The 69,927-nt window shown below is 51.8% G+C and overlaps 1 protein-coding gene across 1 annotated transcript; it reads left to right on the top strand.

The window, feature by feature from the left end:
- Positions 1–23,418: 23,418 nt before the first annotated feature.
- Positions 23,419–60,978, top strand: MAP2K2 (mitogen-activated protein kinase kinase 2). The gene is made up of 11 exons (XM_049876427.1): positions 23,419–23,786; positions 28,223–28,433; positions 37,583–37,729; positions 44,321–44,398; positions 46,140–46,191; positions 46,372–46,496; positions 47,577–47,790; positions 50,560–50,624; positions 53,529–53,590; positions 54,694–54,739; positions 57,372–60,978. The coding sequence occupies exons 1-11, from the start codon at positions 23,695–23,697 to the stop codon at positions 57,480–57,482; spliced, it is 1,203 nt and encodes a 400-aa protein (XP_049732384.1). The 5' UTR covers positions 23,419–23,694; the 3' UTR covers positions 57,483–60,978.
- Positions 60,979–69,927: the final 8,949 nt, after the last annotated feature.

Below are 69,927 nucleotides of genomic sequence, written 5' to 3'. Positions count from 1 at the left end.
TCCCTTCTGTTGTTTTTTCCCCCAACTGCCCTCAAGTCAATGCCAACTAATGGTGGCCCCACGTGTATCAGAGTAGGACTGTGCCCCACAGGGTTTTCAGTGGCTGATTTTTTTTTTTTAATAATTTTTATTGAGCTTTAAGTGAACGTTTACAAATCAAGTCAGTCTGTCACATATAAGTTTATATACACCTTACTCCATACTCCCACTTACTCTCCCCCTAATGAGTCAGCCCTTCCAGTCTCTCCTTTCGTGACGATTTTGCCAGTTTCTAACCCTCTCTACCCTTCCATTTCCCCTCCAGACAGGAGATGCCAACACAGTCTCAAGTGTCCACCTGATACAAGTAGCTCACTCTTCATCAGCATCTCTCTCCTACCCACTGTCCAGTCCCTTCCATGTCTGATGAGTTGTCTTTGGGAATGGTTCCTGTCCTGGGCCAACAGAAGGTTTGGGGACCATGACTGCCGGGATTCCTCTAGTCTCAGTCAGACCATTAAGTCTGGTCTTTTTATGAGAATTTGGGGTCTGCATCCCACTATTATCCTGCTCCCTCAGGGGTTCTCTGTTGTGCTCCCTGTCAGGGCAGTCATTGGTTGTGGCTGGGCACCATCTAGTTCTTCTGGTCTCAGGATGATGTAAGTCTCTGGTTCCTGTGGCCCTTTCCGTCTCTTGGGCTCATAGTTATCGTGTGACCTTGGTGTTCTTCACTCTCCTTTGATCCAGGTGGGTTGAGACCAATTGATGCATCTTAGATGGCCGCTTGTTAGCATTTAAGACCCCAAACGCCTCAGTGGCTGATTTTTTGGGAGTAGATTTCCAGGCCTTTCTTCCGAGGTGCCTCTGGGTGGACTCGAACCTCCAACCTTTTGGTTCATAGCCAAGCACGTTCACAGTTTGTATCACCCAGGGACTCCCCCACCCTTCTGGTTACTGGCATGACTACCTTCTTCTCGGACTCCGGGTTTCTCTTGTTTCCTTTTCAACCGCTCTCTGTGGGATTTTGAGGGAGTCTGTTTGGTTTGGCTGGGCTTTAGTGATCCCAGTCATAATATTTATTCAGTATTACAGGGCAGGCATTTTTCCAAGGCAGTCTGTAGGTAAGTTTATAAAGTAGCGAAGATTGACTTCTGGACTTCTGTTTGCTCCCTCTCTCCTCTCCCTCTTTTATGGCTCTCAGGAGCTCTGGTGCCCTTGGGACCACAGTCTCTTCCTCTTATCCAAACCTGCCGGGAGAAAGGACATGATGTTAGTCATTTGCACCTTGACGAGGATTTGCACCGCCACTCGTCTGTCAGTGTGTCGTACTGTAGTGGCTTACACGTTGCTGCAATGCTGGAAGCTGAATCTGTACGTAGACCAAGAAAGAGGCAGTCCTTGGAACAGAATAAGGGGATACCACACCATTTAAAATCAGGAAAGATGTGCGTCAGGGTTATATTCTTCACCATACTTAGTCAATCTGTATGCTGAGTTAATGGACTATTCGAAGAAGAACATGGCTTCAGGGTTGGAGGTCTTGCCAGTGTCCATCTAAGATACAACCATTGGTCTCTACTCTTCCAGAGCAAAAGAGACATAAGGAAACCAAAGACTTAGAGGAGAAAGTAGTCTACAGGACTAAGAGTCAACACAAACCAGGGCCTTATCTACCCTGAGACCAGAGGAGCTAGATGGTGCCCTGCCACCACTACCAACCCTTCTGATCAGGACAACAATAGATGGATCCTGACAGAATAAGAGAAAAATGTGGAACAAAATCTCAAATTCCTAAAAAAAATAAATAAAAGAACAAACAGAGTTACTGGACCGGTTAAGTCTGGAGGACTCCCTGAGACCATTGCCCTGAGATGCTCTTTAAACCTTGAACCAGTACTAGCCCCTGAGGTCACCTTGTAGCTAAATAACAGATTGGCTCACACACACACAAAAAAAAGAATATCTCCCATGAATACTGTGCTCCTTTAAAAAATCATATTTATGAGACCAAACAGTCAACAGCTACTTTAAAACAAAAATAAGACTGTAAGGGGGAAACTAGATCAATGGAAATGGAACAACCGGAATGGAAATATTGAGAATATTCACGCATTGTAAAGAATGGTCACCAATGTCACTGAACAATTTCCTTAGAAATTGTTGAATGGGAACCTAAACTTCTGTATAAACCTCCATCGAAAACACAATACAATATTATTTTAGAAAGTATTCATCAATGGGGGATTACTTGAGACTCAGATGCACTCACATCAGGGATGTTATGTAGTAAGAAAATGAACGGAGATTTTCTCCAAAATACAAGGTTAAGTCAATGTTTCTCAACTTTTTTTCATTATTGTCGCCCTAAATTTTTTAAAGAGTGGGTCAGTGGTAGAGTCCTCCCCTTCCGTGCAGGAGACCTGGGTTCCTCTCTTGGCCAGCGCCCCTCATACGTGGCCACCACCCGCCTGTCAGTGGAGGCTTGTATGTTGCTAGGATACTGAACAGGTTTCAGCAGAGCTTCAAAACTAAGACGGAGTAGGAAGAAAGGCTTGGTGATTGACTTCAGAGAATTAGCCAATGAAAACCCTGTGGATCCCGAGCGTGCAATCCAACACCAGTCACGGGGATGGCGCAGGACTGGGCAGCCCTTTGTTCCATTGTGGGGGGGGGGCAACAACAACAGTGAAGAGAATGAGGATGGTTTATGTATCGATATGAAGTGACGAGCAGAATGTCTTCCAAAGGTAACTGCAATACTATCTCCCATCCCCCATGCTCTTCTTACAAGGCGATCCCGACACTTTTCCCAAAGACAGCTGAGGTCTACCTCCCCTTCCCTTCAAACTGGGATGGCTATTGTGACTATTTCAACACAGGATGGCAGAAGTGAAGTTATGTGACTCCTGAGACAGGATCATAAAAAGTGATGCACTTTCTGCCTTGTTCACCGAAATATTCACTCTTTTTTTTTTTTTTAAATCGTGGTAAATATCTAGGTAACAAAACATCTGCTATTTCTACAGTCTTCCCGTGTATAGGTCAGTGACATTCATTATGTTCATCATTTGGGACATTCACTCTTGAAGCCCTCAGTTGCCATGTAAACTGTCCAATGGCTCTGAGGCAGCCATGTTGGAAGGAAGCACAAGGTTACCTAGGCAGACAGGCCACATGGAGAGGCTGTAAGGTTACATGAGGAAAGAGAGACCACATGAGCAGCTACCCTACCCAGAACCCCTCGATCAAGCTCTTCCCAAATTCCCAAACCTTCAGAAACCATTGCTGTCACTGTTAGTTGTTAGTTGCCACCAAGTCAATTTAAACTCATAGCGATATCATGTGAGTCAGAGCAGAACTGAGCTCCACAGGGTTTTCAAGGCTGTGAGCTTTCAGAAGCAGCTCACCAGGCCTTTCTTCCAAGGCACCTCAGGGTGGGTTTGAACTGCTGGTACTCAAGCACTTAACTGTTTGTGCCACCCAATGACCATAAGTGATAAAAAAATGATTGTTGGGTTTTTTGTTTTTTTTTGAAGTTTATGTTCCCAATCACTGAGGTAGTGAAGAGGAATTGAGTATGCCCTTTTTCTTGATGAAAAAAAAAAAAATGGACATGGGATGCGCTTCTCTACTTTCTTCACGAGAAGACATGGATCCTGATTTAAACTTTTCGTCATGAATCATCCTCCTGACCATTCACACTGTGGTCTACATTTTTGTTTTCCTTTTCTAGTAAGGGCTTTTTTTTTTTTATTGTGGCAAAATATATGTAACAAAACTGTTGCCATTTTATCTGTTTTTAGCACACAACTTGGCCCCCCTAATGACACTCAACATGTCCAACCATCGCCACTATCTATTTCCTAAACGTTTCATCACGCCAAACAGAAACCCCGCAGCCACTAAGCAATCAATCCCCATTTCCTCCTCCCCCAGCCCCCGTAACCTCTGAGCTACTTCCCGTCTCTACGCATTTGCCTATTCTAGATATTGCACACAAGTGGGCTCACACGATTCTTGTCCTTTTGTGGGTGACTAATTTCACTTAGCATAGGTTCATCCGTGTCGTAGTGTCCTTTTACGGCTGAATAATACCACATCGTATGGTGCTAAGGAGTCCTGGGGGAGCAGTGGTTAAAGCAACTGACTGTTCACCGAAGGGTCAGTGGTTCGAAGCCACCAGCGGCTTCATAGGAGAAAGACATGGCAATCTCCCTCCATAGAGATTTACAGCCTTGGAAGCCCTACGGGGTCGCTATGAGTCGGAATCGACTTGATGGCAGTGGGACTATCACATTGTACCATCTACCACTTTCTGCTTACCCATTGACCTGTTGACAGACATGTGGGTTGTTTTCACCTGTTTGCTATTGTGAATAGTGCTGCAATGAACATTGGTGTACAAGTACCTGAGTCCCTATTTTCAAGTCTTTGGGTTATATACCTAGGGGTGGAATTGCTGGGTCATAGGGTAATCCTATGTTTAATTTTTTGAGGAACTGCCAAACTATCTGCACCTGTGGCTACACTATTTTAGGTTCCTGGATTTTAAGCCAGTAAATTTTGGGGGCGATTTTTTACATTAAAAACAAGCCAGCCAGCCAGCCAGCAAGCAAACAGAATAAGTGGTCTCCAATATATGCTGTTAAATATAAAGGGCAAGTATTTGAGAATAGAACCTTGAATAGAAGCAGTGCCTTGCCAACCCATACTGGAGGCTGAGATAAAAAGAAAAATGCGTGTCCCTGTAAACTTAGCTGCTAGCCTAAAGGTTGGCCGTTGGAACCCACTCAGGGGTGCTGCAGAAGAAAGGCCTGGCAATCTACTTCCGTAAAGATCATAGCCAAGAAAATGGACAGGAGCAATTCTACTCTGTAACACACGAGGCTGCCATGAGTCACAATTCACTCAATGGTGACAGGTTTGGTTTTTGGTATATACACCTAACCAACTATCCTCCCATAGGCTGAACGAAGAGGAGAAAGTAAATAAAAGCTCAGCAATCAAACATGTCTTTACATAAACCTCCACGTTGCCCAACCTGTTCACGTACCATTGTCAACCCTCATAAACACAGCGACTGTGCAAGTCCGGGAACTGCAGGCTTGTCCCACGGTGTAAGGGTGGGAGGGGGGCTTTTCACTGTTTACTCATTCATACCTTCGGAATTATGAGCCACGTGGATATTTATCTATTCAAACGATACGTTAATTCTATTTTTAAGTTTATAACATAATAGTAACAACGATCACAGTAATGCTAATCATGTTGTCGTTAGCTGCCACTGGTTTGGCTCTGACTCATGGCAACCCCACGTAAAGCAGAACGAAGTGTTGCCCAGTCCCGTACCATCTTCAGGATCGTTGGTATGTTCAAGTCCACTGTTGGAGTGCCTGGGTGGAGCAAAGAGCTAAGTGCTCGACTGTTCCCCAGAAAGCTGGCGGCTGGAACATGCCCGGAGGCCCCTCAGAAGACAGTCTGGTTTCAAAAGGTCCCAGCCTTGAAAACCCTATGGAGCACCATTCTACCCTGCACACATAAGGTCACCATGAGTCATACTTGACGGCAAGTAACAGCAATTGTTGTGACCCCTGTGTATTTTGAATGCCTTCCAACCTAGGAGACTCATCTCCCAGCACGGTATCGAACAACGTTCTGTTGTGACCCGTAGGGTTTTCATTGTTTGATTTTTTGGAAGTAAATCACCAGGCCTTTCTTCCTTGTCTGTCTCAGTCTGGAAGCTCTGCTGAAACCTGTCTGCCATGGGTGACCCTGCTGGTATTTGAAATACCAATGGCATAGCTTCCAGCATCATAGCAACACAACGGTAGGGCAGTTTAGATTAATAATAAAAAAAAAAAAACCTATTGCCGTCGAGTCGATTCCAACTCATAGCAACCCTACAGGAGAGAGTAGAAGCGCCCCACAGAGTTTCCAAGGAGCGCCTGGTAGATTTATGCTTTTAACATTGATCTTACTCTTACTTTCTACTTTTTTAATGTAGCTGCCAGAAAATTTAAAATTCCACATGGTATTTCTATTGGAGAGCACTGAGTTAGAGGCAGGACCTGGGTTCAAATCCTGCCTCTGCCACTTGTGACTTTAGACAAGTGACCTTGCTTCCTCATGCCTCAGTTTTCTCATCTGTAAAATGGGGCATGGAGGATCTACTTCACCAGGTTGTCGGGAAGATTAGATCAATGAAAACATGTAAAGCACTTATATCCCACGGACTACCTGAAGAGCCAACACATCCGTCTCAGAGAAGTACAGCCAAAAGGCTCCTTAGAAGCAAGGACGGTGAGACTTCGTCTCACATACTTTGGACATGTTATCAGAAGGACATGATGCTTGGCAAAGTGGCCCACGCATTGAAAATCCATTGCTGTCGAGTTGATTCCGACTCGTAGCGACCCTATAGAACAGAGTAGAACTGCTACATAGAGTTTCCAAGGTGGATTCGAACTGCTGACCTTTTGGTTAGCAGCCGTAGCACTTAACCACTACGTCACCGGGATTTCCTGGTAAAGTGGAGGGTCAGCGAAAAAGAGGAAGACCCTGAAGAAGATGGATTGATACAGTGGTTGCAACAACGGGCTCAAACATGGCAATGATGGTGAGAACGGTACAGGACTGGGCAGTGTTTCCTTCTGTTGTACATGGTGTCGCTATGAGCCAGACCCGGCTCCGATGGCACCTAACAACAACAAAGTACTTGTAAGGGACTTCTGCACAGTGTTGGGTGGCAAAATCCAGCAGACTTTGTGGTTGCTGTTATGATCGGTAAGGCTTATGTCACACACCGGTCCCCGTGACGCTCAGGGGATGCTGCCTGTCCCTTTCTGATTGCCTTGGACCACCCCCATTTTGCACAGGAAGAGAGAGGGTACAACCAAGGGACCTGACTCACATGGTCAGTGGTGAGTCAGCCACAGCGCCAGACAACGCCTGGTCCTCTGCTCCAGATGGGGGCTTGCCCCTTATCACAATGTCACCTCCCCATTCCTTTGGCTGCTTGCCCGAGGATTCTCCCCCATGTCCCTCTTGGGCTGATTCTGGGGGACAAGGCACCAGGGACTGAGAAGCAGTAGCTTTTTGAGTGGGTCCTTCCTTCTCCCCTTTCCCCTGTTTCTCCTCCCCCTCCCCTCCCCTTCCCCCTCCCCTCCCCTTCCCCCTCCCCTCCCCTTCCCCCTCCCCTCCCCTTCCCCCTCCCCTCCCCTTCCCCTCCCCCTCCCCTCCCCTTCCCCCTCCTCCTTGGGAACCCTCTCCTTGGGGTACAGCCAGGCAGTGAGTAAAGCTCTCGTGACTAGGGCGTGGCAGGGGAAGGCGGGGGACTGGCGGTGCTGGGGGACTCTGACCCACCTGTTGGGCAATGCCCGCAGATTAGAACTCAACCCTTGCGCCTGCGCAGTTTTCTCTCCTCCTACCTGTGGGCCCGGGCGCGTGCAGGAAGTGCTGGCCTCGGCTCAGCCCCGCGGGTGAAGAGGGGAGGATCGAACTGGGGATTTCGGATGCCATGAGGGAGGAGAAGTTGAGGAGAGGGCGGTCCTAAAGCTTGAAGGACGTCATGCCCGAGAATTCGCTCACTCATTCCTTCCTGTAACCCGTACTTGTCGGTGTTTGCCAGGAACTGAAAGGAGCCCTGGTGGCGCAATGGTTAGGCGCTTGGCTGCTAACCAAAAGGTTGGTGGTTCAAATCTGCCCTGAGGCTCCATGGCAGAAAGACCTGGCAATGTGCTCCCGTAAAGATTACAGCCAAGAAAACCCTATGGGGCAGCTCTACTCTGTTAGATGGGGTCGCTGTGTGTTGGAAGTGACTTGATGGCACCCAACAACAGGAGCCTTGGTGGTGCGTTGGTTAAGCGCTTGTCTGCTAACCAAAAGGTCAATGTTTTGAGCCCACCAGCTGCTCTGAGGGAGAAAGATGTGTAGTCTGCTCCCATAAAGATTACAGCCTTCCTAGGGGCTGGTTCTTCTCTGTCCTACCGGGTCCCTATGAGTCGGAATGGACAGCGGTTAAAGAGCGTGGCTGCTGATGAAAAGGTCAGCAGTTCAAATCAACCAGCCGCTCCTTGGAAACAGGGCAGTTCTACTCTGTCCTAGAGGGTCGCTAGGAGTCGGAATTGCCTCAGTGGCCATGGATATTTTATTTAACAACAACAGCCAGGAACTGAGGACTCAGCAGAGAACACAGGAGACAACACCCCACCACCACCTGTGGACCTGCTGCTCCCATTGAGTCAGACAGACACTCAAAATTATTTGTACATAACTGAGTAAATAACTAAAATGAATAGACAATGTACAGAAAGATAAAAGCAGGAAAATGGGCTGTGGAGTATGTAGGGGGCACAAAGTGGTCAAGCGAGGCCTGTCTGTAAAAACCCAAGGGAGGTGAGGGGGTGGGTCAGGTGAGTGTCTGGGAAAGAGAATTCCAGGCAGAGGGAACAGCTTGTCCAAAGGCCCTGAGGCAGGACTGTTGCCTGGTGAGTTGGAGGAACAGGGAGGAGGCCTGTGTAACTGGAATAGAGTAAGCAAGGGAAACAGAGAGAGGAGGAGAGGGCAGGGAGCCATGCGGGTATCTGGGGGAAGAGCATTCTAGGCAGAGGGAACAGCCTGTGCAAAGCCCCTGAGGCAGGACCAAGCCTGGTGAGTTGGAGGAGCAGCAAGGAGGCCCATGTGGCTGCAGCAAAGTGAGCGAGGAGGAGAGAGGAGGAGGGGACAGGCTGTGCAGGACCCTGTGGGCCCAGGGGAGGGCAAGAAGGGGACCAGGGGCCTTGGCCAGGGTGACAAGGCTAGGATTACAGAGGACATGCTACATCCAGTTTTTCTTATTAGTTCCCAAAGTGTCAGTGCTGAGATGGCTTTAGAAGTTTCAGTGTGGGGCTGGGGGTGGGAGGGGGTGCATGGGCAGGGCTGGGTAGGAACAGTGAGGTGTGTCCTCCAAGCCTGGTTCTCAGGGGCTCTTCCTTAGCTGAAATACAAGGTGGCTGTCAGCTTCACAAGAACAGGCCACCCCTGGGGCAGTGCCCTGTAAAAACTCTTAAGCCTAGGCTGGCACACAGAGCTGGCTGCCTCACTCATGTCCTCGCCCACACCCCCCTGGCAGTCTCCACCCCTCCAAGTCTAGCTACCACCTCATCCTGGTGATCATTTTATAGATGATGAGTCCAAGGGTCATAGTGGACCCTCTCACCAGGGAAAGAAAGCAGAGGTGGCCTTCCAGTGGCTGCAGATATGGTCATCCCATTTTCCTTCTCATTGATGGGGGAGGAGGCTGAGAAGGATGTCTCCTTTGGCTCCACCTCAGGGGATGCTGGGAAGGATATGGGGGAGCCCAGTCTGGTGGAGTTGGGGGAGGGCACTGAGTTCTTTCTGACCCCTCACCTTCTCAAAGCTATTAAGAAACCCAACTCTGGTGGTCTTGTGTCAATTATCACCTTCCCAAGAAGCCTGCCCTGACCGTCCCTGCTAAAATCCTCCCTATTTATCCAGTCACCCTAGCCCATCACTCTGTTTGAGAGCTCTTTTATCTATGGCTCTCTCCACACCAGAGAACAGGGACATGTCTACCTTGGTCACTGCTGTGTCCCCAGTTCAAGAACAGTCCCAGGACCATCAAAGTGACTTCTAATTATTGTGGGATGAACTCCACACCTTTGTGTGAACTATGAAACCCAAGAGACGTGGGCTGCCCTCTCCAAGTTGGAATTATCAGCATAATCTCCAGTCAGTTCATAACTTTCCCATTTTGTGTCCACTTGCTTTTTGGACTGGGTGCTGGGAAACCTAAGTCATACCCCCAGCTCACTCATGTGTGGAAGGGGATTGCCTTCTACATAGTGGGCTTCTCAATATACATATATGCACAAGCCACAAAGTTGCTAGCATACCTCCTGTCCTCTCTGAGGCTGACTCAGTTTCCCCATCTATAACACGAGCAGATTGACCTGAGGGTTATATAAATTTCCTGCCAGCTCCAATATTAAAGTTCATAGTTAATCCCCCAGAAAATCTGATCGGGAGTAGCGCTGGATTGGCGTTGGGAGACAAGTGTGTGCATGTATATTGAGAAACTCACTGTGTAGAAGCAAATACCAGTCCATACATGGGTGAGGTTGGCCGTGCTGACAAAGAGTTAAGATTCTTCTACTTGGGAACAGGGCTATGCCTAGAATTCTCTTCTTGCAGCAGGTAGAACACCTTAGGACTCTAAAATCTCCAAGACATAGGACCTATAGGTTAGAGGATGCTTGTAAGACTACCTTCTGAGAGCAGTAACGCTGATGTTGTTGGCTGCTGTTGAGTGGCTGCCGACTCGTGGTGACCCTGTGCACAACTGAACGAAACGCCAACAAGACCTTCACCAACCCCATGATCAGTTTTGGATCACAGCCTTGTGATCCATAGGGTTTTCGTTGGGTGATTTTCAGAAGTATATTGCCCAGAAGTAGATTGCCAGGCCTTTCATTGGCCAGAAGTTGAACCAGGGTCTCTGTCTGAGTCATCTAGTGCTGCTATAATGGAATACCATGAGTGAATGGCCTTAACAAAGAGAAATTTATCATCTCACAGTCTAGTAGGTTACAAGTCCAAATTCAGGGCGCCAGCTCCAGAGGAAGGCTTTCTGTCACTGTCAGCTCTGGAGGAAGGTCCTTGCTATCTATCTTCCCTCGGTCTGGGAGCATCTCAGCGCAGGAGCCTCAGGTCTAAAGGACGCATTCTGCTCCTGGCCCTGCTTTCTTGGTGGTATGAGGTCCCCAGTCTCTCTGCTCGCTTCTCTCTTTCATATCTCAAAAGAGATTGGCTATTTCTCAAGATCTTATAATAGTGGTCTTATACAATATTTGTCCTTTTGCCTCTGACTAATTTCGCTCAGCATAATGCCTTCCAGGTTCCTCCATGTTATGAAATGTTTCACAGATTTGTCACTGTTCTTTATCGATGCGTAGTATTCCATTGTGTGAATATACCACAATTTATTTACCCATTCATCCGTTGATGGACACCTTGGTTGCTTCCAGCTTTTTGCTATTGTAAACAGAGCTGCAATAAACATGGGTGTGCATGTATCTCTTTGTGTGAAGGCTCTTGTTTCTCTAGGGTATATTCCGAGAAGTGGGATTTCTGGGTTGTATGCAATGGTTTTTTTTTTTTTTTTTATGGTAGTTCTATTTCTAACTGTTTAAGATAACACCAGATAGATTTCCAAAGTGGTTGTACCATTTTACATTCCCACCAGCAGTGTATAAGAGTTCCAATCTCTCCGCAGCCTCTCCAACATTTATTATTTTGTGTTTTTTGGATTAATGCCAGCCTTGTTGGTGTGAGATGGAATCTCATCGTAGTTTTAATTTGCATTTCTCTAATGGCTAATGATCGAGAGTGTTTTCTCATGTATCTGTTGGCTGCCTGAATATCTTCTTTAGTGAAATGTGTGTTCATATCCTTTGCCCACTTCTTGATTGGGTTGTTTGTCTTTTTGTGGTTGAGTTTTGACAGAATCATGTAGATTTTAGAGATCAGGCGCTGGTCTGAGATGTCATAGCTGAAAATTCTTTCCCAGTCTGTAGGTGGTCTTTTTACTCTTTTGGTGAAGTCTTTAGATGAGCATAGATGTTTGATTTTTAGGAGCTCCCAGTTATTGGATTTCTCTTCATCATTTTTGGTAATGTAAAAACTGAGAAGAACACGTACTTTTGTGGTTATGAAGGAGGGAAGGAGGGAGGGAGGGAGAGGGTTTTTTATTGATTAATCGGTAGATAAGAACTGCTTTGGGTGAAGGGAAAGACAACACTCAATACATGGAAGGTCAGCTCAATTGGACTGGACCAAAAGCAAAGAAGTTTCCGGGATAAAATGAATGCTTCAAAGGTCAGCGGAGCAGGGGCGGGGGTCTAGGGAAAATGGTTTGAGGGGACTTCTATGTCAATTGGCAAAATAATTCTATTATGAAAACATTCTGCATCCCACTTTGAAATGTGGCGTCTGCGGTCTTAAAGGCAAACAAGCGGCCATCTAAGATGCATCAATCGGTCTCAACCCACCTGGAGCAAAGGAGAATGAAGAACACCAAGGTCACACGACAACTGGAAGCCCAAGAGACAGAAAGGGCCCCATGAACCAGAGACCTACATCATCCTGAGACCAGAAGAACTAGTTGGTGCCCGGCCACAATCGATGACTGCCCTGACAGGGAGCACAGCAGAGAACCCCTGAGGGAGCAGGAGATCAGTGGGATGCAGACCCCAAATTCTCATAAAAAGACCAAACTTAATGGTCTGACTGAGACTAGAGGAATCCCGGCGGCCATGGTTCCCAGACCTTCTGTTGGCACAGGACAGGAACCATCCCCGAAGAAACTCATCAGACATGAAAGGGACTGGTCAGCGGGTGGGAGAGTGACGCTGATGAAGAGTGAGCTAATTAAATCAGGTGGACACTTGAGAGTGTGTTGGCAACTCTTGTCTGGAGGGGGGATGGGAGGATAGAGAGAGAGGGAAGCCAGCAAAATTGTCACGAAAGGAGAGACTGAAAGGGCTGAATCAATAGGGGAAGAGCAGGTGGGAGTACGGAGTAAGATGTATGTAAACTTATATGTGACAGACTGATTGGATTTGTAAACGTTCACTTGAAGCTCAATAAAAGTTAATAAAAAAAAAAAAAAAGAGAGATTGGCTTAGGACACTACCTAATCTTGTAGACCTCATCGATATAACCGCCACTAATCCATCTTATTACATCATAGTGAAAGGATTTACAACCTATTGGAAAATCACGTAAAATGGTGGACAATCACACAGTGCTGAGAATCATGGCACAGCTAAGTTGATAGATATTTAGCGGGGACACAATTCAACACATGGCAGTCTCCCCCATGGAAGGCAAGAATTCTACCACTGAACCACCACGGTCCCTGTGCATCAACATTTTGTTGTCGTTGTTAGGTGCCATCAGTCATTTCTGACTCATAGAGACCCTATGCACAACAGAATGAAACACTGTCTGTCCAGTCCTGCGCCATCCTCACAATCGTTGCTATGCTTAAGCCCATTGTTGCAGCCACTGTGTGAATCCATCTCGTTGAGGGTCTTCCTCTTTTTTGCTGACCCTCTGCTTTACCAGCATGATGTCCTGCTCCAGGGACTGGTGCCTCCTGATAACATGTCCAAGGTATGTGAGAGGAAGTCTCGCTATCCTTGCTTCTAAGGAGAACTCTGGCTGTACTTCTTCCAAGACTAATCTGTTCGTTCTTCTCGCGGCCCATAGTATATTCAATATTCTTCCCCAATGCCACAATTCAAAGGCGTCCATTCTCCTTCAGTCTTCCTTATTCATTGTCCAGCTTTCACATGCATACGAGGCGATTGAAAATATCGTGGCTTGGGTCAGGTGCACCTTAGTCCTCCAAGTGACATGAAGAGAATAAATTTTTTTATTTTTTTATTTTTACTGTTGCCCTGTATTTGGAGCACCTGAGACTGGCTTTCAACAGACCATAGTGTTGTAAAGTTTCTTTTTAAAATGAATGTATGCAAGGATAAAAGTTAAGTATGCAATACTGCTGGAGATTGTACTCAATTTTTTTCCTTAAACAAATTTATTTTTAAAGGAAACATTATGATTCTAGGGTGAATTAAAAACATAATATCAGACGCCCAAAACAGATGCAAAGGAAAGCTAAACAATGTTACTAAGTTCCAGGCAGTTACTGTTGCCCGTGGAAGGTTCTGCCTTAGGCCATTCTGTTACAAAGGGAAATGAGCTGGCAGAAAGCATGAAAGGAGCCCTGTTGGCGAAGTGATTCAAGTGCTCAGCTGCTAACCAAAGGTCAGCTGTTCAAATCCACCAGCAGCTCCACAGGAGAAAAATGTGGCGGTCTGCCTTAACCCCTGAAACTATGGCCCCTGAACACTGTTAACACAGAACTGAAGCCACTCCCGAAATCCACTTTTCAGACAAAGATTAGACAGGCCTATAAAACAAACAAACAAACATACGGTGAGGAACATGCTTGTCAGTTAACCAAATCTACAAGACCAAAGGGGCAGCTCCTGTCCAAAAGCAGGATAAGGCAGGAAGGGACGGGAACAGAAGGAATGGGCCCAGGGAACCCGGGGTGGAAACGGGGAGCGTGCTGTCACATTGTGGGGATTGCGGCCAATGCCGCAAAACAATATGCGTATAAATTTTTGAATGAGGAATTAACTTGAGCTGTAAACTTTCACCTAAACCACAATTAAAAAAAAAAAAAAAAGATTTAGACTTGGAAACCCTACGGGGGCAGTTCTACTCTGTCCTGTAGAGTCGCTATGAGTCAGAATTGACTCAATGGTAGTGGGTTTTGTTTTTTGTTGTTGTTGTTAAGGCGTTAAAGACACACACGTAGCACCAAACTGAGTCCTTCTTGATATCATCGTAAGGTCGAAAATAGGATTAAAAAGAAGTAATTTCTGAGGTTATGATCTATTTTTTGTGTGTACAATTTGCATACATTCACTGAGAAATTACTTCATGCTAGGCATAGTTTCAAGTGTTTTGCATATTTTCAACTATTGAACCCTCTCAACAGGAGTCCCTGGGTGGCACAAAGGGTTAAGCGCTCGGCTGCTCTACTAGCTTGACTACTAGCTGAAAAGTTGGCGGTTCAAACCCACCCAAAGGTACTTCGGAAGACAGGCCAGGCCATCTGCTTTCGAACGGTCACAGCTTTGAAAACCCGATGGAGCAGTTCTACTCTGCACACACGGGCTGACCGTGAGTTGGCATCGACTTAACTGGAATGAAGGGCAATGACAATCCTCTCAACAACTCTTCAAATTCCTTTCTCCAAGAATGATAGTCCCCTTCCTCCTCGGCACAGCTTCTGGTCTAAGTTCCAAACCTAATGACAGTACAGCTAGGCCCTTGGGTGGAAACCCTGGTGGCATAGTGGTTAAAAGCTACGCCTGCTAACCAAAAGGTCAGCAGTTCGAATCCACCAGGCACTCCTTAGAAACCGTATGGGGCAGTTCTATTCTGTCCTACAGGGTCGTTATGAGTTGGAATCAACTCGATGGCAGTGGGTTAGGCCCTCGGGCGTTGCTGGCGGGAATGTAAAATGGTGCAGCCACTGTGGAAAACTGTTTGGTGGTTCCTCGGAAAGTTAAACAAAGAGTTACTGTATGACCCAGCAGTTCCACTCCTAGGTGTAACCCAAAAGACTTGAAAGCAGGGACTCAAACAGATACCTGTATACGGGTGTTCGTTGCAGCATCATTCATGACAGCCAAAAGGTGGAAACAACCCAAGTGTCCATAAACAGGTGAATGGATAAACGCAGTGTGATCCATCCATACAATGGATTACTCAGCCATAAAGAGAGAAAAAATGAAGTTCTGATACATGCTACGACATGGACGAACCTTGAAAATACTATGCTCAGCGGCGTAAGTCAGACACCAAAGGAGAACTATTGTGTGATCCCACTTTTATGAAATACCTAGAATAGGCAAATACGTAGAGACCAAAGCAGAGTAGAGGTTACCAGGACCTGGGAGCACTGGTGGCGTAGTGGTTAAGAGCTATAGGGTTACTGTCATGTTGGGCTGGGTTTTTAGGAGCTGGGGTGGGGTGAAATGGGGTGTTACCCCTTACTAGGTATTGAGCTTCCGTTTGGGGTGATGGAAAAGCTTTAGAAATAGATAGCGGTGATGTTACACAACATTAATTAGATTAATGAATGTAATTAATGTCACTGAGTTTTACACTTAAAAATGGTTAAAATGCTGAATCGTATGAGAAAAAATGCAAAAATTGTTGAATTGGCAAATGTTTTGCTATATGTATTTTTACCACAATAAAAAATGAATAAAAAAATAGCGAAAATGGAAAATTTTATGTTATATATAATTAATCACAATAAAACTAAAACACACAGGTAGCATTTATGGAGCACTCACTGTATACCAGGCAACCATTTTATGTATGGAGCCCTGGTGGTACAGTGGTTAAGAGCTCAGCTGCTAATCAAAAGACCAGCAGTTTGAATTCATCAGCCACTCCTTGGAAACCCTAAGGGGCAGTTCTACTCTGCAGTACAGGGTCACTATGAGTCAGAATTGACTCCATGGCAAGAAGTTTGGGTTTGGTTCTAATATGCAAATAAACTCAGTTTTCAAAAACTCTTAATGAGTAGGGAATTTTTTCATGCCCATTTTACAGCTGAAGAAACTGAGGCTCAGAGGGAGAGATGTCATTTGCCCAAGGTGGTGCAACTGATAAGCGGTGACTCCACTCATCCCAGGATCAGGCAGGATGGGCTTTGCCATCTCATGAGACACAGAGGGGACACCATGGTGACAGCTCTCTCGGTACAATCCCAGTCCCTCCTCTTACCAACTGTGTGACCTTGGGCAAGTTACTTGACTTTTCTGTGCCTCAGTTTCCTCCTCCCCAAACTGGGGACGATAATAAGGATCCAGTGAGCTTTTATGTAAGCCGTAACACACCAAGGGTGGGGCAGGGGAAGCAGTCCACCCAGGCGCTATCAGTAAGGGGTACGTTGTCTGTAGGAGGCCTGAAGTGGCTCAGTGGTAGAATTCTTGCCTTCTGTGTGGGAGACTCGGGTTCGATTCCTGGCCAGTACACCTCATGTGCAGCCATTGCCCGTCTGCCTGTGGAGAGGCTTGCGTGTTGCTCTGATGCTGAACGGATTTCAGGGGAGCTTCCAGACTAAGATGAGGAAGAAAGGCCTGGTGATCACCTTTCAAAAATCAGCCAGTGAAAACCCATGGGTCACAGTAGTCCCGCCCACAACCAATCACACAGTGGCGCAGGACCGGGGAGCAATTCATTCCATTGTACATGCGGTCATCCAGAGGTTGACAAACTACAGCCTCAGGAGTCCCCTGTTTGTGTACTGCCTGTGAGCTAAGGATAATTTTTGCATTTTTAAATGGCTAAAAAAAATAATAAAAAAATATTTATTGACACAGGAAAAGTCTATAAAATTCAAATTTCAACACCCACAAATAAAGTTTTATTGGCACACAGCCATGCCCATTCATTTACGTGCTGTTTGTGGCTGGTTTTGGTGTACAGTGGCAGAGCCGATAGTTGCCATAGGGACCCTGTTTAACATATGTACTATATGGCCCTTTAAGAAAAAGTTTGCTGACCCCTACAAACCCCATCACCCTGCAAAACCTGTCAACCCCTGTCAACCTGTCAACCCCTGTCCTCCAAACCCCTAACTCTGGAAAGGAAGAAGAAGCCCTTCAGGTTCAAAGACAGAGACCAACCCCTTTCCTCTTCTGGCGGCCCTGAGTCTCCCAAGGACCCCCTACCCTTCCCACCCAGGCCAGGTCTGAGGTTGGGTGAGACTGAGATCCTCCTAATGGTCCCTGGCGCCCTCTAGAGGGCTGCGTAGGCAACTACTTCCTCAACCCCCTTTCCAACCTCCCCCAGGTCTCCTTTTGGTGGTTGGGGGTTTATTTTTGCACTCTGTCCTTGCCCTAATTCTGTCTCTTGCACACTGACAAGGTCACTCCCTCCTGGGGCTGTACCCCCACCATCCCACCACGCTTTATACACTTGAGAGATTACCAGTGAATTAGATCACACTGAGCTAGTGTCAAATCTATCAACAAGCTAAAGAGTTACTTTTCAAACGTCCTTCAGATACATACATAGAACCTCTTTGCTGTTGTTAGTTGCCAGCGAGTCAGCTCTGACACACATGGACCTCATGTATGACAGAGCGAAACACTGCCTGGTCCTGCGCCATCTTCACAATGCTTGGTACGTTTGAGTCCACTGTTTTAGCCCATGTGTCAAGTCCTTTCGTGAGGATTTTCCTTGTTTTCACCAACCATCTACTTAATTTATGCTTTTTCTCTGTGTGCATTGCATTTGTGTAGGGTGCCATTCTTCCTTCCCCCAAGATGTTTCCGTTGTTTCATCTGACAATTACAAGCAGTGGCAGATATTTTACAGCAAAGAAATGGAGGGACAGAGAAGGTAAGCAATGTGCTCAAGCAAAGGGGGAATGTTGGGGCCAAAAAAGAAAAAAGACTCAGCTACAGGGGTGTGCTAGAGCCAGCTTGCTCTGGCTGTTGAGAACCCGTGATGACCACCTTTCTCTGTCTCTGTGTTCAATGACATCACATGGGTAGCTTGAAACAGGCCACAGTGGGAGTATTTACACCACGGCCATTGGTGAAAGCTACGAAGTATGGCTTCCCTCCTTTGGCGAGCCGGTTGTTACATGTTAATCAGCATAGCACCCATACTCAAGCCTCCTTGATCTGACTTTGCTGCTTGACCTATCATCCGCTTTTGCTTCTACATTGCACCTAGAGCTTTGTCGAGTTTCTCTTTTGGCAATACAAGTAGTGCCTGAATTATGACAGGTCCCGTTCCAAAGACTACTCATTTAGTTCTGACGCAAGTCAAATACCTTTTTTTTTTTTTTTTTAGTTTTCACTGTTATTGCTTTTTATTATCAGTGTCTTTGTAAATCTGATCCTTACTTGTCTTTGGGGGTTGGAAACATTATATCTGAGAATGGTAACATCAGCAAATTACACTGCAATGTTGTGTGTAGTGCATGTTATTAACCATAAGAAGTACAGCCAGAATATTCCTTAGAAGCAAGGATGGCAAGACTACATCTCATGTAATTTGGACATGTTGCCAGGAAGGATCAGCCCCTGGAGAAGGACATCATGCTTGGTAAAGTAGAGGGTCAGTGTAAAAGAGGAAGACCCTCAAGGAGATGGACTGACACAGTGGCTGCAGCAATTGGCTTAAGCATAACAACGATTGCGAGGATGGCGCAGGAGCAGGCAGTGTTTCGTTCTGTTGTGCACAGGGTCGCTATGAGTCAGAGCTAACTTGATGGCACCAAATGACAACCTACCTTCTTGTCCTTGTCCCCAGCCTGGTGCACCCCTTTCGTCTCGTTTTATTTTATGGTCCTGCCTTAATCTTTGGATGAAGGGTGAACCTCAGGAGTGACCTCATTACTGAGCTAAAACGGTGTCTGGGGGCCATTCTCGGGGTTTCTCCAGTCTCTGTCAGACCAGTAAGTCTGGTCTTTTTTTTTATGAGTTAGGATTTTGTTCTACATTTTTCTCCAGCTCTGTCTGGGACCGTCTGTTGTGATCCCTGTCACAGGTGTCAGTGGTGGTAGCTGAGCACCATCTAGTTGTGCTGGACTCAGTCTGGTGGAGGCTGTGGTAGTTATGGTCCATTAGTCCTTTGGACTAATCTTTCCCTTGTGTCTTTAGTTTTCTTCATTCTCCCTTGCTCCCAACAGGGGGAGACCAGTGGAGTATCTTAGATGGCTGGTCACAAGCTTTGAAGTCTCAGCCGGGGAGATTTTAATTGCCCCTGTTAAAAATAAAAAAAGTCACAGCTTTTTCTAGAAGCCTTGAGTTTGGAACTTTGATCGGAGTGATTGCACAATTGCATCAAAACCACATTGCTCTTTCACCTGGAGGTGCTTCACAGTACAGCCAGAGGTTGGTGGCAAAAGACAACACGCACCCATAGAGACAGAAAGTAGGTTAGTGGTTGCCTGGGGATTGGAATGGGGCATGGTTGCAATGGGTATGGGATTTCTTTGTGGTTGATGGAAATGATCTAGAATTAAATGGTGGTGATGTTTGCACACAGAGCCCTGGTAGTGTAGTGGTTAAGCACTTGGCTGCTAACTGAAACGTTGGTGGTTCGAACCCACCAGCCACTCCACGGCAGAAAGACCTGGCAATCTACTTCCATATAGATGACACCCTAGGAATCCCTATAGGGCAGTGCTACTCTGTCCTACAGGGTTGCTAAGAGTCAGAATTGACTTGATGGCATGGAACAACAGCTTTTAGTAACAACATCGGCCACTCATTCATTTATCTAATTATAATTCACGTAACGTAAAACTCACCATTTTAAAGTGTTCACTTCCGTGGTTTTTAGTACATTTGCTACATTGTGCAACTGTCCAAACCCAGAGCTGTTGAGTCAATTCTGACTCAAAGCAACCCTGTAGGACAGGAGAACTACCCCACAGGGTTTCCTAGGCTGTAATCTTACAGGAGACAAGTCTTTTCTCCTATGGAACAGCCGAATGGGTTCAAACTGTTGACCTTTTGGTTAGCAGCCAAGTGCTTAATTGTTGTGCCACCAGGACTTCTTGTTATGAAGATAGGAAAGAAGGAAGGAAGAAAAGAAGGATGAAAGGAAGGAAGGAGCGGAGGCAGGGAGGAAGTAAGGAAAGAAAACTAAAAAATAAGTTTCACCTATCACCCTCCCCTCCTTCAATCAAATCCCTTTCTTTTTTTTTTAATTTATTCATTTTTGTACAAGGTGAGTATATACATAACGAAGAATTTGACATTACAACATTTCAGCCTGCATGCAATCGTGGGGATGACACCAGACCAGGCAGTGTTTAGTTCTGTTGTGTATGGGCTCACTGTGAGTCGGGAGCGAACTTGACAGTAGCTAACTACAACATTTTTACGTCTCTTCTATGGAATTGTCATTTGCAACATTTGTAAGTTTTCTGTGGCATAACATTTCTTTGTGCGACTAGACCAGAACGTATTTTTCCATTCTTTGATCGACGGATATCAGTATTGTTTCTAGATTCTCACCAGTGAGAACATTACTGTGTATGTCTCCTGGTTGAACACAGAGAAGAGTTCTCTAGGTGATGTGCCTAGAGTAAAATTGCTGGGTAGGAGGATATTCAAGACAGCGCTGAATTGCCTTCTAAGTGGCCAGGTCAGCCATTCTTTCAGTTACTCCACCCCACAGGTGAGGGAGATCAAGTTCAGGCCGCATTCCGAGATAGGAACAGTGGACACACGTAATACGAATAGCAGATCGTGCCTGAACAAGATAAATGGCACCTTGTACTGAATCTATCAGCAAAGCTATTAGGAGTTGATTTCCTGAGGTGAGCAAGTCTCTGGGGCCCGAGAGCAGATGTACCAGGAAAAATGTCATTGGAACCCACGATAAGCGGAAAGATATGGAACAGGGAGAGGTTGCAGGGCAAAATGTGCTCAGTAATAAAGCTAGAAAGGGGTGGAGGGTGTGATTCTGAGCTGTAACCACATCAACAGTAAAAGCTGGTGGTCTCTAACACAGGCTGAGACTGGGACGATTAGCAGGAAGTCCACCTCCCCAAGGACAGGAAAAAACCAAAACCAGATCCGTTGTCATCGAGTTCATTCCGACTCATGGCGACCCCATGTGTTACAGAGTAGAACTCTTCCATGGGGTTTTCTGGGCTGTGTATGTACGGAAACAGATCACCAGGCCTTTCTTCCGTGGCACTGCTGGATGGGTTGGAGCCACCAACTGTAGGTTAATAGTCAGGTGCAAACCATTTGTGCCACCTAGGGACCTCCAAGGACAAGAACACCTACTTAATTCATTCAAATGGTAAATATGCATCGAATGTCAACTATATCCAAGGAGCCAAACTGAGTGAGAAGGAGAAAAGTCCAGCATCTTCCTTGCCCTCAAAAAGTGCAGTAACTAATACAAAAAAAAACCTGTTGTCCTCAGGTCAATTCCGACTCACAGCGACCCTATATGAGAGCTACCCTACTGCCCCCATAGGGTTTCCTGAGCTGTAATCTTTACAGGAGCAGCCGGTGGGTTTGAACCCCTGACCTTTCATTTAGCACCTGACCGCTTTAACCACTGAGCCAGCAGGGCTCCTTCTCAGTAACTGTTAGGGAACGCATAACATAAGGGAAGTAGTGTGAATCAGAACGTAGCAAGGGGTATAAGACAGAAATGGTCGTTGATGTTGTTAGCCGACGTTGCGTGATCTCCAATTCATGGCAACCCCACGTACAGTGGAACAGAATGTTGCCTGGTTCTGTGCCGTCTTTACCATCATTGTACGCTTGAGTCCAGGGTTGTAGCCACTGTGTATTTTGAGTGCCTTCCAACCTAGGGGGCTCATCCTCCAGGCCTGTATCAGACAATGTTCTGTTGCAAGCCATACGGTTTTCATTGGCTGGTTTCTGATAGTAGATCGCCAGGCCTACTGGGAAGAGCATTATGGAAACTTTCTGAGTGATGGAAATGTTCTATGCCTTGTTTCAGGTGATGTTTGCATGGGCGTATACAGTTGTAAAAACTCAACGAATTCAACCTTCAACAACCGTGCGTTTGTTATATAGAATTTATAGATCAATTAAAAAAAAGACTATACAGAGCCCAAAATAAATAAAATAAAACGAGAGAGAGAGATCACTGAGCAGAACAGAAAGAAGGTGGATATGCCCAGAGCTGTAAAAGGGCATTGTCCTAAATTTTGGGTGATGTATGCACTGGGTGGCAGAGCTGAAAAAGCTGAGACTCCAAAAGCCAAGGAGGAGGCAGGTTGAGAGCACTTCTGATCGGGGGTGGACTGTGGTTACCTCTTTGAGTTTTTTAAAGCAACCTCACATTTTGCAATTATGTATATACATAATTTGTGCTTGTTTTTTCACATGGTGGCTCTGGTGTCCAGCACGGTACCAAACCATTTCCCTTGGAGTCAATCCCAACTCATGGCGACCCCATATGTGTCATAGTAGAACTGTGCTCCATAGGGTTTTCCATGGCTGATTTTTTGGAAGTAGACCACCAGGCTTTTCTTCGGAGGCACCTCTGGGTGGATTCGAACCTCCAATCTTTCAGTTAGTAGCCCACTTTTGTCATTTGCAGCACTCAGGGACTCCTTCCTGGGCCATAAAAGATACTGCAAACTAACTGTTAAAAGGATGAGGATCCGCTTGACCAGGGGGATCTGGAGGAGGGTCTTGGCTGAGTCTTTTCCTCTCGCGAGGTTCCCAAATGGGGATCCAACCTGAAAGGTACACAGGTGCTCAAAGATTGGACCAAAATAAAGCAACGTGGTGTTTTTCGCGAAGCCAGTCTTTTTCCATTTAAATGACTGTCCTTTATTCTGTGCCACGTGCTCCCTCTTTCTTTGGTGTTAAAATGACCTTTGTCTCATGGAAGAGTGGGGTTAATTGACATGATAAGGTGGTGGTCGTGGTGGTGGGTGGTGGTGGTAGTGGCGTGTGTGTGTGTGTGTGTGTGTGTGTATACGTTCTTACTTGAAAATAATTCAAATCTGGGTCAGTCTCCCACACTTTTAGAAACGTTACTGGTTCACGTAACCCCAGCCTCTGAGCCGCCTGGCCCCTCCCCTATACACTTTATTCTAAGTTCACCCACACCCCGGTCCCTATCTGCCTCCCGAGCTTCTCCTCCTGCACCCCCGCCCAGCGTCCCTGGCGCAGGCGCACTCGGGCGGCGGGAGGCGCGCGAGTGCGCATGCTCCCGCCCGTCTCCGCCCCTTCCCCTTCAAGGAAGCGGCCTGAGGCTGGTGCGCACGCGCCCCTTCTTGGGGCGGGGCCCGGCGCGGCCTGCTCTCGCGAGAGGCCGTCCGCGACTTTGCCGGCCCCCGCCCCTCGCTCGGCCTCCCGGGCTCCGGCTGCAGCGTCAGCCTCTGTTGGGCCTCTGTGGCGGCGGCGGCCCCCTCGCCTCAGCCCCGGCGCCCCGGCGCCCCTCACCCGGCCCACAGCGCTACGCGCCCCTGGCCGCCTCGGCGCCGGCCTAGGCCGCGGCCGCAGCCCCGGGCCCGCGTCGGCGCCGCCAGCTCCCGGCCCGCCCCCTATGGGCCCCGGCTAGAGGCGCCCGCCGCCGGCCCGCGGAGCCCCGATGCTGGCCCGGAGGAAGCCGGTGCTGCCGGCGCTCACCATCAACACGGCCATCGCCGAGGGCCCGTCCCCTACCAGCGAGGGCGCCTCCGAGTGAGTGGGCCGGGGTCGGCGGGGGGCCTGGGGGTGCCCAGGGGGAGGGGTCTCTGAGAAGTGAGATCGGGAGGAGGGGGGACCCTCCGGGGAGAAGACGGGGCGAGGGGTCCCTGAGAGTGAGATCAAGGCGAGGGGTCCCTGAGAGTGAGATCGGGGTCAGGAGGGCCCTTCAGGGAAGAGGATGGGATGAGGGGGGTCCCTCCTGGGAGAAGACGGGGTGAAGGCGTCCCTGAATAGTGAGACCGGAATGAGGGGTCCCTGAGGGAGATGTGCTAAAGAGAGACCTGCAGAGAAAATATGGGGTGAGGGGTCATTGAGTAGCTAGATTAGGAAGGAGGAGGGGTCCTTGCAGAATGAAGATGGGTGAAGGGTCCCTGTCTAGTGAGATCGGGGTAAGAGGCCTTGGATGGGAAGGAGGCAGGGGTTTCCTGAGAGGTGGGGACGGGTTGAGAGGACTGGGGGTTCCTTGGTGTCTGGGTGAAGTGAAGGGAGTCCCCGCTAGTGGGATTGGTGTGGGTTGAAGGTCTTGAGGGGGGGAGGATGGGATGAGGGGGTTACTGAGGTACCAGGATGGGGGGGGGGCGGTTCTTGAGTAGTGAGGATGGGGTGAGGGGCAACTTGAGGCTAGGACGGGGTGAAAAGGGTTGAGGAGGTCCATGCGGGAAAGGGAGAAGGGATTCCCCAGAGGTCAGGATGAGAGGGGCTCCTGAAGGGTCAGGATTGGGGGTCTATAAGGGGTCGGGATGAGGGATATCTGAGGGCTTGGGATAGGGGGAGGGATCCCTGAGGTGTAGGGATGGGGGTCCCTGAGAGGACTCGGAGTGGGGGAGCCTGAGAGACTAAGCGCCCAGTGAGAAGATCCTGCTGAGTTGGGGGGTGGAGTCCTCTGAGGCTGGGAGAGTGGGGAGGAGCCTGGGGATGTGAAGAGACTGGGGAAGAAAGAGTGAGGGGCTGAGGAAAGGGCGTGTGATGGAGCAGGGGTCGGGAGAAATGGGGGCAGTTGAGGATAGAGGTGGGGGCTAACTGGGACCCCTGGAAGCAGGTGAGCAGAGATTCTGAAGTGAGTGGACTGGGACAGCCTGGAGGGGAGGGGCCCGGGATATGCAGAGTGGTGAGGGGGACGGAGGGGCTGGGGGGTCTTGGGAAAGCTGGGCATGGCGCAGAGAGGAGCATCCCAGGGCTGTGCGATGGCAGGGTACTGCAGTGTGAGGGAAGCACGGAAAGTGAGGGTGAGGGGAGCGACCGTGAGGGTCCGGGGGTCCGTAATTGTCAGACCATGGCCTCGCCATTCCTGTCCTCCATGTGGGCAGGACAGCCCTGGAGACCCCCCGCCATGGTGCCTTGTGAGAACAAGGCGTGATAGGTCGATGGCCTGCTTGGTGGTCTCGTTCCCTCTCGGGACTGGGCCTTCTGTAGCCCAGACCAAAGAGAAATGTCTTGAGGGGTGGGTGTGTGTGTGTGTGTCTCTGTGTCTGTGTCTGTGTGTCGGAGCGACAGAGCAACTTCACTGCTCTGAGCCCGGAGCTGTACATGAGGATATGCTCCTTATTTTAAAAATCCCCTCCTTATTCTTTTTACAAGGCAGTTCTTTCTTCATCTTCTCTTTCTCTTCTGTGGCTTCCCTCCAAGAATTCCCCCAGCGGTGGAAGCCCCCCGTTGGAATTCCAGGGTTGTTGTTGTTCTTTTTTTTTTTTTTTTTGGTGAAAATATTACACAACAAAACATGCACCTGTTCAGCAGTTTCTCCACGTCCAGTTCATTGGCAGTGGTTACATTTTTCATGTTTGTCACTCTTCTCCCTGTCTCTGCCCCTGTTGTTTCACCCCTGTTAGCTTGGACTCTGCTCCTTTAAGTTCTCGTCTGTGCGTTAGAGTTACTGTTGGCATTTCAGTCTCATACAGGTTATTCTACGGGAGGGTGCAAAGCTCCGAGACAGACATTCTGTATTCATTGAGCCAAATTGTTTAGTTTAAAGATGACTTTGTGGGATAGCTTCAGCTCAAAGTTCAAAAGTTGTTTCCAGACAATAGATTCAGGGTCCTTCCAGTCTCAATGTGTCCAGGGAGTCTGGTTTCCAATAGGAGGAATTTGAAGGTTTTTACAGCCACAGTTGAGCTGCCATTACTTTTAAACTGGATTAATCAGCTGACTCCAGAATGTGTTTCTGGGTCATAGGGCAGTCCTGAAACCTTCCGGATTCTGAGCTCAAAGGCTGCCTGTTCAACCCTGTGGTCCAGTGTAGTCCCTGAGCAAACAGAGCCATAACTGCTCATTTCTTGGCCCTTCTGCTCATCAGAGTCCCTTCATTACATCTTCCTCCTTGTCTTCACTCAGCAGTCATTCCCTGAGCACCCACTGGGCCCCCGGTCCTTGCTCAGGGACACCAAGATGAGCAGGAGTCCTGAGCTTGGCTGTCAGGAAGGCACAGGCTTGAATATGGGCGCTACCACTTCCTCGAGCTGTGACCTGGGCCAAATTTCTTAACCTCTAGGAGTCTGTTTCCTCCGCCTGGGACTACCAGACCCCGCCTGCCAGGGTAGTCTGGAAGATTCCATGCCATGGTGTTTGTAAAGTGTGCAGTATGTGCTGGGTGCTCAGGAAATGGCACCTAGCCCCATGCCTTCCGCAGGTTCTTTCAGCATCAGCTCAGGTGACAGTGCCGTCTCTGAGCCCCACCTCTGTGGTCCTTTGCTCCTCCCTCTTTAGGTTGTAGGGGATGATGGTAGAATTTCAGAATCGGAAGGCGCGTGCAGTCCACCCCTTCACCTCTGCAGGAATCCCCTCTATGACGTCTCCCCCAGGTGGGCTTAAACATCTTCAGAAATTTACTGAGTCCCCTGGAGGCAGCCCGTCCTCCTTTAGAGAATTCTTGTTACAGCTTCACTGTCGAGTTGAGCAGCTCTGGCCATTGCCTTGAAATGCGGTTTGTCTCAAATCAAGGTGAGCTGTGGAAATATGTTGTATTCTGTGTTCTGAAGACTTAGTACAGAAAACAAATAATGTAAAGTAAATATTCATGAATTTTTTATATTGCTTGTGTATTGAAAAAGGAGCCCTGGTGGTGCAATGGTTAAGTGCTTGGCTGCTAACCGAAAGGTTGGGGCTTCAAACCCAGCCAGTGGCTCCACGGGAGAAAGACCTGATGACCTGCTCCCGTAAAGGTTCCAGCCTGGGAAACCCCATGGAGCAGTTCTGGTCTGTCCCAGGGTGTTCCTGGGAGTCAGAATCGACTTGACAGCATACAACAACAACATGTTGGAAGGATACTCTATTTGACGTGTAGGGTGAAATAAAGTACATTACTAAAGTGAATCCTGTCTGCTTTGGTTCTTTTAATATGTCTTCAGGCTACACATGGGACTCATATGGTATTTCTTTTGGACAGTGTTGGGTTAGTCCATCCACATGTTGAGCTCAAAATCTGTATATGCCTGTGACAGCCAACCAGCCGTGGACTCCAGCTCACGGTGACCCTGTGTGTATCAGAGTAGAACTGCAATCCATAGGGTTTTCAGAAGTAGATTACCAGGCCTTTCTTCCGTGCTGCCTCTGGGTGGGCTTGACCCTCCAATCTTTCGGTTAGCAGCTGAGTGCTTAACCACTGTGCGGTCACCGTTTGTACCATCCTCTATACCCAGGGACTCTGCTTTTTACTCCCGGTTTTGGTTCAGAGTGAAGGCGTTAGTAGAAATAGCTGATGGTCAGAATTTCCTTTGAAAGTTCCTTAAATCACCCGATACAGTGCAGTATGCATGGTTTGTTTTTGATACCCTAGTTCAGGAATGAGTGTGCGTGAAAATGTGTAATGTTTCCTGTCAGATATGGGATGGGGTAAGAGCGTGCCCTGTTGAGTGGAATGTCCTGGAATTGCCCACGTGACTTAAATTATGCCTTTTCCCCCTCAAGTGCTTGTGTTTAACTCATGTCAATTGGGTGCATGTAGGAGGCATGTTCTCTCTTTGACCCTTTGCTCTGAGGCTGTTCAAAACAAATCAGCCCCTCTGTTCTCATGAAAGACAGGTGGCCTTCATGCACCACCACCCCCCGTCTCGTCTCCCCAGTTCCCACAACTCCTTCTGGATGTAGTTGGGAGTGCTAGCCTTGGAACAGGACTCCTGGGTCTAGGTTCTGGTGCTCCACCATGCCCAGCACCTAGCCCAGGGCCAGGGAGCCGCAGCAAGTCCTCAGGGTCCCAAAATCTTCTCCCTGACCTTTGTAAGCAGGGTGCAGGTGGTGTCCTTAGCCCTGTCTAGTCGGCTGTGTGTCTGTGGGTGGGACACACACAAGTCTCTCTTTTCTACTGGATCGAAAGCCCCTCGTGTGTAAGAACCAGGTCTGACCCATCCTCCCAGCCGGCGACCGGGGCCCGGGTTGCATCATCTCTTGGCTGCCCACCCGTCACCTGCTAACCCTTGTCCTTGGGGTCTCCACAGAGCAAACTTGGTGGACCTCCAGAAGAAGCTAGAGGAGCTAGAGCTAGACGAGCAGCAAAAGAAGCGTCTGGAAGCCTTCCTCACCCAGAAGGCCAAGGTCGGCGAACTCAAGGACGATGACTTCGAGAGGATTTCGGAGCTGGGAGCTGGGAATGGCGGGGTGGTCACCAAAGTGCAGCACAGACCCTCAGGCCTCATCATGGCGAGGAAGGTGAGTGGCGGCAGCAGCGCAGGCACCCCATCCGGTGGTCTGGGGCTGGCACGTTCCCCTGGCAACAGATGAGCAGCTGCAGGTCTCTGCTTTCTGATTGGCTCTGTGTTTGGAGGCCCTTCTTCCCAGTGATGGGTTATCAGCCCTGAAGGTTCTAGTTAGAATGTGGCAACCCTGCCGACCTCACACAACCCCTCCCTTTGCTTGGCTTGCTGACTTCTGCCTTTGAGGCCCTTTGAAATTGGGGTCCCTAGAAAGGTTCTGGCCTGCTCAGGGGCTGGCTGGAGAGAGGTAGTGAATGGAGTTTTTGGAAAGAAAGACGGAGACACGAGTCCCTTTAAAGCCAGCATCGGTGGTACTTCCCGACCTGAGAGAGCGCCGCAGGCCCAAGACGTGACTCTGCTGCTGGCCCTGCTGGTCATATTGGGGGCTTGGAGGCGGCATCTCTGGGGAAGGGGGCGGCCAAACCACCCTTCAGGATTTTGTACGTGCTGATGTTGAAAAGTTCCGACCCTCTCTTGTCTGGGCTCTTAGGCCATGATTCAGCCTCCTCCCTGTGTGTGAGAGCGTATTCCCTGTGAGATGCGGGGAGTTGAGAAGGTGAGCATGTGACCATTTTAGAATTTTTTGTTGTAAGCTACCACTGAGTCGGCTCCGGTTCATGACGACATCAAGCACGACAGGACGAATCACTGCCCGATCCTGTGCGATCCCTGTGATCAGTTGTGGATCAGACCATTGTGATCCGTCAGGTGTTCGCTGGCTGATTTTCGGAAGTCAGTGACCAGGCTTTTCTTCCTTGTTTGTCTTAGTCCGGAAGCTTTACTGAAACCTGTTCAGCATCATAGGAACGCACAGGCCTCCACAGACAGAAGAGCGGTGTCGGCGTGAAGTGCTTTGGCCAGGAATTGAACCTGGGTCTCCCACATGGGAGAAGAGAATTCTAACGCAGAACCACCCATTTTAGGATGAGTGGCTCCTAAACACATTCCCAGGCACACTTTGTAGTTACAAATCGTTCAGTTCATACAATTGCATCCTTTCAAACATGGGAAGCCACCTTTTCCTGGAAGCCCTCTATCCTGTAGCTCCCAAAATTGTCTTCTCGGAAATCTACCTGCTCCCTGCCCAAGTGGGTCTGTGTAGGTCCCAGCAGCACCAGAGGGGTCTTTACTGAGAAGGACACGCTTGGTTTCTGGTGGCATTTAGCGCTGCAGATAGCTCTCCTGGTCCCTGTGAGCACCGCCCTCCCTCCGGACATCTGCAGCCGCATGCTTTCTTTCTATTTCCGTCCCTGCGCTGCAGGCTGCCTTCTTAAAACCAGAGCAGCCCCGGGAGTCTCGGCTCTGCTTTTTCTTGGAGCCTGGGGAACAGAGGAACAGAAATGCAAACGTGTGATTCTGAGAGCAGCCGGGGAGCTTGAGAGCGAGGCTCTGGTCAGACTCGGGTCCGGAGCCAAGAGGCGCCCTTGGTTCAGTCTAGTCACAGGCATGCCCTGGAGTCAGGGTGAATCCAGCACCTTCGGAGTATGAAGCACAGGGCTTCCACTGGGAGGCACAGATGACATGGGGATCCCCGATTTCCAGGGGCCGTCTGTGCAGCTTTTCTACAGCCTGGAAAGTGAGGGATGGGTGTTTAAAGCTGTGGGGGTAGAGCCCTGGGTGGTGCAGACAGGCAGTGTACTCAACTGCTAACCAAAAGGTTGGAGGTTCAAGTCTACTCAGAGGCACCTTGGAAGAAAGGCCTGGCAATCTACTGCCAAATTCCCAGCCATTGAAAAGCTTATGGAGCACAGTTCTACTCAGATTCTGTCAAAAACTGGGGGGACGAATCACGTCTGTAACTTAGTTAATGGGATTGTCACAGTGTCTGATTTCTGGTTGTGGTATTAATATGAGACGTCATCACTGGGGGAGGCTGGATCAAGGCTACACGGGGGTCCACGTGCTGGGTTGGTAGCTTCCTGTGATTCTATCGTTATTTCAAAATAAAAAGTTAAAAAAAGTGGGGGGGGGGCGAAGCAATTGGCAGGGCATCATGGGGTTCTCGGTGATCCCTGGGAGATGCAAATGGCATGTGCTTGACTACTAATTGAGAGGTTGGTGGTTTGAAACTACTCAGCGATGCTGCAGAAGAAAGGCCTGGCAGCTGGCTTTCGTAAAGATTACAGCCACGAAAACCATCTGAAGCGCAGTTCCACTCTAACGCGTGAGGTTGCCGTGTGTCGGAATCAGCTCAGCAGCGCTGGGTTTATTTTTTCTTTTTTTGGTTGGGGGGCGTGTCAGATTTTATTTCCCAGGGTTCCTGAGGTGCGTTGGCTGGGAACTGAACCTGAGTGTCCTGCATAGAAGGCGAGAACTCTACCACTGAACCACCAAATTTAGGGTGAGTGGCTCCTAAACATGAGAGCCCTTGTGGCACAGTGGTTAAGAGCTTGGCTGCTAAATAAAAGGTTGACAGTTCGACTCTACCAGCCGCTCCTTGGAAATCCTGTGGGGCTGTTCTGCTGTTACCTGTAGGGTCATTGTGAATCAGAATCGACTTGACGACAGTGGGCTTGGCTTTTGGGTTCTCCTAAACACGTTCCCAGGAGCACTTTCTGGTTATGAGTTGTTCAGCTCATACAATGTATCCTTTCAGACATAGGAAACCACCTCTTCCTGGAAGCCCACCGACCTGTAGTCTTGCTGACGTGTGTGACTATGCGCCCAGCACAGTGCCAGGACAGAGTGGGCACTCAAAAGCATTCGGTCAATACATTGAGCGGGAAGGTTATCTGCCTGACTGTCTTTGCACTTTGGGGCTGTAGCACCCCAAGGGACCAGAAGGTCCTCCACCAGGCTACAGGGTCAAGGGTGCCTTCTGGTCCATGTGAAATGCCGGTTCACCCGCAAGACCTGCTTCCCTTGACAGAACTGAAGGGCATTTGGCAAACTCCACAGGTGGGAGATTTGAAGTAAAAAAAAAGGTTTTAATAAACCATGGCCTCAGTCCGTCCCTCCCCATGGCCGCACGGCTGGGTGGAATTCTTACTTCCTGGGGAAGACGGTGGGAATTCCAGGCATTCCAAGTGTGAGGACTTACCTGTGGACAGATTCGCTCATCAGATTTCCAAGCGGACTGTCCGGTAGTGTGGGGGCTGGTGGGGGAAGCTTCTGGAAGGCCCAGACCATTCCTGCTCTGTGGGCCTGCAGCATTGTCCATTGCCAGCAACCCTCTGGTCCCTTGGGTTGTAGACGTTGTCCTAAGCATGATGACATGTGGCGGGGACACGACAGGACCAGTCCCGTGTTGGTGTTAGGTGCTGTCGAGTTGGTTTCGACTCCCAGCGATCCCACGTGACGGAGCAGAGCTGTCCCGCAGGGTTTCCCACGTGACGGAGCAGAGCTGTCCCGCAGGGTTTCCTAGGCTGTCATCTTTATGGGAGCAGATTGCCAGGGCTTGCTTTGGTGGAGCTGCTGGGGGGTTGAAATGGCCGACCTTTCAGTTAGCAGCCAAGCACTTACGTAACCATCACGCCACAGGGTCTCCTTTTCAAGTGATTACCCTGGGTCAAAACTGGTGCTAAAGCTTAACATACACTCTCATTCAAATCAAACGACAGCTCCGTTTTACAGATGAGGAAATTGAGGCATAGCAAGACTCGGTGTCTGAATTGGGTCTGAACCTCCACAGGCCTGCTGTTCTCTGGGAGCTTTGGTCCCTGATGTGGTAGAAGCGAGCTGGCAGAGCCACGTGTCAGACCCACTTCGGCTTCCTTTGTGCCTCCTCTTTTAACTGGTGTCCTTCCTGCAGCTACTGTAAAGGAATCATTCTCCAATTATGATGGAGCACTGAGTCCCTAGGTGGTGCAGACGATAAATGCACTCAGCTGCTACTGAAATGTCGGCAGTTTGATTTCACCCAGAGGCACCTTGGAAGAAAGTCCTGGCAGTCTGCTTCCAAAACACCAGCCGTTGCAGGCCTTACAGAGTACAGGTCTATTCTGACACACGTGGGGTTGCCGTGATCCAGGGTCGACTCGACGGCAGCCGGTAAAACCATGGGGCGGGCTGTCCTCATCAAGGGCTGCTCACAAGTGCTGGTCAAGGTTTGGCAGAGCCCTGCAGACCAGGCCGGCACTGGGTGGCAGATTTGCACGTCAGAAGAAGCCCTTCTGTTCAGTGTTACCTGATGGTACCATCAGGTGCAGGCCCACCATGTCTACCTGTCCTGATTTCTGAATGTCACTGACTGACTCGGGATGTTTCAACACACTGTGTGGGCCACACCAGTCACTTCTGCTGGCCATGCCCAGCTTGACGGCTGCCAGCCTGGATCTGTGCTTTCAAATGTTGCCTAGATCATTCTAGACCCAGCCTTTAATGGAGTTTGTAGGCTGATCTTTTTTTCCACTTCCGTGTCTTGCCATCACCCAATAAAGCCTTTTCTCTCTCCTCCCAGTTCGTCCCCCACTGTCTTAGTTATCTAGGGCTGCTATAACAGAAATACCACAAGTGGGTGGCTTTAACAAACAGAAGATTATTCTCTCATGGTTTAGGAGGCTAGAAGTCTAAATTCAGGACCCTAGCTCTAGGAGAAGGGTTTCTCTCTTGTCAGCTGTGGGGGAAGATCCTTGTCTCTTTTCAACATCTGTGGACCCAGTGTTCCTCAGAGGTATACACGTGTCTTAGCATCAATCTTCCCCTGGGTCTAGATGGTTCTCAGTGCAGGGACCCTGAGTCCAAAGGATGCACTCTGCTCTTGGCTCTTCTTTCTTGGTGGTAGTCAGGTCCCTTAATCTATGCTCACTTTGTTTAATCTTTTTTGTATTTCAAAAGAGATTGACTCAAGCAAGGTACAACCTAATCCTGTAGATTGTATCCTGCCTCATTAACATAACTGCCTCTAATCCTGCCTCATTAACGTCATAGAGGTTAGAATTCACAACACATAGGATAATCACATCAGGTCACAAAATGGAGGATAATTATATCAGCTCACATGTGGGAGGTAATTACATAATACTGGGAATCGTGGCCTAGCCAAGTTGACACATATTTTTGGGGACACAACTCAATCCATAACACCCACCCTGCCCCACATTCCAGGCTCAGAGCCCCTTCTGCAGTAGACACTGCTTTCAGCTCTTGGATGTGCTTGGTGTTTGATGGGAGCTCCGATGCTGGTCAGCCTGGGCAGTGGCGGTGGGGAAGAGTATGGATGGTGGTGTCCCAGGAGACCAGCTGCAATGCCATCTGTACCACGTACCAGCCAGGTGCCACTGGGAACGTTACTTAATTTCCCCAAACTGGAACCTGCTCATGAGGGAAATGGGCCAGTTACACCTGTCCTGCAGGCTGTCGTCAGGGCACACAGGTGCTTGAGAACGCACCTCCCCGCCTTGGCTCCTCTCCCTGCCCCTCCCCTGCACGCCTCACCTGTGGCTTCCCGTCAGTCTGGAAAGCTGGATTTACGAGCCACGGAGATAACCAAACCCACTGCCATCGAGTCAGCTCCGACTCACGGCGACCCCGTGTGTGTCAGAGTAGAACTGGGCTCCGTTGGGTTCTCAGTGGGGGAGTTTCTGGAAGTAGATGGCCAGACCATCTGACGTGCCTCTGAGCGGGGTCAAACCTCCAACCTTTCGGTCAGCAGCTAAGCGGGCTCACTGTTTGCACCACCCAGGACTCCGCAGATATAATGGAACCATTAAAACCGAGGTCCCACAGCGGTCTGTGGCTCCTTCAAAGTTTTGGGTCTGGAGCTGCCCTGTCCAGTAGGGCAGCTCCTGGTCCCATGTGGCTACTGAGCATTTGAAATGTGAAGAGTCTGAACGGAGAGATGTGTGTGTAAAAGCTATTCCCCGTCTGTCGGTGTGTCATACTATGGTGGCTTGCCAGTTGAGTGATGCTGGAAGCTATGCCACCGGGATTTCAAATCCAAGCAAGGTCCCCCACGGTGGACAGGTTTCAGTGGGGCGTCCAGACTCAGACAGCTTAGTAAGAAAGGCCTGGGGACTGACTTCTGAAAATCAGTCAGTGAAAACCCCACGGGTCACGGCAGGACACTGTCTGATGGGTGCTGGAAGATGAGCCCCTAGGTGGAAGGCACTGAGAACCCACCGTGGCCACAGCCATGGACCCGAGCAGACGAATGATGTAAGGAGCAGGCGACGTCTCTTCTGGTGTACATGGGCTCATTACATGGGGTCACCAGGAGCCAAAGCTGACTCCACCACAATTAACAGCAAAGTATGTAAAATCATGCTGGATTTTGAAGGCTCCGTAAGAAAAAAATATCCCGTTAGTAACTTATATCGATCACAAGTTGAAATGGTAACTTTTTGATACATTGAGTTAAACAAACTAAATGAGGACTGTCATTTCACCTTCTCGCCTTTCTTTACTGAGGCAACTGGAAGGTCTGAGATCGCCTGTGTGGCTCCCTTGGACAGTGCTGGTCCCCATCATCTTTCTCTCACCCCCAGCCCACTGTGCCCTTCTCACCTTTCAGCGCAAAGCTCCGCGCACCTGCCTGATCATGAGGCTTGAGGCCGGCCCAGCACCTTGCCCTTCCAGAGCAGGTGCGTGTGCCTTTGTCGTTACCTCACAGGTATGTTCCCACCGGAGGAAGGAGCATCCTGGGGTTCTGGTACATTCTGCCGTCCTGCCGGGTGTGACCGTATCGGGCAGGGGTCAGGGCAGGTGCGAGGCCGTGCCTGGGGAAAGGCTGGGGCCCTGGATGCCATGGCTCCCGGCCGGCCGGCTCCAGTCGCCATCCTCAAGGTCATCCAAGTCAGTGGCACCAGCCTGCTGAGCAGGTGGCGCCCCGCCCGCGCCCCCACACGCCCGGTGGCATGGCCAGAGTCAGCCTCCCGCTGCCCTGCACGCTGCACATACTTCTCCATGCCGCGTGCCCTTGAACAGGCAGGTCTTTGTTCCCCGCGGAACGCCCCCCTCCCCCGGCCATTTGGCAGGCTCCTACCCTTCCTTAGAGGCCCAGCCCGAATGTCACCTTCTCGCCGCCGTTCTTTGGCCTCTCAGAGCCTCTCTCTGTAACCTGCTTCGCTGACAGCGTTTCCTTGCTATAGTGACCCCTCCTCCCCCTACGGTGGGGCCATCTTAGTCGTCTGGTTCCCTTCTCATTGGCCTGGTGTGTCATTAGTGCTCAATGCAAATGTCTGTTGACGTGACGACAGGCTCTGGCACCTCCTCTCTGACAGCTGTGTGAAAATGGCATCTTTTCCTTGTCTTTGTGAGATGGCTCCACCACCCGTCTGTCAGTGTGTCAGACTGTGGCAGCCGTGTGTTGCTGCGATGCTGGAAGCTATGCCACCAGGATTTCAAATACCAGCATGGTCATACAGGTGGGCAGGTTTCAGCTTCCAGACCAAGACAGACTAGGAAGAAAGGCCTGGTGATCGACGTCCAAGCATCAGCCGATGAAAACCCTGTGGATCACAGCAGGACGTTGTCCGATATAGTGCTGGAAGGTGAGCCCCCAGCTGGAAGATACTCAGGATACACAGCGATCACAACCATGGACTCGAGCGAACCAACAGCCGTGAGGATGGCGCAGGACCGGGCAGCGTTTCATTCCGTGGTACACGGAGCTGCCACGAGTCAGAGCCTAGTGGACGGCAGCTGACGACGACAACTGCGGTGGCTGATTAGCCAGGAGGTGTGACCCCAGGGCGTCAGACCCTGGCCCACGGTGCCGGTTCACTTGGGGTTTATCGGTGAGGGTTGCTTCTGCGTTTCACCAGCTGTCCCTTCGGCATCTCTCCCGTGATTCTTTGGGCTCCTACCTTTAACTCTTGCTGTGATGGACTCAGTGACAATTTCCTCTGCCACGTTCAACTGCAGTGGAAGGAGGGTTAGGATCCGAGGATGACGACGGTCGGGTGGTGTCTCTGGCCTGGAGGTGGGAGAGCGCTTTATGTAAACTCACCCCTGGCTGACGGAGGGGCAGAGGGGAAGTAATCACCCCTCTGAGTGGGCATCCTGTGGAGAAGGGCTGGCACTTGGCGCAGTGTTGTTGATTGTCATCGAGTCAGCCTGACTCGCGGCAGCCCGTGTACAGGAGACGAAACGCTGCCCGGTCCTGTGCCGTCTTCACGATCGTTGGTCTGCTCAAGTCCGTGGTCGCGGCCGCTGTGTATTCTGAGTGCCTTCCAGCTGGGGGGCTTATCTCCCGGCGCCGTCTCGGACAGTGTTCTGCTGGGACCCGTGGGGTTTCCTTAACTGAGGCCCCGAAGTAGATCACCAGGCCTTTCGTCCCAGTCGGGAAGCTCAGCTGAAACCTGTCCGCCATGGGCGACCCTGCTGGTGTTTGAAATCCCAAAGGCATAGCTCCCAGCATCACAGCACGCAGCCGCCACAGTGCACCACACTGCCAGACGGGAGTGGGGTAAAGTAGTGTAAACTGTAAAAGTGTAGTTTAGTTAAAAAAAAAAAGGCCTGGTAACAGCTCCCACTGTAAGGAAATGAAAAAACGTCTGCTCAGTTGATATTTTTTTTATTTATTGAGATACAATTCCCATACCAAACAGTTCACGCTTTTAAAACGTACAGTTCAGTGGTTTACTGTATATTCCTAGACTCGTGCAAGCATCACCACAGTCGATTTTAGAACATTGCCATCACCCCAAAAAGAAACCACGCACCTATTAGTAGTCACTCCCTGCCCACCTTCCTCCGGCCCTTGGCTGCCACTTCTTTCTGTCTCTGGATTGGCCTGTTCTGAGCATTTCATATGGATGGAATCGTATACTACGTGGCCCTTCGTGTCTGGCTTCTTTCCTTCAGCCCATATTGTCGAGGTTCATCCATGTTGTAGCGTGTACCAGGACTCCGTTCCTTTTTATGGCTGAGCAGTATTCCATTGTGTGGATAGGGGCCACGTTGTGTTTGTCCCTCATCTGCGGATGGACACGGGGTTGTTTCTACCTTCTGGCGAGTGTGAGCAGTGCTGTAGTAAACATTGGCGTCCATGCACCTATTTGAGTCTCTTGCTTTCGGGTCTTTGGGGCACAGACCCAGGAGCAGAATTGCTGGGCTGCTCAGTTGATGTTGAACACTGTTGTGAGCACCTCAAGGGCAAAGGCCGGTGGCCTCCTCTTCCCTGGTGGTCCCCTCCTCACGGCCTTCCACCCTCTCCCCTTGCAGCTGATTCACCTGGAGATCAAGCCGGCCATCCGGAACCAGATCATCCGGGAGCTGCAGGTCCTGCACGAGTGTAACTCCCCGTACATCGTGGGCTTCTACGGGGCCTTCTACAGCGACGGGGAGATCAGCATCTGCATGGAGCACATGGTGAGTGCGCCAGCCGGGGGCTCCCGGGTGGGCCCTCGAGAAACCAAGTGAGCTCGTCCCGAGGCTACCGGGACACCTTTTCTTTTCCTTTTTTTTTTCAATTTTGATGAAAATATATTCAACAAAACGTGCGCCCGTTCAGCTACGTCCTCACATCCAGTTCACTGACAGTGGCTACATTCTTCACATCGTGTCACCATTCTCCCTGTCTCTGCCCCGATTGTTTCACCACTGTTAGCTTGGACTCTGCCCCTTAAAGTTCTCTTTTGTGCTTCAGGGTAACGGTTGTTCATTCAGTCCCATAGAGAGAATTCTTTAAAAGAGCACAGTGCTCAAGGCGAACATTCTTTATAAAACGAGCTAAACCGTGGTTGAGTTTAAAGACTTCATGGGATAGTTGGCAGTTCAAGGCAGAAAGGTTGTTTCCAGGCAATAGATTCAGGGTTTCCCCAGTCCCATCGTGTCCAGTGAGTCTGGTTTCCAGGAAGAATTTGAAGTTAGTTCAGGGATAGCTCTTTTGCTTGTGACTCAGAGTACAAGCACAGGATATAAAATTCATGTAGGCCAAATAGAGGTCCAGTGCAAAGGAAGTCTCCCCGCCTGGAACCCCAGGGTCCCTGTCCTTGGAGGCAACAACTGTTACCTGTTTCAAAGAGGATCCTTCTGGAGACAGTCAATGCCTGTATGTAAGCTTAGGCACGTAGAGATTCTTTTAAACCCTAGTTGTTTGCTTTTTCCCTGTTGGCCTATAAAGAGCTTACTTCTTCTCATGTGCCATTGTGTCAGTTCTGACTCTTAGTGACCCCGTGTGACAGAGTAGAGCTGCCCGATAGGGTCTCCTAGACCTTCTTTCTGGAAGTAGGTTACCAGGTCTTTCTCTGCAGAGCTCCTGGGTGGGTTTGAACTGCCAGTCTTTCAGTTAGCAGCTGAGTGCTTAACTGTTGCACCACCAGGGCTCTTTAGAGAGCTAGCGCCACCTTTTCACCCACCGTATAGCATTCCACTGTGGGGACGAATCTGTTTGATAATTTCTTAGACACTCCCCTGTTGGTAGACACATGGGTTATTTCCAGTTTCTATAGAAGTTTCTGGAAACCTTGGTGGTGGTTAAGAGTTCAGGCTGAAAACCAAAAGGTCAGCAGTTGGAATGCACCAGGCATTCCTTGGAAACCCTATGGGACAGTTCTACTCTGTTGTATAGGGTCAGTATGAGTTGGAATCGACTCAGTGGTACCTGGTTTGGTTTACGAGTTATAGAAATTTCTAGAAATAGAAAGGCCGGGTCCAGGAATACATGTAATTAAAAGTGTTACTGATATTTCCATTCTCTAAGAGAACTCTATGAAGCAGTGGTGGCTCAGGGGTAGAATTCTCACCTTCCATGCGGGAGACCCGGGTTCAGCTCTTGGCCAGGGCACCTCACGCACAGCTGCCGTCTGTCAGTGGAGGCTTGCGTGTTGCTAGGACGTTAAACAGGCGCCAGTGGAGCTTCCAGACTAAGATGGACTAGGAAGAAAGGCCTGGCAGTCGACTTCTGAACATCAGCCAGCGAAAACCCCATGGATCACAATGGCCTGAGCTGCAGCCAATCATGGGGATGGCCCGGGACTGGGCAGCGTTTTGTCTCGCTGTGCATGAGATTGCCATGAGTTGGGGGCTGGCTCAATAGCAGCTAACGGCAACAGCAACACAGACACGGTAGCAGCCTGAGGAACTTTCTAGAAGGTACTCACTGCTACATCCCAGCTCAGACCTGTGGGATTAACATCTCCAGGGTGGGGCGCAGGCATTGTCTGTTTTGAAAATACCCTGGTTGATTCCGAGGTGTCCCCTCGTTAAGAAACTCTGGTTTTGAAGCTCAGAGTGGGTGGGATGGAGCATAACGAAAGCAGAAGTGGTCAGAGCTGAAGGTCCTGAGAGGAAATGCCGTGACCCCATGTGGAGCCAAATTCATCAGGTGTGGTCCTTCCCGCTGCCCATCTCTCGGAGGGGCCTAGGCCCACTGGCACCCTTGCGACACCAGGAGGCAAGTGCGGCTTTTGACGCGTCGGTTACGCCTTGAAAACGCGTTGTCACCTTCGACAGTTTTGTAACAGAGGCAGGAAATGAATTTGAGCAAGTGTGCCACAAGAAATACCCCGTGAGCAGGCAGCGTGGTGCAAGAGAGCCCTGTGTGGGTGCGAGAAGGCATGACACTGCTACCTGGCCCCAGCTTAGCTGGGTGGTCGCAAGCACGGCCCTGTGCTTGCTGAGGCCTCGCATGTCACCTGAGGGGGAAATCCTATCCTCTTACCTTCCTCTCAAAGTGATCGTGCAGACAGAAAACAAAGGGAGAAAAAAGGACATGGAAGTGCTATGTGGCCTGCAGGGTGCTGTTCGCATTGGAGGTGGCCACCGGCCACCTCTGACACCCTCCCTCCTCCCAGCTCACGGCAGAGATGCTCTACTTAGAAGCCCTGCCCGTGCCCCTGAACAGTGACTCATCTCCGTTAATGGGATTGGACTCAGCCCCCGAGGGCTCCTCCTCTTCCCTGTGCAAAGGTGGGGAGCACCCCCCCACCCCCCTTTCCTCTGCCTCTGTTCCTGGTGAATTTAAAGCTGTGGTTTGCAGAGCAGCTGTGTACCACACAGCCCCGGGAACACAGCCCCGGGACACAGGGGAAGAAGGTGGTCGCTTCAGTGTGTGCTCGGGACACCAAGAAACCAGACCCATTGCCGTGGGGTCGACTCTGACGCGTGGCAACAGCACGTGTTCCAGAGTAGAGCTGCTTCGTAGGGTTTTCTGCTGGGGGCTGCTGGGGGGGTTGACCCGCCAACCTTCCCATTAGTCGTGCACAAACTGCTTGTGGCACCCGGGGACCTGTTCACCACGTGCATCCTGTAAACGTCCCCGGTCAGTCCCGACTCCTGGCGACCCCACGCACAACAGAACAAGGGTGCTGTCAGGTCAGTCCCGACTCCTGGCGACCCCACGCACAACAGAACAAGACACGGCCCCGTCCCGCACCATCCTGAAAATTGTTGTCACGCTTGAGCTCATTGTGGCAGCCGCTGTATGAATCCACCTCATTGAGGGTCCTCCTCTTTTCCGCTGAGCCTGCACTCTGCCAAGCATGGTGTCCTTCTCCAGGGACTGATCCCTCCTGACAACACGTCCAAAGTATGTGAGACGCAGTCTCCTCGCCATGCTCGCTTCTAAGGAGCATTCTGGTTGTACTTCTTCCAAGACGGATTTGTTCGTTCTTTGGCAGTCCGTGGTAGATTCAATATTCTCCGCCAACACCACCATTCAAAGGCGTCAGTTCTTCTTTGACCTTCTTTATTCACTGTCCAGCTTTCACATGCATATGATGCGACTGAAAATATAAGGACGGGAGGACGTGTATGTGGTGCACACGGACAGTACGCGTAGTGAGGTATGGGCTGTGGTCCCAGGGTTTGTACCAATAGGGTTTATGATCAGAAACAGGTGGAGGCCGTTGATTCTGAATTATGGGATGAGGCTTCGTGCGTGGGACATTCCGGACGCAGGAGGCGTGATTTACTGTGAACAGTGAGGACAAGGCGACGTTAAAGCAGTTAGGAAGGAGAACCATGAGAAACCCAAACCAGCTGCCTTCTAGTTGACTTCGATGTGTCGGGGTGAGACTGTGCTCCAGACGGTTTCCAGGGGCTGGTTTTTGGGAAGCCAATCACCAGTCCTTTCTTCTGAGGCACCGAGTGGACTTGAACCTCCAACCTTTCATCAGTAGCCAAGGTGTTCACGGTTTGCACCACCCAGGGAAGACCCCTCACTGGCAATTAGCAACATAGATTCCGTGCAGAAAATTAAACCGTGGGGCTGGCTAGCACAGGTTGACAGCGAGGTACTCGTAACCCGGGTCTGACCTGGAAGAGTTACTGGAAAAATTCAGGGTGTGGACGGGGTGGGGGAGGTAGAAGTGGACTGTTAGGAGCTGCCGACATTGCGGGGCAGCTCTTGGCATTTCTTGGGTCAAATCTATTGAAGAGGGCACCCCCTTACTCTACAATAATAAAAAATCGGACGCGTCATTCGGTGATGGGTGATTCCAGAATGATCCCGGGCCGCTCCGCAGCGGTGAAATGAAAATGGCACGTGTGTACCGTAAGGGGAAACCCCCAAGAGACGTGACCAAGTGGGGGCAAAGGCGAGTTGCAGAGAACACCCTCAGTATGAGCCCATTTTTCATACTTTTTAAGTCTCTTTTTCTCTGCTCATGAATGTGTCTGTAAAGGCACACCTCAGTCCAGCCGAGTCCAGGGAGGTAGAGGGCTATTCGTCTGCACTTGAGTTTTGTGTAAGAAAAATGAATTCACCTGTGACCTGCTTAATAAAAATACGTCAAGAGCGTAAAAATAAGAGACCAGCCACAGTGTGTGTTGTCACGTGAGGAGTGATGTTGGGGGTCAGAAAGGCCGACAGCAGTAGCTCCTGCACCACATGCTGTTGATAGGACTTGGGCAAGGTACTTACTCTGGTCTTCTCAGGCGTGGAGCAGTGGGTCGCAGTGAGGGGCGATTCTGCCCCAGGGGACACTGGAGATGTCTGGGGACATTTGTGGTTGTCACCACTGGAGCAGTGCTGCTGGCATGGAGTGGGTGGAGGCCAGGGATGCTGCTCAACACCCTACAGCACACAGGGCGGCCCCACCCCAGAGGGTGACCCAGCCCCATGTCAGCAGCGCCGAGGGGAAGAAACCTTGTGTTAAATTACTTGGAAAAAATTGAGTTTGGTCTCTGCTCACACCAGACACCAGAATAAATTCCTGCTGGGTCAGACGGTGTAAACCAGGGGGACCCTCTAGCTCCTGTGATTTCCCTCCTCTTTCCAGTCCCACTCAGTGTGTGGATTTAAATGTGGGCAGCATCCTCGGACATCCTAGGTCAGATTGTGGGACACAGAGTTTCTTGGGGGTCAATGGAATCCCCTAACCCAGTGTTCTCACCTGGGGTGGTTCTGCTGCTGGGGGACACTGAGCGATGTTTGGGGACATCTGTGGTTGTCATGACTGGGAGGGGGTGCTACTGACATCGAGTGGGTGGAGGCCAGCGATGCTGCGTGCACAGGACAGCCCCGCCCCAGAGAAGGATCAGCCCCCATGTCAGCAGTGCCGAGGGGAGGGCCTGCTGTCTGCTTGCGGGGGCTGTTCCCAGGGCTCCGTGGGCGGGGCCGGCTTCCGTGTCTCTCAGGACTATTCTCCATGAGCGCTGCCGTTGCTCAGCTGACGCTCATTACAGCTCCAGGCACCATCATAACGGACGGAGCTGGTTCAGGGAGCAGGGGTCACTGTCCAAAACGTGTTTTTCATGAGTTCTTTTAAGAGTGGTTGCTAAAACAAAAAAGAGAAGACTCCAGGGGCTTCCAATCTGGCCAGCTGGGCAGGGTGCCCCCAGCCACCCAGGCTCACTGGAGCTGGAGCACCTCGTCCTGTTGGTGACTCCTTGGCGCCCCACCCCAGCTACACCCGCCCTGGTGTGTCTTCTCACAGCAGCCAGAAGAGACTGGATACCATCACTCACAGTTGCCTGTGCCGTCTCAGTGTGCTGGGTGTTACAGTGACCCCCGCGGCCTTTCTCAGGAGCGCGGCTGAGGCAGAAGTGCCCAAGACAGTGAGCGGCAGCTAAGGAGACCCATGTCGCGTGTCCGACCGCGGTCAGGGCTTGGCATGGCACCCCTCAGTGTTATGGGGACATGTCCGGAAAGCCCCACCTCTAATGAGGCCCCTGGGACTGGGGAGGTCACTGCCTGTGTTTGGAGTCACACCCAGGGCGGGCCGGGAAGTCAAGTGGGGCGACCAGTCTCAGGGTCTTCTCAGGATGTCCCTGTGCCACAGGGAATGGACTAGAAGACCATGGGCGGGGTGGGGGGCTCGCCTGCTTCCAGAGGAAGCGACCAGTGTTGCCCGCCTGCAGTGTGCAAGCCCCTCGGGCGTTAGGTTCTGCCCTTTGCTACCAGGGAGGTGTCGGCTGGCCGCCTGAGGTGCAGAGAAGTCAGGTCACAGTCGTGAGCAAGGAAACCGTGGAGGTTCTGTGTGAGTGGGCCGCCTCACGCCCCCCCTTTGCTCACACTCCCCTCCCATTGAGGTCTCGAAGCTCGTTTCTGGGGTCCACACTAGGCCCACGGAGCTGGCCGAGGCCTCAGGTCCAGCACATTTGTGATCGCTCTGATCCCCAGCCCAGAAGTTTCTGTGGTCCAGACGGAGCAGGCTGGCTGTGGGGAGTACTGCCGGGGCCCCGGCGATAACCACGGCCCAGGGCCCCACCTGCCACCCCGGGCCAGTGTCAGGAAGCTGAGTCATAGCACCGACAGGCTGGCCTGTTCCAGGAAGAGACGCTGCATGTGGGGATGGCACTGGCGTTCTCATCCCTTCCCATTTCCTGATGGTCCTGGGGGGCAGTGGCCAGGCCTAACTGTGGAGGAAGTAGCAGAGCGCCTCTCAGAGGCCGGGCCATGCTGCCTTCACTACCTGCCACGCCACGCCATGCCATGCCAGCTCTGCTTAGCCAGGCTCTGAGGGCAGGCAAGGTGACTCAGAATGGTTTGCTTTCTCTCTTCTGTGGGCCACCTAGGACGGAGGCTCCCTGGACCAGGTGCTGAAAGAAGCCAAGAGGATTCCAGAAGAGATCCTGGGGAAGGTCAGCATTGCGGTAAGTGTGTGTGTCACCCATTGACACCGTGTGCCCTGGTTCTGCCATGGCCCTGGCATTGGGCCCGTGCTCCTCACCCCGGCTCTGCATGGATCTGTTATACCTCCTTCCTGTTGCATGCGGCCAGGGAGCCAGAGCAGAGTGAAGCCCACCACAAAGGGGCTGCTGTCCCCTCTCCCACTGTGCAGGACTCTGAGCTAAGGGCATCCCTGAGTTCCCCATCTGTCGAGTGAAGACACTAGGTCTTAAGATTCTGCCCTGCACAACGTCCTGGCCGCGGGGGGCAGGGGACATGGAACACCCCTGGGCTAATGGGGGCGGCCAGTCTCCCAGCCCCTTCCATTGCCTAGCGGACAGAAGTTCCCGTCTGCACCATGACCAGGGCCCTGCGGACGGCGGTGCCAGAAGTGTGTGGGAAAGCAGCTTGAGAAGGTGGTTGAAGGGAAAATTCAGGGTGGGGGGTGCAGGGCCACCGTGACCTCTGACCATACTCCCCCTCACCGCCAGAAAATGCGCTTGGGGCCCCAGGGGACAGGGCAGAGCCAGAGGTGCCCTCTCGGGGTGTCTGTGCCCCACCTTTGCAAGTCAGCACGGCCCTCGGTTTTCCTGGCTCCCAGCCGACAGTGAGGTCTGGACAGAAGATGCTGCTCCTGGGAACCTTTGTTTCCTTGCCTGTGAAAGGGGATAACCTTGACCTGCCTCTTGTAGGTGTGGGCGCAGATGAGGTAATGGGGTCACAGTGACTAGCGTGGTACCAGGCCTGTGGCGTCTCAACCCCAGAAGCCACCATTGGGGTGTCACTTCTGTCATCATTTCATTCCACGGATGGGCCCTCCAGACCCTTCAGTCTGGTGGAGCTCAGCACTGGGCCGCGGTCGCCCCTGCAACCCAGCGCTGCACCCTCGCTGACTGTGACGGTGGCAGCTATTGTAGATCGTGTGCCTCGGCCCTCTCCCCTTTAAATGGAGGCAGAGTACGCCTGCCCCCTAGGGAAACGGCTGTGCGAGAATCTGAATTACACACATACGCAGCCGCAGGCAGTGGTGGAACTCACACCTTCTGCACGGGAGACCCAGGTTCGCCTCCCGGCCGGTGCACATCCTACACAGCCACCACCTGGCTGTCGGCGGGGGCTTGCATGTTGCTGGAATGCTGAACAGGCTTCAGCGGAGCTTCCAGACAGACGGACTAGGGAGAAAGGCCTTGGGATTGACTTCTGGAAATCAGCCAGTGAAAATTCCTGTGCAACACAGCTCTGTCTGACACACATGGGGTCGCCTCGAGTCAGGGCCCACTTGCTGGCAGCTGACAAGGTGGATGCATGTTATCCGCAGTAGTTACATCCTGTAAAGTCCCACGACGCGGACGGAACCAGCCTTGTTCAAATACAGCACATCGGAGCCTCAAATTCTTCCCCACTCTGCCTGTGCGTGTCTGAATGCGCCTGAAAGCCCCGCCAGTCTCAATTTTGGGGTTATAAATACCTTTTAGCAAGTGGGTGAATTCACAAATACAGACCTCCCGAGTACTAGACACCTACTGTGCGTGTCAGGCCCTTGGGATCGCGCCCGGCACGCAGTAGCAGTCCCGCTGTCGGCGCGGTCGTCTGTCCACTGTTCCCACTCATCCGCCCCTAAGAGTCACGCTCAGTGTGAGCACTGGCCCGCTAACTTGTCCCAGACGCAGTGGCTCCCCAGGCCCGGCCCGCGACCTCGTCCACTGACCCCTGGCTCCCGCGCAGGTTCTCCGGGGCTTGGCGTACCTCCGGGAAAAGCACCAGATCATGCACCGAGGTGAGGGGGTCGCAGACGCCCTCCCAAGCCTGGCCGGGCCTTGTGGGCGGGGCATGTGCTGGCAGGTGGGCGGGGCCTTTGCGGGGGGCGTGTGCTGGCGGGTGGAGGGGTCTTTGCGGGCGGGTGTGGTTGCGCCTTCCGTGCCCTTGGTGCTCATCCGCAGCCCGGCTACCTTCTCAGATGTGAAGCCCTCCAACATCCTGGTCAACTCCAGAGGGGAGATCAAGCTGTGTGACTTCGGGGTGAGCGGGCAGCTCATCGACTCGATGGCCAACTCCTTTGTGGGGACACGCTCCTACATGTCGGTAGGTCTCTGGAGGGAAGCTGTCATTTTCCGTACTCCCCGCTTTGCAGCCAGCTCCCCCATTTCCAGGAAGCTCCTTGCAAACCCGCTCTTTCTGGTAATGAGTCCTCTGCTTCTGCCTGATTTCTCCTTCCTGTTAGAATTCTAACTCTCCTTATCGTCTCACTCAGGGTTTTGTCTCTCTGGAAGGCCAGCTTGGTTCCTTGCTCCTGGTAGTGATTGGGGGTAATGAGTGAATTTTGGAAGGTGCCCTGGTGGCACAGCAGTTAAGTGCTCAGCTGCTAACTGAAAGGTTGGTGGTTTGAACCCACCCAGCAGCTCCACGGGAGAAAGGACCTGGCAATCTGCTTCCATAGAGATTGCAGCCTAGAAAACCCTATGGGGCAGTTCTGCTGTCACATGGGCCACTGTGAGTCCAGATTGACTTCATGGCACCCAACAACAACAACAGTTAATTTTGGAAGCAAGAGTGGGCTTGTATGTACTTCAGAAAACTATTGAGTGACCACAGTTCCTGGTTGGTGCAAACGTTAACATGTTCAGCTGGTAGCCAAAAGGTGGAGGGTTGAGTCCACCCAGAGGTGCCTCGGAAAAAAGCCCGGTGATCTCCTTGAGCAAAATCGGCTGTGGAAAACCCTGTGGAGTCCGGTTCTACTCTGACACACGCGGGGTTGCTGGGAGTTGGGGTCAACACAATGGCAACTGTTTTGGTGACCAGGAGCCTGCTGAGTTGATCCTATAAGCAGATTCTAAGAAGTCCATGTCCAGATGGTCAGGAGCTAGGAGGCCGTTCCCTGACCGGAGCCAGCTGTCCGTGGCTACAGCACTAGGAATCGCAGGTCTCGGAGCAGGCGCCGTCAGAGTCAGCTTGAAGCCCCTCCATCCCAAAGTCTCCTCATGCATTGGGGGCAAGGGGGAAGAGGCGGAATTGCTTTCTTTCTTTTGCAGTGAAGGGAGGAGTGGCTGCCAGGGGAGGGAGTGACACGAGGTGCCCTCTCTGACCCCGCAATCCCCCGCCTGCCTCCCAGCGGCCCCAGTCCCAGCCCTCCTCCCTGGCATTTCTCTCTGTCTCGCCCGGCAGCCGGAGCGCTTGCAAGGCACCCACTACTCCGTGCAGTCGGACATCTGGAGCATGGGCTTGTCGCTGGTGGAGCTGTCCGTTGGGAGGTACCCCATCCCCCCGCCGGATGCCAAGGAGCTGGAGGCCATCTTCGGCCGGCCGGTGGTCGACGGGGCCGAGGGAGAGCCCCACAGCGTCTCGCCACGGCCACGGCCCCCTGGACGCCCCATCAGTGGTACGGCCTGAGTCTGGGACATCTGCTCCAGGAGGGCGGTGACCTCCCCTGGCCCCTCATGTCACCACCTGTCCCTGGGTAGAGCTGATGTGGTCAGCAGTCCTCAGACGGTCCCAGGATTGCTGGGGACAGAGCTGGAAGTAGCACCCCAAAGCTGTTACGTGCAGGGCAGCTGCACCTATTGCTGCCAGCTGGAAGGAGCTGGAAACGAGCTCCCAGGCCAAGCCTGCGGTTGGCTGGTTTTCCCACATTTTGTCATGGAAACATTCAAACCCACAGAAAAGTTGCAAGATTTGCCCGGTGAACACAGTGATACCTACTGCCTAGGTTCTGCCATTAACATTGTGCCCTGTTTGAGCCAGGCTTTAAAATCCGAAGGAAATCCTGCCAGCTTTGATTCGGAATTTCCTCAGGTGGCCCATTGGATTTGGCCCCAATACACGTTTCTACAGAAAGTACGGTGTGGCGGAGATGGGGGTCTGGGGGGACAGCTAGGTCCCTGGAGAACCTTCTGGCACTTAGAGCAGCCATCTCATGAGGAGGAGCCACTGACCCTAGAGATGGTCAAGCTGGGACACGTCGGCCATGTTTTGGAGATGGCGTAGAAAGAAGGTTGAGGCTTATCTTTAGTCAGATAACAGGAAGAGGTTCGAGTTAAATTAGGGTCCAGAGGATCCTGTGGTCAATCGTGGGGGTTTTGGGCGGTGGTGGGTTTTTAACAGCCTTACTGAGATATAATTCACGTGCCATACAGTTCACCCATTTAAAGTGCAAGTCAGTGATTTTTATTATTTTCACAAGATTGTACAATATCAACTGTCTAATACAGATAATTAGAGATCACTACTATCTAATTCCAGAACATTCTCATCCCCGCACAAAAGAAACCCCATAACCATCAGCAGTCACTCTCTGTTCCTCTCTCCCTCCAAGCCCTAGGCAACCACTGATCCACTTCCTGTATTTATGGATTCGCCTATCCTGGACAATTCATACCAGTGGAATCATGTGGCCTTTTGTGCCTGCATTTTTTCATTCAGCATAACGTGTGCAAGGTTCATCCCTGTCGTCCATGTATCATTGCTTTGTTTCTGTTTACGGCACAGTAGTATTCCATTGTGTGGACAGACCACATTGTGTTCCTCTGTTCATCTCTTGGTGGGCATTGGATGATCAGACCATGTTTACCACAGTATTTTCCAGCCCTGCCTCCCCTTCTTGGTGTGGCAGCCAGGTTGCTCGGGGCAGCCATTTTGATTTCATCACAGAGAAAAATCTCACTGCTCCTCACCCCCAGGCCTGGCTTTGTGTCCAGCCCCTTGTAGAGGACTCTCCCAGCCCTGAATTGCCAAGGCTTCCTGACTGTCCGTTCCCAGAGGGGAGGGTCGTGGGGTAGGCCGGACCACCTGGCCTCCCTACACCCCCCTGACCCTGGCCGCCATGCCTGTCTCAGGGTGGGGCCAGAGACCAATGTCCAACTGCCAAGTTCGGACCTGGCCAGCTGCGGTGAGGACATGGGTCCGAAACCCTCAGCCCAGCCGCCCACCCCGAGTGGCATTTGGGGCGTCTGCTGTCACCACCAGCAGCTCTGTGCAAGGTCACATGCCCATCCTGGCGACTGGCACCCCCTGCCCTACCCTGCCTGGCACACCAGCAAGGAATGGGCTATGTCTTTGGCACACTCAAGCCCACGCCAAATGGGTGACTTCTCAGAAATGCTCCTGCGTTCATGTTGACCCTTTTTTTTTTTTCAGTTCACCAGAAGCTAGGGAGAGAAATGGTTTTCCCGGGGAAACATGCCCAGCAGCAGCACAGCCGGCCTCGGCAGGGGAGAGCGGGCTGAGCTGCGTTCACACCTCAGTCCCAGACTGCCAGAGAAACGAAGCGGTCAGCCCCGCTGCTCATCTGACCCCTGGGATTTTTGTTGTTGTTGTTGTTTGTATCATGGTACAATATGTGTAACAAGAAGTTTGCCATTTTGTGGTAGAATGGTCTGGAAAAGGACGTGGCGATGGTTGCAGACCATGATGAACGTGACCAGCGTCACTGGGAAAATTCTCAAACTGGCAAATGTACTAGTAAATATTTTTTTACCACAATTTTTAAAAGTTGGCCATTTTAGCCATCTTTAAGCTACAGTTCGGTGATGTTAATTAGGTTCACAACGTTGCAACCGTCACCTCTGTTTCCATGAGTTTTCCATCAGCCCCAACAGAAACCCCGTGCCCCTCCCCCGGGCCCTGGCGACTGCTCAGCTACTTTCTGTCTCAGTGAGCTTGCCTCTTGTAGATACTTCCTGTAAGTGGAATCACGCATTATTTGTCGTTGTTTTTTAATTTGGTAAATATATGTAACACAACACTTGTCATCTTAGCAGTTTTCACGTGTACAGTTTGGTACAATAATTGGTTCTTCATGCTGTTGAACCATCACCCTTTCCTGTTCCCAGATTTTTCCGTCCCCCTTAACAGAAACTCAGTGTCCCCTAAGCAGTGAGGCCCCCTCTCCCCCTCCCTTGGCCTGGTAGCCACAGGTAGCCACGGGTAAACTTAGGTCTCTCTGCTTGCCTGTCGTGGCTGTTTCCCGTAAGTGGGTCATACAGCCACTGTCCTTTAGTGACTGACTGCTTTCACTCCTTGTTCAGGGCGGTGGCATGCGGTAGGACCTCATTCCTCCTTATGGCTGAGTAATATTCCACTGCCTGCCTGTGCCACGTTGTGTTCATCCCCTCACCCGTTCATGACCCTCTTGGTGCTTCTCTCTGCCTAGGTCACGGGATGGACAGCCGGCCCGCCATGGCCATCTTTGAACTGCTGGACTACATTGTGAATGAGGTCAGTGCCTGGAGCCCCCGACTCCTCGGTATACTCGGTGAATTCAGTCAGTCCTGCCAGGGTGCCATCTTAGTGACCTGGCGCTGCCAGAATAAAAATACCCCAGGCGTGTGGCTTAAAGAACAGAGTGTATTGTCTCGGGTTTTGGAGGCTGGGAGTCTGAACCCAGGGCGGCGCAAGTCTAGCTTCTTTCTCTGCTTTAGGAGAAGGTACTTGTTCCTTTCAGCTTCTAGTGGCTGCCAACAGCCCTTGGCATTCTTGGGCTTGTGGATGTTTCTCCTTCACTGGGTGTCTGTCTGTCCTGCTGTGTTTGTAAGAGGCCACTCAGAAGGGTTTGGGTTTCTGCCCCACCCTGTGTGGCCTCATTAGCATAACAATAAGCCAAAACCCATTGGCCCTGGACTCAATTCCAACTCCTAGGGACCATATAGGACAGAGTAGAACTGCCCCATGGGGTTTCCAAGGCTATAGTCTTTACAGAAGCAGACTGCCTGATCTTTCTCGCGTGGATCAGCTGTTAAGTTCAAACCGCTGACCTTTCAGTTAGCAGCCAAGCACTTAACCACTGTGCCACCAGGGCTCCTCAACATAACAGTGTTACTTTGATGGGTGCCGTCAGGTCAGTTCCGACCCACAGTGACCCTGTGCACAACAGAACCAAACACTGCCCGGCCCGGTCCTGCTCCATCCTCACAGTCGTCGTTATGCCTGAGCCCATTGTTGCCGCCACTGTGTCAGTCCATTTCGTTGAGGGTCTTCCTCTTTTTCACTGATCCTCTACATTACCAAACATGATATTCTTCTCCAGGGCCTGGTCTCTCCTGATAATGTGTGTCAGCATAACAATGGAAAACCCCTGTTTCCAAACTGGGTCATGGTTTACAGGTACAGGGGTTAAGGACTTCAGCTTATCCTTTAGTGGGACACAGTTCAAGCCATAACACATCTCTTACAAAAAAGAAGATAATTCAAGAATCAGACTGGATTTCATTTGGGGCCGCAGGGCCAGGCAATATCTAGGCCATTCTTTTCAACAGAAGGCAGCGAGGTGTGAAAATACACCCCCTTCCTTCTTCCTGCCCCGCACAAGTCCACCCCCTCCCCGGGGGAAGTTTTTTATAAAGACAAACCCAGAATTTCCACTACTGTTCCTTCCTTTCAAGTCCAGGGGCTACAGGTGCCCGTGAGCTGAGCACCGGGGCCCAGGTGCCAAACTCCTCCCCACCCCCGACCTGGAAGCTTTCGTCACCCTGTATCTCTGCACCGAGCCCCTTGTGTCCGCATGCCCGAACTCATAAATAATCACTGCTTCCCGGGAGAAAGGCCAGGTGGTACCTTGTCCCTGAGAAGGCGGCTGGGAGAGCCTGGCCAGGAGGCGGCTTGTCTTTCCTGGGCAGCCAAGGGATCGAGGGCAAGCTGGCATCCCGTCTCTTCCTGCGCATCATAGGCCCACTTAGTGTTTAGTGCACTAACCGCGGCTTACAGGTTTATCTCAATTCGTCAGACAACCCCGCGAGTGGGTGGTATTAACGCTCCCATTGCACAGACAAGTAAACCAAGGAAGACCAGCTAGGACAGGAGGAGCAGGACTTGAACCCAGAGCCCTCACTCGGAGCTGCCTCACCCTGCCATGGCCTCCCTCCCCTGCCCCCTGGGCCTTCTGTGGGCATAGGTGGGTTTTCTAGAGCCCCTGGGAGTCTGGGAAGAGAGACAGGGCAGCCAGGTTGCACACAGCACTGGGCCCAGCCCAGGGCTGGGTCATGAGGTAAGAGGCTCAGAGCAGATTGGCGACAATAGGGCGTGGTAGCTCTGGTGACACAGCTTTCCCGCACCTGGCAGGGATGCCCAGGGCAGCTGCCCGCCCTTCCCGCCTGAGTGGGCAGTTTCAGCCCCAAGACATGGGTAGCAGAGAGCCCAGGGGAGGGGAAGGGCCTATGGCTTCACTGGAGCACCTCCCGACCCTGCACTGTGGCTGCCCCTTCCCCGAGGAGACATGTACCCAGCTGGGCTCCTCGGGGGGCCCCCAGCCCTCAGGCCAAACCACAGAAACTCGTCGGCCTCCTGTTGTCCAGGCCCCTAGCTCACGCCTGCTTTCTTGGTGATGGAGCCCGAAGCACTCGGTGCCACAGAATTCCACGGCGGTGACGGCAGACATCTGTATGCAGGGTGGCCAGGAGCGAGGCTGCGAGGTCATCCCCAGGTCAAGCCTGGGCCAAGTCGATTCCTACTCAGGGCAGCGCCACGTGTGTCAGTGGAACTGTGCTCCGTAGGATTTGCAGTGGCTGATTTTTCCGAAGCAGATCACCAGCCTTTGGAGGCACCTCTGGGTGGACTTGAACCTCTAACCTTCTGGTTAGCAGCTGGGAACGTTCACTGTGTGCACCCCCTGGGTACTTTCCGAGCCATGGAACAGGATCATAGCACCTTCGTCGAGTGTCACTGTGGTTGCTGAGAGCCCTGAAGACGGAGCCTGGCACGTGGTGTCTTTACTGTGTGGATGCTGTCCCTGCCCTCTCTGCGGGCTTTAGTTCCGTATTCCCCGTGGAGAGAAGCAGGCACGGGGCCTGGGGTCCACCCCCATCTCCAGATGAGAGCGGCCCCTGTTCTCCTTACCGTAAGCACCTGTGATTCCCAGAAAGTTCCAGAACCAGAGTACACCCCAGTTGGGAGATGTCAGAGGCAGGAAGGCTGCTGGGGGCAGAGCGATGCTGCCCTCTGCTTCCTGCAGGGTCGCTTCTGCCTCTCGGAGCAGCGAGGGGCTGGGAGGAACCTCCCTGAGCACAGGGCCCTCCCCAAGCAGAGGGCCGTGTTTTTATCCCACATGAAGGATGTGGAAACGCCTTTACAGGTGGTTCCAGAGCCTCCTTGAGCTGATGGACCCCACCCATCTCTTCTGCCCCACAGCCTCCCCCGAAGCTGCCCAGCGGCGTCTTCACCCAGGACTTCCAGGAGTTTGTAAATAAATGGTAAGCTCCCCTCCAGCACCATCTGGCTGGACAGGCTGGGTGCTAGACCCTGGGAGGCCCCGCCACCTCCTGGGCCACCCTGCCACCAGCTCAACCAGCCCATGCCCCAGCCGACGACCTGGAAGTACGTTGCTTCCCAGCCCCAGGTAGGGCTCCCCCCAGGTAGGGCTCCGTGGAGCCTGCTGGCCAGAAGTCCCGGGTCAGGAGTACCAGGCGGACTGGCAGGTGAGCGGCGCGGAGCCCAGCTCGTCCCCAAATCCCAGAATGCACCCAGCTTCCGTGTCCTTGGAGTCTTTATTTGAAAAGAGCTGTTGTTTCAACCTTGCCTTCTGCCAGCAGAGGCCCCAGGCCCGTGGGTTCTGTCACCCACCAGCTTCCAGAGAAGCCTCACAAGCAGGTTTCTGAGCAGGCCACCAACTGCTCTTGATCCTTCTGCCCAGAGGAGACTGGGTAGCGTCTCTGGCATGGGCCTCGTGCTGGGGCCAGCAGGGAGAACGGCCGCCCACTTACCCTCGGGGTGCTGCTCTCTTTCCGTGGGGGCATCTGCCAACCTAGCTGCCACTTGGGGATATGGCATGATTCACAGCACAAACTTTTCCTTGTGGTGACCCAGTGCGCCACAGGCCGTTTGCACAGCCCTTTAGCAGGCTCGTTGTACAGTCCAGTTTTACTCGGAAACATTTCCGTACATGTGCCCTGAACTGCTTGGAGCAGCCGCCTTTGCGTAGTTTCCTCTGGACCTACTGACTCCTGAGCAAGTGAGCGAGCAGGTGTGGGGATTTGATTCGAATTTGGCTGTACTTGCTCCTGGGCTTCTGGCCGGAAGGGTGCAGAAGGCATTTCCTACCCCATTTTCCTTCCCCTTCTTGCTGGGTGCCAGGCCCTATCCCCCCTCCCCAGGCATCCTGCCCTTTAAGCCAAGAGACAGGTGCAGCCCCTCATCCTGACCAGGACTGGGAAGCGTAGCCATGGCAGAGCAGGTCTGTGCCCCAGGATGGGGTCAGCGCAGGTGGCCAGCCATGGCTCACAGAGTGAGTCACCCCGGGGCACGGCTGACAGAGCTCTCTGTCCTCTCCCCTTCCTCCTGCCTCGCGGACCCCCAGCCTGATCAAGAACCCGGCAGAGCGTGCTGACCTGAAGATGCTGATGGTGAGTGATGTGACAAGCGGGGCTGCTTCCTCCCTCCCTCTGAGCCAGGGACCTACCTCCAGGATGAGGGGTTGCTCACCCAGGCCCCACTGCCTGCACCACGCCCATACTCAGCAACCCAGCCCATAGTCAGCAACCCAGCCGGCTGGGTTTGGGATGCGGGGAGTGGGCCGGGGCGGAGCCAAGCCCGAGAGCCCTCTGGGCCTCCCTGCTCCATAAGCAGTAGAACCAAGAGTTGGAAGCAGGCCTCAAACCCTGGGAGGACAGAACAACCCTGCTGTGCTTGAGGCATGGGTGGGTGAGGTTTTTGGTTCCTGGGTGCCATGGGTGCTGAGGCTTCTGGGAGTGCAGGGCTGCTTTCCTTCTTCATGTGTGCCCTTGGGGGTGTCTGGTGCTTGTGGTCTCTCCTGCCTCCCCGGCAGTTGCTCCTTTTTGGCCTGAGCAGGGTCCCATTTCCATGCCTGGTGTGGGCTCTCCTTCCCTTCAAATACCGGGAGACCCACTGCTTTCCTTCCCCACCCCCATACTCCTATCTCCTCCAACGAGCCCCAGGACCTTTGCACGGACGGTCTTCTCTTTAGAGGGCACCTCTTGTCTGTCCCAGGGCTGGCAGCTTCCTGCCGGGCCCTGCCTCAGAGCCTCCTTGAGTAGGCCCCAGGCCGCCTTGCCCAATCAGCCCCCCGTTAGTTGCAGCCAGTCTGTCCCAGTTTGTGTCCCTGTTTGTTGTAGCCCCTGGAGAAAGACAGGTGGGAAGAGTGTGTCTGTCTAATTTTTTCTAGAACCCCAGCACTCACTGCTGTCCTGACATGTAGCAGATTTTCCATTAACACACGTTAAGTAAGTGACACAGCGATGTGTCCTCGCGTGTGAGACAGGCGCATGTCAACGCCAAGGTCGCCCGTAATACCCCCCCACACGCGCAGCTCTCCACGGCAACCGGGTGTGGTAAAACCTGCCAGGCCTTCGCTCTCTGCCTAGGTAAAAAGACCTGTTATCTATATACACGTCCTAGGTCTCTAGTGTGTCTATGACAGAAGTACCACAGTGGGGTGGCTTTCACAAACAAATTTATTCTCGAGCAGTTCAGAAGGCGAGAAGTCCGAATTCAGGGCACCGGCTCTAGGGGAAGGCCTTCCCTCACTGTCGGCTCTGGGAGCAGGTCCTTGTCCCTTCGAGCTTCTGCTCCTGGGTGATCGCCCTGTGGCCTGGCATCCCTATTTCCCGTCTCTGCTTGCTCACTAGGCTTTATCTGCTCTTTTTCTATCTCAGAGGTGATGGGCTTAAAACACAGCCTACACTGATGTGGCCTTTTATCATGGCAAAGAAGACCTGTCCCCAAATGGGATGGCAGCCACAGGTGTAGGGGTTAGGATTTATTATCCGCCGTCATGAATTCTCTGTGTAACTGCTCCTTCTGTGACCGCAGGCAGTAAGAGCTCCGTCAAGCCTGTTGCCCTTGGTTTTTTAACCAAGCCTGCAGCCACCTTTGGGAAGGTCAGGACGCTCTCGCCTTCCCTGCCTGTACGGGAGGTCGCAGGTGGGGGCCTGCAGCTCTTGCTGTCCAGTGGGGAGATACTATCAGCCGCTGTCAGGTCGGCCCGACTCAGGGTGACCCCGCGCACAAAGGCAGGAGACGCTGCCTGGCGGTGCACCGTCCTCGGGAGCCGGCGGCACATGGGGCTGTTGTGATGCATGGGGTTTTCATCGGCTGATTTTTGAAAGTCCATCAGCAGGCCCTTCCTCCTAGTCTCTCTTAGTCCGGAAGCTCCACTGAAACCTGTCAGCATCGTAGCGACACACAGGCCTCCCCTGACAGCCAGGTGGTGGCTGCGCATGAGGTGTGCTAACTTTAACGGGACTAGAACCTGGGTCTCCCCCGTGCAAGGTGAGAATTCTGCCACAGAACCACCGCTGCTTCTGTGGGGAGATTAGACCCCCCGATGAACTCCGAGGCACCTGCCGCCATCACAGAGCTCATCTTTGCACCCACCTGACCCTTCCAAACCAGGAGTCCCTAGTGGGGCATTGTCCTGTGTGGGAACCACCAGCCTATTTAAATTTAGGTCCTTGGCCACACCAGACATACATCAAGGGCTCAATAGCCTCAGGTTGCTTTTCGCTGCAGGACTGGGTCGTGTGTGTAGAGAATGGAGCTCTCATCGCAGAAGGTTCTAGACAACACTACTGTAGGCCGACAGGTTTCACCCGACCAGTCCTGCCCCAGGGGACTCTGGGTGATGTTTGGGGACATTTGTGTTCATGAGTGGGTGGAGGCCAGGGATGCTGCTCAACACCCTACAGTGCACAGGATGGCACCAAAGAAGGACCTGGCCCTGTGTCAGCAGTGCTGAAGGGGTAGGACGCCCTCATCCCACCTCGTCTGCGTCTCTGGGCCCAAGCTCTGAGTCTGGCGTCTGTTGCTGCCTCTCTGGATCGCCCCCGTCAGATGTGTCCTCTCCTTTCTGGGTGTGGTCTGTCCCCTGTCCACAGCATGTCTTCCAGATGCCGGGCCAGGATCCTCTTGTCTCCGTGTCGTCCCTTTGTGTCGTGCACCAGGGTGGGGAGGCCACCCTTCCCTCTTCTTTTGGCAGAGCCCAGGGCCCAGCTGCTCACCTGTCCCTTTCCCTTCCAGAACCACACCTTCATCAAACGCTCCGAGGCGGAAGAAGTGGATTTTGCAGGCTGGTTGTGTAAAACCCTGAGGTTGAACCAGCCCAGCACGCCCACGCGAACCACCGTGTGACAGTGCCACCCGTCCAGCCGAAGACAGGCTGGCTCCCCCTGCCCCACACCCTGCCCGCTCTCCCAGCCCAGCCCCTCCGTGGAGGGGACCATCACAGAAGACACCGGAACGCCCCGCCCCCCGCCCCTCCTCTGCCTGTCGCATTGGCGCAGCTCTCTGGGTTCCGGGGAAGGGTGGCCGCTCATGTTGTCTTCTTGGAACCTGCTTACCTAGGTTTAAAAAACGGGGGGGGAGAGAAAGCAAGCGGTGCCTGTTGTATTTTGTGGCGTTTGGTTTCCAGGGCTTCAGCCTTTGGCTCGGGTTCCCCTGGCAGCGTGAGTGGTGACACCTGCTGCGGACCGAAAGGTTGGCAGCGGAGTCCACCCAGAGGCACCTCAGAAGAAAGGTGTGGAGATGAACTTCCAAAAAGCCAGCCACTGAAAACCTCATGGAGCCCAGTTGTACTGTGACCCACATAAGGTCTCCAGGAGTTGGGGTTCAGTTAACAGCGGCTGGTAGTCTGGCTCAGCCCCAGGGTTGAGGGGTTGAGGAGCTTCCGGTGAGGACAGCCCTGCAGGAAAACCTCAGCACCCACTCAGGAGATGGGGGAGGGAGGAAAGAAAGATGGCGTCGGCGCTGACTTTGCCCTTCTCCAGCCTCGGCGTGGACCCCCAGACAGCAGGAGGGGAGCCCTTCCTTTCCATCTTTCTGTCCGCTAGTAGACTCTTTAATGTGTAGAGAGAACCCCAGCTGTGATGAGGTCCAGTTCCCTTCGCCTTCCCCTCTGGGCCACTTCAGAGAGCTGGAGCCAGCAGGAAGGTCCTCTGCTCCTCCTCTCATCGACCAGAAACTTCTGCCTCCTTGTGGAGCAGCAGCCGCTGAGCTGAGGTCGGCTCGACAGAAAGGAAGCGCTGGGTTTCCACGCTGCTGGTGTGGTCGACAACCCCAGCATACCCGGCAGATAAACCTGCGCTCGCAGCTGACAGATGTGGTGGGTGGCTCTCTTGGTCCCCTCCACCAGCCCCACACCAATCGGAACGGCCGCCCAGCGCATCACTGTCAGCACCTCCAAGATGCACATGGGTTTTAGATTGACGGGAGGTGAGAAGTGGGGCGGTCCCTTCCTGGTTCAGGCCTCAGGGTCCCCACCAGGCCCTCAGCTCCCATCAGCGTTTTGCCCTTGACTTGTCACAACCTCACCCATGGGAGAGCCGGTGCCCAGCCCTTGGGGTCCCAGGGCAGTAGGAAGTGGCAGAGGGCCGGGCTGTGTCTGAGGCTTCTCCTCTTGAAAGATGTTGAGGCTGAGTGAGCGGTCCCCCTCTGTACTTCCTGACAGCTTGAAACAAGGTGATACTTATCTGTGGGCGCCTTGCAAAGGAAGGGTTCTCTGAAGGAGCAGCAGGAGACAGCGGCTTGTGGTCCAGTAGGGACTGCTGGGTTGTCTTCTTTTTTAGGGAAATCCTTCTAATCTGTGTTGTTTTTATTTTGTGGACACCAAAGAAGATACAAGTTGGTGGCCCCTTCGACCAGCTTTCCAGGCTTTTGCTACTTAATAATCCCACCCCTCCAAAAAAAATCTCTCATGATTTGTTAAAAAAATTACTAAGATCTTGAAGGCGGTGACCTGTGGGTAACCCAGATTCTTCGGGACCATCCTCAGAAGGAAAGGGGTTACCGTGTTCACTGCACTTCAGTGTCTTTGTTCTCCAAGGGCGCCAGCCTCTCGTGGGCGTTCAGAATGACCATATCTTGGGGCCTGTCATAGAAACCATCCCTAGGTGGTGCGGATGGTAGACACGCAGCTGCTAACTGAAAGGTTGGAGGTGCCACCCAGAGGCACCTCAGAAGAAAAGCTTAGAGATCTACTGCCAGGAAAGCAGCCTTTGAAAGCCCGGTGGAGCCCAGTTCTACTCTGGCACACTTGGGGTCACCATGAGTCAGAATCGACTCCATGGCAGTGTGTGTGTGACACGTGACAGCAGAAGTTTTCAGGGTTTTTGCTTCCTACCCCCACTTCTCATTCCCTAGGATCCCACTTGGCATCAAGTCAATTCTGACTCATAGTGACCCCGCATGGGTCAGGGTAGAACTGGGTCTTCAGTGGCTGATTTTTTGGAAGTAGATCCCCAGGCCTTTCTTCCAAGGCAACTCTGGTTGGACTCGAACCCCCAACCTTTTAGTTGGCAGGTGAGCACTTAACCATTTGCTCCACCCAGGGCCTCATTCCTTAGAAACGTTCCTAAACCGACTGTCCTCTACCCACAACTCCTGACTGTGTTAAAGTTGGTAGCATAGCTGCTGGCCTTCAGCACTGACACCCAGATCACCAGGCTGGCCAGAAGCGGCACAGACTTGGGGAGCCTCGCTCTTCTCCCCAGCCAGATGTGTCTGTGGGGCTCTGATGATGTGCTGGGCGCGACCTGGGTTTAAGTTTCTCTGCACGACGGACCCTGCCCTTTTTCCTATAAAAAACAAAATCAGTTGGTGTTTTGGGCTTCTGTGTGGGAGGACTCCCTGGGTAGTGCAACCAGTTAACTTCCTCGGCTGCCAACCTAAAGGTTGAGGTTCAAGTCCACCCAGAAGTGCCTTGGAAAAAGGCCTGGCCATCTCCTGACACACACGTGGACACCATTAACTGGGATCCGCTCAGTGGCAACTGGTTTTAGTCTCTGTGGGAGACTGAGGCTGGGCGTTGCCTGGCCAGGCTGCTGGGCACCCTGGGGCCCCCGACTGGCTCCCCGCCAGCCACCCCAGTTATTGGAGGTGGGATGTTCTGTATAGATGGGATTTTTTTTTTTTTTTTTTTTTTTTTCAGATTGAGATGTTTTGATTTTAAATAGTAGACCTTTCTGGAGTAGGTTTAGATTCATAGAGAATGCAGAAAGCACAGTTTGCGCTGGTGTTTTGGGGTCGTTACGCTTTACAGACCTCAAGATGGTTACATGGAGTGATGAGTCAAACTACTAGTGTGTGTGAGGGCTGCTCGCCACTCACCTGTGACCCTGCACTGCTCTGTGCCACCTCTTCCCCCCCCCCAAAAAAAAGCTCAAATTCCAAAGCTTTAGAATCTCATGTGTTGGGGGTTGTGTTTGTGTTTTCTTGGCTTTTTGTGTGTGTGTTTCACTCGGAAGAGGAAAATACCCAACATTTTGTTGGTGCAAATTTTTTTTTTTAGTTGTGGTAGAAATATAAATAGCAAACCATTTGTCATTTCAGCGTTTTTTACGTGTATAATTCAGTGACGTTGATTATATTCATCATGTGCCAGCAAATTGGTTTTGTTGCTTTATTTTGGTAAAACGTGTATAACACACCATTTGCTGATTCAGTTTTCACACGTACAGTTCAGTGACGTTGACGATGCTCATCGTGTCGTGCGACTGTCACCGCTGCCCTTTTCCAGTGTCCCACCACTACAGACGGTCAGTGCCCCCCAGGCAGGGACTCCCCTTCCCCTCCCTCCCGCCTGTAGTAACCATGAATAAACTTTGGTCTCTTTGCGTTTGCTTGTTCCAGACACTCCGTATGTCTCAGTTACGTAGTGCTGCTATAACAAATACAAGTGGACGGCTTTCATGAATGGAGACTTATTCTCACCCAGGCTAGGAGGCCAGAAGTCCAAATTCAGGGTGTCACCTCCAGGGAAAGGCTTTCTCTCTCCGTGGGCCCTAGGGGAAGGGCCTTGTCAGCAATCTTCTCTGGTCTAGGAGCTTCTCAGCGCAGGGACCCCAGGTCCAAAGGATGGGGCTTTGCTCCTGGTGCTGCTTTCTTGGTGATATGAGGTCCCTAAGTCTTTCTGCCACTTCTCTCTTTTATAACTTAAAAGAGATGAGCTTAAGACACAGCCAAATCGTTTAGATTGAGTTCTGCCTCATTAATGTAACTGCCACTGATCCCACCTCATTAACATCTTAGTGATAGGATTTACAACACATAGGGAAATGACATCAGATGACAGAATGGTGGACAACCACACAGTACTGGAAATCACGCCCTAGCCAAGGTGGCAGGTACTTTGTGGTCACAGTTCAATCCATGACGCTGTGTAAGTAGGAGCATCTACTGTTGGCCCTGTTGTGTTATGTCACTCAGCATGACGCTTTAAAGCAAATTTTGTTTTAACTCCCTGTTTTCATCCGAAATCAATGGCCCTTTTTGGCCAAGCTCTCTTCATCATTTCAGTAGCTTTTCCCCTCAGTGTCTTATGTTCCCGTGGGCTTGTAAGCATCTATGTAGTGGGGACCAGCCCCCTCAACGTTGCCCAGATCAATGAAAGCCCAGCCAGTACACAGTGTTCATCGCAGCGCTTTCCACAAGGGCCAACAGGTGGAAACAATGGGAACATCTGCCAACAGATAAACAACGGGGTTCATACACGATGGAATGTTGGGTGCTGTCAAGTTGATTTTGACTCACAGCGGCCCCTTGTGACAGAGCACAACTGCTCCATAGGGTTTTCTCGGCTGTAATCTTTACGGGACAGATCACCAGTTCTTTGTCCCGCAGAGCCTTGAACCACTGACCTTTTGTTTAGCAGCCAGGTGCTTAACCACTGTGCTACCAGGACTCTTTTAATGGAATATTACTCAGCATAAGGAGAAATGAAGTCCTGATACATGTTACAACACGGATGAACCCAGAAAACATCAGGCTGAGCAAAACCAGTCAGTCACAAAAGGACAAATACTGTGTGATCTCCTGTGTGAAATAAGCAAATATGCGGAAACTTTTTTTTTTTTTTAGGAGGGGGGAAGGGGGAGTTTTTACTTAGGGGGCATTGAGTTTCCGTTAATGGCGGGGAGATAATTCGGAAAAGGAGAGCGGGAATGGTTACACAACTTGAAAAACGTAATCGACGACACCAGAGTTGTCCGCAGAGAAATGGTTCAGGTGGCCTACATTTTGTTGTGTATATTTCAACACGATAATAAGAATCATAAAAAGTCCAGCCAGCCTACAGTTTGTGAGCAACAATTGGGTGGTGGTGGTGGTAGGTGCTGTCAAATGGGTTCCGACTCACAGCAACCCGATGTACAAGAGAACGAAACGGTGCCCGGTCCTGCGACATCCCCACAATCGTCGTCATGCTGGAGTGCCTTCCAGCCCCAGGGGCCCTTCTCCTGGCGCTGTATCGGACGGTGTCCCGAGGCTGTCCACAAGGTTTTCCCTGGCTAATTCCTTTCAGAAGTAGACTGCCAGGCCCTTCTTCCTAGTCAGTCTTAGTCTGAAAGCTCAGCTGAAACCAGTCCGTCGTGGGTGACCCTGCTGCTACTTGAATACCGGTGTCATAGCTTCCAGCATCACAGCAACATGCAAGCCCCCGCGCCATGACAAACTGACAGACGTGCAGTGGGGTGGGATTGGTTTACATGTTCCATTTGTTAAGCTGAGGTCACAGGTGATCATCTGCCCTTTTCATCCTACAAAATTCTCCACCACTGGAACCAGCCATGGCCCTGGGGCCGCAGACTCCCTTCTCTGGGTCGTGATGAAATTTCTAGGGTGGGGTAAGTGAAAAACACAAGAGCGAAAAGGCCCGCGGGCTGCCTGGAGGGCTGGAGAATCCAGGGGGTCTCCACGCCAGCTCTGCCCAGTACAAATGGGATGGAAGCCACCGGCACCATCTTGAAAAGGGGATAGCAACAGGTTCAGGTGAAGTGAATTTAATGGTAGATTTCACTTCGCCCAGTTTAGCCAAAATACTACCGTTTCAGTGTGTAATCGATAGAAAAAAATGGTTAGTGTGGTATTTTACGCTTTGGGGGGCATCTAACATATTTAACACCTTTTTTTTGTTGTTACTGAGTTGGACTGGCCATACTTCAAACTCCGGACAGTCGCAGAGGCCAGTGGCTGCTGTGTTGAATGATACAAGTCTAAATTCTTTCTGTGCTCTGTCCCTTTCCAGCTTGCCTGCTGGGTCCCAACGGGGACACTTCTGCCCCTTACCTCGCCCCGGGGACACTGGGCGATGTCTGGGGACATTTATGATTGCCATGACTGGGGGAGGGGGTGCCACTGTCATCAAGTGGGTGGAAGCCGGGGATGTGGCTCAACACTCTACAGTGCACAGGATGGCCCCCACCCCAGAAAAGGATCCTGCCCCCATGTCAGCAGTGTTGAGGGGAAGAGAGCCTGCGTTAATTATTTTTTTAAAAAAAACATTTCGTTTGATTCCTACCTCACACCATATGCAAGAATAAATTCTTAATGGGTTAGACCGTGTAAACCAGGGTGACCCTCCAGCTCCTGTGATTTCCCTCCTCTCTCCTCCCCACTCAGTATGTGGATTTAAGTGTGGGCAGCATCCTAGGATTACGGGACACAGTCTTTTGGGGGTCTGGGGGTCAGTGGAACCCTTTAACCCAGGGGTCCTCACCTAGTGTGATTCTGCCACCAGAGGATACTGGGCGATGTCTGGGAATGTGTAGGTGTCACGACTAGAAGGGGGTGCTACTGGCATCGAGTGGGTGGAGCCCAGGGATGCTGTTGAACACTTCAGTGCGTAGGACAGCCCCTGTCTCAGCAGTGCCGGTGGGGAAAAATACTGATTTAGCCCAAACCCCTCCCTAGGTTGCCCCGTCAGTGGAGATAAGAGCCTAGCTCCAGCACCTGCAGTGCCGTCTCTCACCCACACGGCTTGGCCTTTGCCTGCGTCCATGGCTTTTGGACACAGTCGAGCGACAAGGTGTCCTGTGTCCCATCCCCAGCCACCCCCACCGGGAAGCCACCCCCACCGGGAGCCTGGAGTTGCATCCACAGGCTGGGACACGGTGCAAGGGGGTGTGGGTGGGGGCTTTCTTGCCCTGGAAGAGAAACACCAGGGGCAGCATGGAACTTTCTAGAAGCTGGAGATTCTGGAGAAGTGGGCTCAGCCAGGCTACCTGGGGCAGCTGTATGACTGAGCAAGGAGCCTCAGGTTCCAGTGGTGGAACTCGGCTTCTGGGAAGGTAGGGGGGTCCTGGTAGACTCCAGGGCTGAGCTAAGAGTTCACGGGGGGGGGGGTGTGGGGGGGGGAATGGCAAGTTATTTTTAAGGGATGCTGAGTTTCAGTTAAGGAGTCCTGATGGTGTAGCGGTTAAGTGCTCGGCTGTTAACTGAATGGTCAGCAGTTTGAACCCACCAGCTGCTCTGTGGGAGAAAGATGTGGCAGTCTGCTTCCATAAAGATGACAGCCTTGGAGACCCTATGGGGCGGTTCTATTCTGTCCTACAGGGCTGCTATGAGTCGGAATTGACTCAACAGCAACAGGTTTGGATTTTGGATTTGGGGTGATGAAAAACTTGGCAAGCGATAGTGGCGGTAGTATGCTACAGTGGATGTAATTAATGCTGCCGGAGTGTACACTGAGAGATGGTTAAAGTGGCAGACTTTCTGCCGTATGTATTTTAACCACAATAAAATTAAAAAAGAGAGAAGGAGTTCAGAGAGGAAGCCGCAACAGGGTTTGCCTGAAAGCTGTGTACCAGAAAAAAAAGGGTGAAATGGTGAGTGAAGTGTTTTATATAATTTTACACCCCACAACAAGAAGCCCCGGTGGCACAACAGTTAACTGCTTGGCTGCTGACTGAAAGGTTGGCAATTCAAGCCTACCCAGAGGCTCTTGGGGAGAAAGACCTGGTGATCGGCAATCTAGAAACCCTGCGGGACAGTCTTGCTCTGCCATACAGGGTTGCTAGGAATCAGACGCAACTCGACAGCACCCAACAACAGTAATGGCAGCCCAAAACAAAAAGAAACAACACAAACGGCTGTGCCTGCTGACTCTGCTTAGGTACCACTAAACAGTTGGTAGGATTTGTTTTCTTGGTCCCAAGGTTTAGGGTCATGGCTTCGTGGGTCTGTCCAGTCAGTTGGCCTCAAGTTGTTTTGAGAATGTTCAACTGCCTAGTTGGGTGAGTAGTGCCTGGGGTCTTCAAAGCTTGTGAGCAGCCACCCAAGATACGCCAGTTGGTCTCTATTCACCTGGAGCAGCAGAGGAAGAAGGAGACGCAGGAATCCGAGGAGGAAATGGACTGCAGGTTTCACTGCCAGCATGGGAGTGAGACCGGGGAAGGGACTGAGGCTCCCGGGTCAAATCGAAACTAGAAGGTGGCTTCCAGGCCCAGCTCCTTCCTCTCGCCTTCCTGCCCTGCGCTGAGCAGGCGCCACAGAGCCAGCTCAGGCCTGGGTGCGCCACACCACACTGGAGCAACAGGCCAGATGGGTGGAGACAGATGCCCTGTGCAGGTAGAGCTACCTGTTCTGCAGTTCCGTTTGGCAACAGGGTTGGCTTCCAAGGAGGGGGGGCAGGCAGGCGCGGCCTGGGCCCACAGCAGCTGGTCTCAGTTGCCCTACAAAATACCACAAGCTGGGTGGCTTGAAACAGAAACATACTGTCTCAGTTCTGGAGGCTAGGAGTCAGAAACCAGGGTGGCGGCCGTGGTGGTGCCTTCTGTGGGCCCAGAGGGGTGGTCTGTTCCAGGCCTCTTTCCCGGCTTCTGGTGGCTCCTGGTGACGGTTGGCGTTCCTTGGCTTGAAATGACTCTGCAACCTCCGCCTCCGTCTTCACCTGGCCACCTTCCCTCTGTCTCTCCGTACCTCCTCTCTCATGTGCTCCGTATTTTCTTCTGGCCTCTCCCAACGCTTATTCTTAGGTGTTGTGGATTCCAACTCATAGTCCAACTCATAGTGACCCCGTGTGACAGAGTAGAACTGCCCCATAGGGTTTCCTAGGTTTTAATCTTTATGGAAGGAGATCGCCAGGCCTTTCTCCCTCGGAGCGGCTGGGTGGGTTCAGACCACCTGCCCCTCCAGGGCTTCTTTTGCTCCTCTTTCATAAGATACCACTTGGGTGGGATTAGGACCCACCCTACTCCAGTACCCCCGCTCATGTGTCGATTTGTTGTGCTGTGGGGGCTTGTGTGTTGCTGTGATGCCGGGAGCTATGCCGCCGGTATTCAAATACCAACAGGGTCGCCCGTGGCGGATAGGTGTCAGCTGAGCTTCCAGACTAAGACAGAGTGGGAAGAAGGACCCAGTGGTCTACTTCTGAAAAAGAGCTAGCCAGTGAAAACCTTATGAATAGGCATGGAACACTGATATAGTGCCGGAAGATGGGCCCCTCAGGTTGGAAGGCACTCAAAAGACTGGGGAGGAGCTGCCTCCTCAAAGTAGAGCCCACAGTGGCTGCAACAATGGGCTCAAACACAGCAACGATTGTGAGGGTGGTGCAGGACCGGGCAGTGTTTTGTTCTGTTGTATATACAGGGTCGCTATGAGTCCGAACCAACTCCCTGGCACCTGACAACGATGACTCCAACATGACCTCAAGTTAACCTAAATGATAACACCTTCAAAGACCCTATTTCCAAACAAGGTCATGTTCATAGGTGCCGAGGTCAGGACTTCAGTGTATCTTTTGGCAGGGACACAATTCAACCCACAACCCAGCCTGGGAGGGGCTTCCGTGGAGGACTTTTTGGGGAGTTTGAAGAGGGGCCATCAGAGGTCACCACAGACAGGGGACAGTGGCCCAGGGCAGACCTGTCTATTTAGGGCACCTCTGCTGCCCCACCCTACACCGGTGGCCGCCCCCACCCACCCCAGGGCCTAGCAGGAAGGCTCCCTATATGAGTCAGTGCAGGGCAGCTGCAGGCCGGACTGCCTGGGTTCTGGAAGCATCCATCACAGCTGCTCACTGGCTCTGTGCCCCTGGGGCCTGACCCCACCAGAGTCTCTGTTCCCTGGCCCGCCATCCCATAGCCCACTGCCATCAAGTCAATTCCAACTCATAGCGACCCTACAGGACAAGTAGGACCGCCCCATAGGGTTTCCAAAGAGCGGCTGATGGATTCGAACTGCCGACCTTTTGGTTAGCAGCCAAGCTCTTAACCACTGCACCACCGGGGCTCTTCCCTTAGATTACAGCCTCGAGTCAGAATCAGTCAACAGCAATGGTTTTATGGAAGCAGACTGCCACGTCTTTCTTCCATGGAGTAGCTGGTGCGTTTGAACCTCTGACTTCTCGGTTAGCAGCCGAGCGCTTGGCCACTGCACCACCAGGGTGCCTTTCGTCCACCAACACTCTCCATTTCCCAGCAGAAACCCCCCTCAGGTGGTAATGCCCCATCTCCCCCCACTCCTCTGAACCGTCTTAACCCAGCCCCAGAGTCTACCAAAGGAGCCCTGGTGGCATAGTGGTTAAGTGCTTGGCTGCTAACCAGAAGGTCAGTGATTCAAACCCACCAGCTGCTCCTCAGGAGAAAAGCCCTGGCTCCTCCTGTAAAGATTACGGCCTAAGAAACCCTATGAGGCAGTTCTGTTCTGTCCTACAGGGTCACCATGAGTCAGAATCGACAGCGACGGGCTTGGGGTCAACCAGGGTCTCCCCACAAGAGGCCGAGGTCCACTTCCCTATCCAGAGGCTTCCAGCGCACTCACACATCTGCACCCAGGCAGCATGGCTGAACTCACTTCTCCAGGATCCCCAGCTTCTAGAAGGTTCTATGCTGCCTCTCTTTGCAGATCCCCAAGTGGGCTTCAGTCCCTGCTCCCCTCTCCCCTGTGGGCAGAATGGGGGTCTGAGCCCCATCTTACTTCTGCAGAAGCTGAGATCCACAGAGGTTAAGGGGCTTGCCCCTTTGGCCTGGGGAGCCAGGTATCTAACCCGGTCCTGAGACTGACCCTCCCCCAGGCCAGGCCTCAATGGCCCGTGATCCCAGTGGTGCAGCCCCTGTGGCCCGCTTTCTCTCCCGACTCAGATTAACGTCCCTCACAAATACTTGGAGCTCTTCAACAGTCCCCCAGAGGCACCCTAAAAGCTAGAGTACCCTCCCTGTCTTCCAGAGCCTTGGGCCCACAGTATGGGAAGAACTTCCAACAACCACCCTAAGGACCGACAGCAAGGCCGGGTGTTCACACCAGGAGTTGCCTTTGAAGGAGGGTAATCTAGAGCCTAAGAGTCCTAAAAATCAAAGATGTTACTTTGAGGAGTAAGGTGCCCCGACCCAAGCCATGGTCTTTTCAATCACCTCGTATGCCTGTGAAATCTGGAAATGAAAAGGGAAGACAGAAGGATGGATGTGTTCGAACTGTGTTGTTGGCTAAGAATATTGACGATACCACGGACCGTCAGAACAGACACATTACAGGTAGTCCCCGACTTACGTCTTATTTGAGTTACAGCGAAGCATACTTACAACGTCAGCTTTTTGTTTTTTGTACATCGTATTGTTAGTGATACGTACCACATACAGTGTGGTAGCACAGAATTTGCTGGTGTTATTCTCAGACGTTCACTCGCAGGTAGTCGAAGATCAGATTTATAAAGATACTGATGATAAAAGGCAATAATAATGAAAATGAAAAAAAAGAGTAATTAACGTCCAGAACTCGTATGACTGAGTTGTCGAAACAGAACCTCATCGTAAGTCAGAGTCTACCTGGAGCCTTGGAAGTAATACGACCAGAATCCTCCTAGAAGCGAGGATGGCTATAGAGACAGAAGTGGATTAGTGGTTGCCTGCCTAAGGCTAGAGGGCTCCTCGGGAGAAAGGCCTGGCAATCTTCTCCCGTTAAGATTACAGCCTACAAAACCCTATGGAGCAGTTCCACACTGTCACACGGGGTCGCTGTGAGTTGAAATTATTCGACGGCACCACTGCCAACAGCAACAACAGGGCTAGAGAAATGGGGGCGTGGAGAGTGACCGCTAACACCTGCAGGGTTTCTTTTTGGGGTGATGGAAATGTTCTGGAGCCCTGGTAGCTCAGTGGTTAAGAGCACAAGGTCAGCAGTTGGAATCCACCAGTCGCTCCTCGGAAACCCTGTGGGGGCAGTTCTACTCTGTCCTATAGGGTCACTGTGAGACAGAGTTGCCTCGATGGCAACAGGTTTGGTTTTCTTTGGTTTAGAAATGTTCTGGAATTAGATAGTGGTGTTGATCGTACCTGTAAATTTACTAAAATTTTAATTTACTAAAAATGATTGAAGTGTGTGCTTTAAATGAGCAGATTGTGTGGTAGGTAAAAATTCTATCTCAATAAAGCTATTTTAAAATTAGACTGGCCTCTCCCATTTTTACACTGACTGTCTATCTGGAGTCTCTGGGTAGTGCAAATGGTTAACGTGCCAGGCTACTAACCAAAAGGTTGGAGGTTCAAGTCTGCCTAGAGGTGCCTCAGAAGAAAGGCCTGATGATCTCTTTCAGAAAAATCAGCCATGGAAAATCCAAAGGAGCACAGTCCTACTGTGACACGTCGGGTCGCCGTGAGTCAGAATTGACTCGAAGGCAACTGGTCTGGTTTTGGGGCTTTTTAACCATCTATGTACCAAGAGAGGTGCTGGGTGGTACAAAGGGTTTCCACTTAGTTGCCCATCTAGTGGCTGGTGGTTCGAACCCCCGCCCCCCGCCCCCCGCAGCATCACTGTGGAAGAAAGGCCTCCATCTGCTTCCGTAAAGATCACACCAAGAAAACCCTATGGA

The sequence above is a fragment of the Elephas maximus genome, chromosome 3, assembly GCF_024166365.1.
Source record: "Elephas maximus indicus isolate mEleMax1 chromosome 3, mEleMax1 primary haplotype, whole genome shotgun sequence".
Classification (NCBI taxonomy): Eukaryota; Metazoa; Chordata; class Mammalia; order Proboscidea; family Elephantidae; genus Elephas; species Elephas maximus.
This window is presented reverse-complemented; position numbering and strand designations above follow the sequence as displayed.

Excerpts from the sequence above, each read along its gene's own strand:
- MAP2K2 (XM_049876427.1), top strand. The coding sequence starts at position 23,695 with ATGCTGGCCCGGAGGAAGCCGGTGCTGCCGGCGCTCACCATCAACACG. Across the intron at positions 50,625-53,528 it reads TGGACTACATTGTGAATGAG|CCTCCCCCGAAGCTGCCCAG; the intron begins GTCAGTGCCTGG and ends TCTGCCCCACAG. Across the intron at positions 54,740-57,371 it reads CTGACCTGAAGATGCTGATG|AACCACACCTTCATCAAACG; the intron begins GTGAGTGATGTG and ends TTTCCCTTCCAG.